General features: G+C 36.7%; 3 protein-coding genes across 6 annotated transcripts; 1 reads left to right on the top strand and 2 right to left on the bottom strand.

Moving 5' to 3' along the window:
- Positions 1-16,618: 16,618 nt before the first annotated feature.
- Positions 16,619-17,668, bottom strand: LOC127794067 (uncharacterized). The gene has a single exon (XM_052324953.1). It carries the CDS (start codon positions 17,592-17,594, stop codon positions 17,031-17,033), a length of 564 nt encoding a protein of 187 aa, XP_052180913.1. The 5' UTR covers positions 17,595-17,668; the 3' UTR covers positions 16,619-17,030.
- Positions 17,669-32,811: 15,143 nt separating this feature from the next.
- Positions 32,812-67,821, bottom strand: LOC127795663 (triphosphate tunnel metalloenzyme 3-like). 3 transcript variants are annotated; one of them, XR_008021844.1, is made up of 3 exons: positions 67,045-67,821; positions 63,593-63,650; positions 32,836-33,091 (listed from the first exon to the last, which is right to left on the bottom strand). XR_008021844.1 is itself a non-coding variant. In XM_052327471.1 (2 exons), exon 1 carries the CDS (start codon positions 67,773-67,775, stop codon positions 67,047-67,049), a length of 729 nt encoding a protein of 242 aa, XP_052183431.1. In that variant the 5' UTR covers positions 67,776-67,821; the 3' UTR covers positions 64,625-65,262; positions 67,045-67,046. The 3 variants fall into 3 exon arrangements, 1 of the variants encoding a protein (XP_052183431.1); XR_008021845.1 differs by lacking the exons at positions 63,593-63,650; positions 67,045-67,821 and adding an exon at positions 34,130-34,553 and having other exon boundaries at positions 32,812-33,091; XM_052327471.1 differs by lacking the exons at positions 32,836-33,091; positions 63,593-63,650 and adding an exon at positions 64,625-65,262.
- Positions 60,238-64,167, top strand: LOC127795662 (amino acid transporter AVT6E). 2 transcript variants are annotated; one of them, XM_052327470.1, is made up of 2 exons: positions 60,238-61,985; positions 62,917-64,167. In XM_052327470.1, the coding sequence occupies exons 1-2, from the start codon at positions 60,640-60,642 to the stop codon at positions 62,918-62,920; spliced, it is 1,350 nt and encodes a 449-aa protein (XP_052183430.1). In that variant the 5' UTR covers positions 60,238-60,639; the 3' UTR covers positions 62,921-64,167. The 2 variants fall into 2 exon arrangements, with proteins under 2 accessions (XP_052183430.1, XP_052183429.1); XM_052327469.1 differs by lacking the exon at positions 62,917-64,167 and having other exon boundaries at positions 60,238-62,885.
- Positions 67,822-72,089: the final 4,268 nt, after the last annotated feature.

The following is a 72,089-nucleotide window of genomic DNA, read 5'->3' as shown; positions in this document are numbered from 1 at the left end:
GATTTATTGTGGTTCACCCCAAATAGAGGCTACGTCCACTTGAGCTTTGGTGAGAAGAGCTCACTCCACTACATATACTCAATCTAATTACAACCATACACGAAATCAAAACAAAAACAACCTTGGTTCTCTATACAAAATGCTCAGAATCACTAACAAATTAGGAGCTTACCTAGAATCATAAACCAGAGAACACATATGGACAAGTGGAAGACGAAAACTATACAGAGATTTACAGAGAGAGAGAGAGTAAAAACCCTAAACGACAACTCTCGGCCAAACCCCCTCTTTTCTTTCATCTTCCCCAATCAAATCATGAATCTCGAGGTGAGTAATTAATAATGCAACTGGACGGCTGAGATGGCACGAGATAAAGAAGCAGCAACGGCTCGAATGAAATCGTGCAAGAGAAATAACTACAGGCTACGCGACAAAAGCCAAAAGCCAAAGGGCTTGGGCTGGGCCAATGGTGGCTGCCAAATGGCCCTCTAGTGGGCGCCCAAATGGGCAGCCCACGGTTGCCAAATGGCCCCCCCAACCTTTGGGCCTCATTTGGTGTTTCACAAAAAATATAACAAACTCCACCTTGAAACATCAAATGACTAAGTAATCAAATATGATATATAAGTGCAGCATGCTACAATTCTCACCTTCACTGCTCTAGATGACTAAAGTAATTTAGCCATCATCAATATACAACAAATTCAAGCAGTGCTTGAATTTAGTTGCAATCAATACCTTGGTGCCCATGTCAACAGGATTGTTAGCTGTAGAAACTTTCTGGATGCCCACAGTTCCATCGGCTATCATTTCCCTTAAATAATGATATTTCACATCCACATGTTTGGTTCGATCATGATACACATGATTTTTGGATAGGTGGATGGCACTTTGGCTATCCGAGAAAACCACCACTTTGCTTTGAAGCGAGTGTATTTCCTTGAGAATACCTTGAAGCCATATGGCTTCCTTGAAGGCATCAGTTACAGCCACGTACTCTGCCTCAATAGAGGACAGAGCAATAAGTGGCTGCGGCTGAGACTTCCAATTGATGCAGTTTCCACCCAAGGTGAAATAAAAGGCAGTGGTGGATTTTTTGGAGTCTCTATCCCCTGCAAAATCAGAGTCAACATACCCAACAAGATCAAGTGTATCAAACCTTTTCTTAAAATTTAAACCAATGCATACAAAACCATTTATGTACCTAAGCAAATGTTTTAAAGCATCCCAATGAATTTTCCCAGGGTTTGACATATATCGACTAAGTAATGAAATTGATTATGCAAGGTCTGGCCTGGTACTTATCATTGAATACATAATTGTTCCAATTACATTTGCATAAGGGACATTTTTCATTTCTATAATTTCATAATTGGATGTGGGACACTGTAATTTAGATAAAATAAAATGTCCAACCAAGAGAACTATAACAGTTTTACAGTTTTGCATTCCAAATTTATGAACAACTTTTACCAAATAATCATGCTGATGTATTTTGAGACTATTGTTGCTTCTATTTCTCTCAATTTTCATTCCTAATATTTTCTTAGCAGGGCCTAAGTCTTTCATATCAAAGGTTGCATTTAACATTGATTTTAACTCCTTAATCTTTGACTTAGACTTGCTAATAAGTAGGATATCATCTACATACAACAGTAGATAAACAGGAATATCGGTGAGCATAAAATAGAATCAATTGTCATATTGACTTTTAACAAAACCAACCCCTAGAACAAAATTATCAAATTTTTTGTACCATTGTCTTGGGGCCTGTTTTAAGCCATACAGAGATTTTTTCAACAAATAGACATGATCAGTTTTTCCAGAAACAACATAACTAGTAGGCTGAACCATGTAAATGTGTTCATTAAGGTCTCCATGCAGAAATACAGTTTTAACATCTAACTGTTCAAGTTCTAAATCAAATTGAACTACAACTACAAGCATCATGCGGATTGTCTTAAATTTAACCACAAGAGAGAAAATTTCAGTATAATCTATCCCTTCCCCTTGTGTAAACCCCTTAGCTACTAGTCTTGCTTTATATCTAATAGAGTCATTAGAAGACATATATTCTTTTAGTTTGAACAGCCACTTACATTGGATTAGCTTCTGATTTTCTGGACGAGAGGGACAAGAACCCAAGTTCTGTTGGCCATGAGAGAGGCCATTTCTTCGTCCATGGCTTGTTGCCATTTTTGACTTTCCTTTGAGCTGACAGCTTCCTCATAAGAGGAAGGCTCACTGCTCCTCATTTCAACACCTGCCACCAAGGCACAAAATACTAAATCTAAAAAAGCATACCTAGCAGGTGGCCTTATGGACCTCCTTCTTCTATCTCGGGCAAGTTGGTAATCACCAAGATCTTGTTAAGGGTAGTCATGTTGCTCCACCTCAATCTCAGTCTCACCATTTTGTTCCTCATGATCAGTTTCATGATCAGAGGTATGGTCTAAGTTTGATATGGGTGAGGGATCACCTTCTGGTTTAGGTTATGGTATAACTGGAACACTAGGAGGGTTATCATTTATAACTGGGTGCTCCACCTCTATTTGGGTTCCTCCTAAGCTGATAACCACTGTTACAAATAAACAGAGATAGCAAATCTCCTTAAACAGTCAAAATCAAACACTGATGATAACAACTAAAACTGGCCGAGAGTATAAACATAACTCTATAGATATTAAATGCATAAACGAATCAAGAGGCACACGATTTATAGTGATTCACCCCAAATAGGGGCTACGTCCACTTGAGCTCCGGTGAGAAGAGCTCACTCCACTATATATACTCAATCCGATTACAACCATACACGAAATCAAAACAAAAATAACCCTGGTTCTCTATACAAAATGCTCAGAATCACTAACAGATTAGGAACTTACCTAGAATCATAAACCAGAGAACACATATGGACAAGTGGAAGACGAAAACTATACAGAGATTTACAGAGAGAAAGAGAGAGAGAGTAAAAACCCTAAACGACAACTCTCGGCCAAACCCTTCTTTTCTTTCGTCTTTCCCGATCAAATCATCAATCTCGAGGTGAGTGATAAATAAAGCAACTGGACGGCTGAGATGGCACGAGATAAAGGAAGCAGTAACGGCTCAGATGAAATCATGCAAGAGAAATAACTACAGGCTACGCGACAAAAGCCAAAAGCCAAAGGGCTTGGGCTGGGCCAATGGTGGCTGCCAAATGGCCCTCTAGTGGGCGCCCAAATGGGCAGCCCACGGTTGCCAAATGCCCCCCCCCAACCTTTGGGCCTCATTTGGTATTTCACAAAAAATATAACATCCTTCTTAGCTGAGGTTAGTTGGTTAACCTTTCGAGCTTAGTTTTTAGGCTGAGAGAATGATTTATTGTTCAAAAAGTATAAGCCATCAACTAGTCTACTAAAGCCAATCATTTTTCCTATGCTCACCTTTTGGAAAACACAATAGGTAGGGAAAAAGAAAATTTTACAATTTAGGGAATTTGTGATAGAACTTAAAGATAGCAAGTTATTTTCCAAATTAGGAACATGAAGAACAAATAACAGTTTTGAGGTTTTTGATGTAGTTAATAGTCCCATTTCCATAAATAGGAGAGAGGGTATCATATGTAATTCTAACATTTTCCTACTAGAACATGGGGTATAGGTCAAGTAGGAATTAGATAATGATCCAATTATAAGGGCTGAAGCCCTATAATTTATGAACTAGGTTGGTTGTTTTATAGAATTTGAGGAATAAAATGTTGTAGTAGTACCTTGAATAAGAGCATTACCAACTGTACCAACTTGGGCATAGTGTGATGTAGAAGCGATGCTTAAGTCCATCTTCATCTTAGTCATTAGTTGTTGTATAAAACTAATTCTTCCCTTGAGAGACAAGTTTTTTCAAGTTCTAATTATGGCTCTCCTTTAGTTTGGACAATTCTTATAGATGAACTTCATGATGCCCTTCCTGCCATTTTTCCTTTCCCTTAGTGGGTCTGCCATGTAAAGACCAACAAGTCTCCTTTACATGCCTAGGTTTTCCGTAATATTCACACCTCATCAAACTCTTACTGATACTCCCATAGCTAGTAGAGGTTCTTCCAAGTGATGGTTTCACCATCATAACTAATATGTTTGTTGTAGTAGGCTAGAGCATAACACTCATGCGCTCTTTTTGGTAAACATAAGAATAACCCTATTCAAGGTGGGTAAAAGCTCTCTACCTAAGATCTAAACCGTTATTTAGTCAAACTTTATATTCAACCCAGCTAAAAAATCAAATACTCTTTCTTTATTAATCATTTTTTGGATCTTAGAAGTATCCTTAAGACATTCTATCTAGAAATCTTGATAATAATCTAGCTCTTACTATAGAATGTTTAATTCAGCGTAATATTGAGAAATTGACACTCATCTAGTTTAGTTTCATGTACCTTTTTTCAAATCTCATAAATTTATGCATCATATCCTACTTGAGAGGTCTGGTATGCAACATTCCAGATCTTTCCTACTGTATCAAGCAGTAGATATCCCTTGACAATGTTTGGTTGCATTGAGTTAATCAACTAAGACATCACAAAAGAGTTCTTTATCTCCCATTGTTGAGCTTGTACTGTTGGTCCCTTGACACACACAATGGCCACTCAAGAGGGGGGTGAATTGAGTGATTAAAAACCTATTGACCGAATTCTTCCCTTTTAAAAACTCTTGAGATTTTCTTATACACAAAATACACTTGTTATAAATATATATGTTGTTTGGAAATAATAGCAATATAAATACACAAACAACCACAATATAAACACAAGATATATAGTGGTTCGGTGTCTCCCACACCTACTTCACTCTCTCAAGATCAACCTGACACTTGAGGTTCCACTAAAATCACAACACTAGGTTTTCTCACAAGATCACTTAGCAAACTTGTACACCCCAAGGTTTTTCCCTTAGCTCACCCCGGAAACTAATACAACAAAACAACAACAACACCTAGATTACAATAGGCTCTAGGATGTCATACCACAATCCAATACAAATAAATTAATCCTATGTCCAACACACTTGGACTAAAATGGATATCAATACAAGAACAATATACAAGGCAAATGAAATAATACAAGTTACCACAAATGGAGAAAATATCTTCTCTTTTGCCTTGGGCTCCAATGGATTAAACTTTAAGCTTGAGCCTTGGATTTCTATTCTTGAGTTGCTTGAGAGCTTGGGTGTGCTTTAGGAAGATAGGAAATGGTAGAGCATTAGCCTTCTCCAAAAATCCCTTCTTGATATATATAGTGGAGCTTCCAACGAATCTGTAACGGCTAGAAAAAATTCGACTGTTGGACCTGAGAGTCGACTTCTCTAAAACAGGAGTCGACTCCTATTTTAAGTGGGAGTCGACTCTAGTTATACAAGAGTTGACTTCTCTAATGCTAGAGTTGACTCTTCGAAAAACATCAATACTACTATGTCGACTCTGCATAAAACTACTCTCGACTAGGTCGCCTCTAGCTTTGCAAGAGTCGACTTCAGATTAAGAGGAATCAACTCTAGATATACAAGAGTTAACTTCTGAGGCCAAATTACAGAAAATAGATTTTATACATATAGCAATAGATTGTAGATATAAACCATATAGCATGTATATATTACAAGATATTATACAAGTAAATGTCCTCATTTTATTTTATTTATATTTTACCTTTTATTTACTTTAATACATAAATGTAAATAAGAAAGTAACCCCCATTTGGATTCAATAAAAATATCTAAAAAATTAAACTCCAAAACAATAAGAAAGTAGAATTTTGGTTTTAGTACAAATTCGGGATTTAACAATTTTACCACCTTCAAAATACATATATCATATTTCTAAAAAAATTCATTAAAAATTATTTTAACAACAATGAATATTAGCTATCGAAATATCGGGAAATAGTTTTTCAAAATGAAAATATTTTCTTATATGTCCCCTTATAATGCGCTAATATTCCAAACTTAGAGAAATAGTATTTCTTAGTTCATTTTGATACACAAAATACTATAATTCTTAAAAAATGTTAACCAACATAAGATGTATCAAAATTCCATTAGGAGATTTTAAATATACCAAAAATAGTTTTACTAAAATTATATTTTTTTAATAATCAAAACACATAATAGGTTGATTGGAGCAATTTGGCTCAACATGTACATCTCTAGTGATAGGTTTTTGACTTTTCATGCCAGTAATATAGTCTTTCAATTCTTGGGCTTTGATGAACAATTTGCAGGAGTGGGACCAGGCTAGATAGTTACTTCCATCTAGTTTCCTTGGACTAATCGGCAAGGATGGATTTTCAAAGGGTACTATAGTTTTAGGCCCCTCGCTAGGCACTACAGCCCTTGTAACACCTGATGATTTAACCTACTCTTAGGACATTTTCATTCAAACTATTTTCTTTTTGCTCCTAGTCTAGTTATGGCTCTAATACCATGTAAAAATAATAATAACTAGGCTATGAAAGTGTAGGAAAAAAAGACTACTTGACTCTTTAGATTATCCTTTACTTATAACCTCAGAATTTACAATTTAGGAATCTAAAAGAGGAAAGGGTACATGAGCAAAGTATATGTAAGAAACATCCTAATCACAACTTATATACATTCACTTTGCTGATCTTTAACTGGACTAAATGAAGACTCAAGTTGTGAAGTGGAATGTGGTGTAGAATGAATGGCCTATTGTGACTCATCAACCTCAAATTCAAGATTTTTAGCTGATTATTCTTGTCTCAAAAACCCATACTTATTTCCTAGATGAAGCATGAAATTTTCATCAAAAATAACATCTCTGCCAACCAAAAGTTTTGGAGACTTAGAAGAAGGATACCACAATTTGTAACCTTTGACACCTAAAGCATACCCAAAAAATATGCATTTTTTAGATATGTGTTCCAATTTTCCATCATTCAAGTGCATATATGCAGACATCCAAAAACTTTTAAATTAGAGTAATTAATAGAAGTACTTGACGATACCTTCTTAGGCGTTTTGAAATCAATACCTGTTAAAGATCAATTCACCAAGTGACAAGCAATGGAAATAGCTTTCAGAAGTCTATCTATATTTGAGAGCATACACCTTGCCCTTTCTATAAGGGTTCTATTCATGTATTCTACTACATCGTTTTGTTGTGGGGCCATCCTTACTATGCAATGTCCCATAATTCCCTCGTCCTTGCAAAACTCATTAAACTCTCTGTTGCAAAACTCAAGACAATTATCTGTTTTGAGCCATTAATGTGTTTCCCTATTTGGTTTTCAATCAAAACATTCCATTGCTTAAAGGTCTTAAATAGCTCATCCTTGTGCTTTATGAAATAAACCCAAACTTTCCTTGAAAAATCGTCAAAAAAAGTAAGAAGATACTTAGCACCACCCTTGGACTTCACTTTAGTAGGACCCTAAAGGTTAGAGTGATGTAATTAAGAGTACCCTTGGTCTTGTGAGTGGCAATGCCAAAACTGATCCTCTTTTGCTTTTCCAAAAATACATTGCTCGCAAAGTTCCCTCTTTCTTGTATTCTGACTTCCAAAGAGTCCTTTTTTGCTGAGTATTGCTAAACCTTTATACTTATGTGGCCTAGTCTTATATCCCATAATTTGGCCATATTCAAATTTGACAAAGATACTAAAACTACAGCAAAAGCAGTCATAACAAATCCTTATAGTACATACAAACTCCCAAATTCTTGGCCTTCATTACTACTAGGACACCTTTGTAAATCCGCAAAACTCCATCTCCACTTGAGTGTTTGCACCCATTGTTGTCAAGAGGGTCTAAAGAGATGAAATTCTTCTTCAATTTTGGAACATGTTTAATATTTGCCAATGTTCTTACTATTCCATCATGCATACGAATTTTGATTGTACCCATATTGATAACCTTACAAGTTGCATTGTTACCCATTAAAAGAATCCCACCATCAACTAATTCATAAGATGAAAACCAGTCCTTATTTGTGCATATGTGGAAGTAGTATCCATAATCCATTATCAACTCATCTTTTATCTTTCCTTTAGCATTTGTGGCAATAAGAACGACATCAAATTTTTTCTCTACAACACTAGCTTTGGCAGTATTAGGATTTTTCTTTTTTTCTCTTCTTTCTTTTTTAGTTTCCTACATTCCTTTACTATGTGCCCCTTTTTCTTACAGTAATTTCAAGTCATGTTCTTGTGTTTGGTTGGACCATCCCTTTTTTCTTGTTATCATCTTGCTCTCTCTCTTTTGGTCTACCTCGTCAACCAAACCTTCAGCCTGATTATCTCTTTTAGCAAGTATCTTACTGTCGTCATTAGAAAGCAAAGCTACCTTAACATCCTTAAGGCCTAAAATTTTCTTACCATAAAGCATTATATCTTGGAAATGCTTGTAGCATAGTGGTAAAGAGCACAACAATTTCAAAGCAGTATCCTCCTCATTTATTTCAATGTTAAGATTCTCCAAATCCAACAAAATTGAGTTATATTCATCAATATGGGTTTTAATTGATGTGTTTTCGTCTATCTGAAAATTGTAAAACCATATATAACTTGTGATGAAGTTGGTTAATCAGAGTCTTGGTCATGTACAGAGACTCTAATTTTGCCTAAACTCCAATAGCCATATATTCCTTGATGGCTTCTTTAAGAACTTCATTTGACAAGCACAATTAGATGGTAGACATGCACTTATCATTGAGGGTTTCCTTTTTTTTTCTACAATCAAAGTGTTTGGCAACTTGTGATTTTCCTCCAAAGCTTTGTGAAAGCATTTTAACCTTCCACAAAGCAAAGTTAGTGCTCCCATCAAACTTTTCAATGTCAAATTTGGTTATGAACAATTGTGAAAAAATTCAAAGTGGGCACATGAAAGCCATAAGAAGATGAACAGTTACCAAAAAATGAATTGGAAATTGAAAAGCAAACAATCATTGGAAAAATACCAACAATAATTAGACAATACCAAATAGTCATTGAAAAATACCAACACTCACTCGAAATAACGGGTTAGTGATGAAATGCAAAAGTTGTGCTAATTAAATACCAACGATGATGAGAGATGTTGACACTAAAACTTTATGCAAGTCGACGATGGACAATGATGAAGATGATGACAACCAAAGACGATGATGATAGTGGTTTGCAGCACTGTGATGGTGGCCAACCTTATAGGGAGATGAACAAACATGAAGTCTTAAGAATAGAGAACCAACGATGAAGATGAAGCCATTGATGATGAAGACAACATAGATAACTTGCAGAGCTAAGATACTTACTTTTCTTCCATCGCCAATTTGATTCTGGTAGGTCTCACCAAATGAGTCAAGCTTTGAAACGTTTGTGAAGAATGTGATTCAAATCTTCTCTGTGTATATTCGTATGTATATATGCATATATGTGTATGTATTAACAAAGAGAAGAATAAGAACATGAGAGATTTACATGGTTTGACATCATCCTACATCCACGAGATGGAAAATTTCAAATCCACTAACATGGAATTGTTTGTTTTACAATGGTTCCTCCCTTAACTTTGTCTTGATTCTCCATACAAATAGAAATGATTTATATATATAAGAAAGAAAACAAGACCCTAATCTCACTAAGAGACAACAGGCCTAACATGGGCTTTGGACTCTGGAATTAAAGGCATAACACAACACAAGTTGAGAATGGAATGTGGATGAGTGATATGAGTGTTGCAAATTTCCAATTGCTCTTTTTACTTGAATTTTTTTGAACTTACCTTTGCATCTTATAAGAATTATTCATCAGGCATGAATCTTGTTAAGATTGTTTGGGAGAGATTTGGTGATAATGGAATGGAATGAATGAAAATATAGAAAATAGAACAAAAAATTCATTCTTGTTTGAAAGAGTGTGAGATGAAAAGTAAAAACACTTAGCGGTTTTAGCCTCATTTTTATCCAATTTATGGGAGAAAAGTGAATAAAGTTTTCATTTCTTTATTAAAAAGACTCCCAAACAAAAACAAAAAGAGTCTACAAACTTAGTTTACCTGAGGATTCTAAATTAAGCCAACTAAAAAGTAACATCTCGTTACCATAGTTCACAAAACCCAAACTTAGTTTACTTATGGAATCTAAATTAAGCCAATTAAAAGTAACATCTCATTGCTATAGTTCGCAAAACTCACTTGCTATGTGTGATAATTATGACTCAAAATCCTTATTTATTTATGATTGGGTTTCCTAATTTGACCGAGACTATAACTTCAAATTTGACTGTGATTATGATGTTGTCAAATTCGATTTTATCTAAGATTTATTTCATTTGGAGGAATATCCTCATGCGTCATCTTTTGATCAGAATATAATTTTTTGTATTCATTCATAAATGATTTTAGGTCTATAAATAGGTGCCCAGGTCACATGAAATCAAACACAGAGTTTACGTGTCAATATTACTTTTGTATTACCATTTTCGGTTAGTGATATTTTATTTCTTTCTGCTCGTGATTTTTTTCAATTTAGGTTTTTCACGTTAAATTTTGTGTTCATGTGTGATTGATTGGTATTAGGATTTATGATTCAAAATGTATTTTCATATAATTGATATGTGTTGTTTGTTTGCATTTTTGATATATGCATTTGGGTTTCATCTTACTTACATTTAATTGAAGTTTAAATGTGTATATGATTTGCTGATTATTTTGTGGGCTAATTAGCCTTTGGGCTGAGATCTATTTTATATGTAAAGCCCATTTTCATGTGGCCCATGCGATTTGCCTCAGCCCAGCCCAGTTGCTTGTTGCTATATAAGGGCAGCTTCATGCCCTACTTGTAACAGATATGTTATTTCTCTCATTTTGAAACCCAATGTTCGGTGCACTCGAAATGAGTCTCTCTCTCTCTTGAAAATTCTTCTCTTGTTCGATTGATCGATTTGTTGGTAAGATCTATTGGTAAGTGTTGGTATTGTTTAATCTCCGTTGGAAATCGCCTAAGGCGTGAGGGATTGAAACTGATAAGAACGCAAATACTTGTCTTGATCATGAGATCAGGTTGAACAGATTCTTTCTTGTTTTTGAAAGTGTATTTGTTTTCAGTATTGTATCCAATGCCGTTGTACTTGTATATTGACTTGATTTCTTTATTGTAAGCCAATGTAATCTCTTGTAATCGAAAACATTCATAGTGGATTGATTAGAGGCGGAGCCTCTACGGCGAGTAGGATATATTGATTCGAACACATAAAAGCTTTGTGTTCTTTTTTTTTCTTGATTTATGCTTATTTTTGGTTGGTTTGGCTGATTAAACAAGGTTAATACGTTAACAATTGGTTTGATTGTGGTCTATTGTCGATCCAATTTTGTAATAAAGTGGTATAAGAGCCGTTAGATCAAATCATCAATAGTTTGCAAGATCCCAGCCGTTGGATCTGAAAATTTTCAACAGCAGCAAACAGTATCATCTTCTTCTTTGGTTTCAAGCAGCAGCTGCCACCACCAGTGCCGCCACCTGCCACCGCCGTTCGAACATTCGACGTCCACCTCACCAGCCACAGCCGTCGACCTCCACGACCGCTGCTGTCTGCCTAACGTTCTTCTTTTCTCGCTGTCTGCTATTTCAGAAACCAGCAATCGCGCCCACTGTCGTCTGACCGCCACACGCCGTCACGACCTTCCTCCCTCGCGTCGCCGGCCAATCGCATGACCTTCTTCCACAGCCTCTGATCGTGTTTCTTTTTGGGCTGTTTATTAGTGCCTTCCCGATCGATCTCCTTTGCCATCGGTTTCAGCCATCGCCGACTGCCCTTCAACACGCCATCACCGTTCGTCTGTAGGCCTTGCCATTATGACACAACGCCATTTTCGGCCGCTGCTTTAAACCATCGTCGATCTCCGGCCAATATCGGTCCTTGTCTGCAAGTTTTGCTTCCGCCATCAACGGCCTTCCATTGCCTCTGCCAAGCTTCAAGATTCAACCCAGATCCCAAATGGGGTTAGGTTTAACCCATTAACCCATCAGCCCACCAGATCTGACCGCCTTCCAGATCCAGCAGATTTGTCATCCAGATCCAGATCTGATTTTTGCCTAGATTTGGCCCAGATTCCGTATTTTTAATTTGTTTTTCAATTGGGTTTATTATTGAAATTATTTGATATTATTTGAAAATATTTAATGGCTTGGTCAAAGTACGATATTTCTTTGTTGGACTAAAATATCAGATTTTCACTATGGCAGGTTAAGATGTGTGCGTGCAATTTTGGCACAGATAGATTTAGATGATGTGCTTTTGGCCTTCGAAAAAATGCCACAATCACGGAGTATTGAAGAAAAATAGCGTAAGGATCATAAGGCCTTATCTCAAATACATATGCATTTATCGAATCAAATTTTATAGGATATTTTGAAAGAAAAAATCGTTTTCACTCTATGGTTGAAACTGGAACACTGTGTATGACAAAGAACTTAACCAATAAGTTGTATCTGAAGCAAAGATTATATTTTCATCGAATGGCTGAAGGTATGTCTATTAAGTCATTTAATAGTTTTTAAAGAAATTGTTTCTAATTTGGAGGCCATGAAAGTTAGGTATGGCAATGAGGATTTGACTCTAATTTTGTTATGTTCTCTACCGACCTCTTATTCAACTTTTAGAGACACCATACTCTATAGTCGAGATACTCTCACCTTAGATGAAGTTTATGATGCTTTATTTTTGAAAAAAAAAATTGATATTTGTTGATTAGAGGAAGAGCATATAATAGAAATTCTAGTGGTAGAGGGAAAAGTAGATCCAAGTCCAGAAACAAATTAAGAAACAGTCTGTAATTACTGTAAGAAGAAATAACACATAAAGAAGAAGTATTATAAGTTGCAGAACAAATTTTAGAGACATGAAATTGACCAAAAATGAAAAGAACTAGGGGTGTGCACGGTGCGGTTTGGACGGTTTAGGAGGGATTTAATACACCAAACCGCATGTACGATTTGGCATTAAACAGACCGCGCGATCTGGTTTGGTGTGCACAAATCCCACCAGACTGCACTGCATATGCGGTGCAGTCTGGTGCGGTTTTCGCGGTTTGGTGCTTCTTTATTGTTTCATTTGGTGCTTCCTCTACTAACTTATAAATTTTTTATTAAAACATAAAAATCAATGCATAAAATCATAGTTTTTAAATTTTTATAGTATCTTGGAGTTTAAAACTAAAATAAGTTACAATTTAATAAAAAATACAAATTTAAAAGTTTAAAATCTTCAACATAACCATATGTTCATAATATAAAAATCCACAATATAATTCATAGTCAATAAAACATATATATTTTTAATTTATTTTTTTAAATTTTAAATTATTAGATATTTTTAATTTTTTTATTAATATACTACTTGGCCGGTTTGGTTTTAACCGAACCAAAAAAATCACAAATGCATGGTTTGAGAATTTCTCAAATCGTGCCGAACCGCACCCCCAAAAATCCACGCAATTTGGTGCGGCCGATTTCCGTGGTTTGAATGTTTTTTTGCACACCCCTAAAAAGAACCACAAATTTCATGTGAAACCAATGTTGTGAAAATAACAATACTGATGGAGAATTTATGGTGGTTATTAATGAGGGTACTAAACTTAGTGAAAATTGGATCCTCGATATAGTATGCACGTTTTATATGTCTCTTAATAGGGATTGATTTTCGACATATAAATTTCTAATTTCTGGTGATATGTTGATGGGAAATAATTCTTCTTGTAAAATTGCTAATATTAAAATTATCAAAATTAAGATGTTCGATAGTATTGTTCAAACTTTAATTGATGTCAAACATATTCCCAATCTTAAGAGAAATTTTATTTCATTGAGTACTCTTGATTCGAATAGGTACAAATTCATTGGTGAAGGTGGAGTTATCAAGGTTAGTAGAGGTGCTCTTGTTGTGAAAAAAAGCACGAAATAGTACAGACGTTGATTATATGTTCTACAGGATTCTACCATTACAGGTGATACTTCAATTTCTATTTCTTTTTTATCTGATATTGATCTCACTCAGTTATGGCATATGCGTCTTGGGCATATGAGTGAAATCACTACAAAAAATCAAGCATTTAGTGACGGAAAAATCCGTCGCTAAATAATTTAGCGATAGATTTAGCAACGAATTGGAATCTGTCGCTAAAATTGGCGTCGCTAAATTTTAGCGACGAAGCAATTTAATGACAGAATCAGCGATAAAATTTTTTTCGTCGCTAAATTAGTGACGGAATTTTATCCGTCGCTGAACAGCGAATGAATTGTCCCCGTTGCTGTTTAGCGACGGAATGACATTTCGTCTCTGAATCAGCCATCGAAAAAAAATAAAATCAACGCCCGCACTCTGTGCGAGTGCCATGTGGCATTGCCTCTGCCCACCACTTGGTGAGCCCACCAACAGGCGCTGGAATTATTTTTCAGTCTAACGATTTTGCTTGTCTTTCCCAAGGATTGAACCCTGAACCTCTAATCTCCCCCCTGCACGCGTGACCAGCTGATCTAGAACACTTCTTAGTTTATTAGTTGCATAAAATATTTGTATACTATATTTATTTAAACTTTTCAGAATTACTTTTTCAACCCAAAAATTTTCCAAACTTATTTTTAAAATATTCCATCACTCATTTTGAATTTTATTTTATTTATTTTTTATTTTTTTAGCGATGGGTGTGACCCCGTCGCAAAATTTTATATTTTTTATTTATTTATTTTTTAAATTTTATGGACGAGTGTCACTCCGTCGCTAAATTTTATATTATTTATTTATTTTTTAAATTTTAGCAATGGGTGTCACAGCGTCGCTAAAATTTAATTTTTTTTAATTTTTTAGTGATGGGTGTCACACCATCACTAAATTTTATATTTTTTATTTAATTTTTTAATTGTTTAGTGACGAGTGTCACCCCGTTGCTAAATTTTATATTTATTATTTAATTTTTTTAAATTTTAGTGACAGGTGTCACCCCGTCGTTAAAATTTAATTTTTTATTTAATTTTTTTTAAATTTTAGCGACGGGTGTTACCTCGTTGCTAAATTTTATATTTTTTATTTAATTTTTTTTAAAATTTTAGTGACAGGTGTTACCCTCTCGCTAAAATTTAATTTGTTTTAATTGTTTAGCGACAAGTGTCACCCTGTCGCTAAATTTTATATTTTTTATTTAATTTTTTAAAAATTTTAGCAACGGGTGTCACCCCTTGGCTAAAATTTAATTATTTATTTATTTTTTTTAAATTTTTTAGCTACGGGATTTCTTTAGCTAATTCCGTGGCAAAATTTAGCGACAGGTATTTTCGTCGCTAAATTAAAAAAATATTTAACATATTAGCGATGGAAATTCTGTCGCTATCCATAGCTAATTAGCGACGTAATTTTTCCATCACTAAATTTCGTCCCTAAAAATTATTTTTCTTGTAGTGAGGTATGGCTGAATTGAGCAAGCGAGGACTTTTTGAAGGGCAGAGTACTAGAAAATTAGAGTTTTGTGAGCACTGTATTTTCAGTAAGTAAAAATGGGTTAAATTTACTAAGGCATTCATAATACGAAAAGTATATTGGATAATGTCCATTCTGATCTCTGGAGTCCAGCCAGAGTACCCTCTGCAGGTGGTGCCAAATATGTTGACCAAGTCACTGTCTATTACAAAGTTTGAGCATTGCGTGGATTTGGTTGGTATTCGTTAGGAAGATTGATTCTCCGTGATTTCGTTGGAAGAAATAATTCTAAATAATTATGTTTGTGGATTTAGAGTCAAAGTGGAGATTTATGATAATTATGACTTAAAATCCTTATTTATCTGTGATTGAGTTTCCTAATTTTACCAAGACTGTGACTTTGAATTTGACTGTGATTATGATGTTGTCAAATTTGATTTTATCTGATATTTATTTCATCTGGAGAAATATCCTCATGCGTTATCTTTTGGCCAGGATATGATTTTTTGTATTCATCCATAGATAATTTTAGGTCTATAAATAGATGCCCAAGTCACATAAAATCATACGCGGAATTTATATGTCAATATCACTTTTGTATTACCATTTTTGGTTAGTGATATTTTATTTCTTTCTGTCGAGATTTTTCCCAATTTAGATTTTTCACGTTAAATTATGTATTCGCGTATGATTGATTGGTTTGATTGTAGTTTATTGCGGATCCAATTTCGTAACACTATGTTTAATATTGTTAGAAGCATGAACTTCTCAAAAAGTATTGAAAATTTATTTATTAAAAAAATTATTTTTAATACTTTTCACAATCTCCCTTGGGGAGATAATGATTTTTAATTGGCTTAATTTACACTATTTAAGTACCCTAAGTTTGTACAAAAACTTGTAAAACGAGAGTCTCCTGCATTGTAATATTTTTCATATAAAAATTATTTATGAAAAAAAGAAAAAAAAAATCGATTCACCTCCAATAATTCAATGGGTGGCCCCTAAATTTAAAAATTAAAAATTAATTTACATAAATTTTAAACCGTCAAATTATTTTTATTTACGTTCACATCTTTTAAATAACTCATCCTTTACTGACCAAAATGCGAAACACTTTGATGTTCATCCATATAATGATTGTTCACTTTGAAGTCACAGGAAAAAAAAAAAAGAAAAAAAGAAAAACTCACAAGTGAACAGAAAAACAGTGTAATATATCTCTTTATTTGCCACTACTGGGTGGGACAAATCACAGAACTCACTGGATTAATTGCTATGTTCTCTACCAAAAAGACAAAAAGTCAAATATATATATATATATAGACATACAGAAAACACAGAGAGCCAAAAATGGTGATAAGGCAGCTGGAATTCACCAATCTCCATGCCCCCACCGCCAAAGAAATATTCAAAAGATGACATAATTCAGAAATCCAATCCAAATCTACTGCTCTCTGGTGGAAGAAGAACCGCAAAAACACCATCTCACACCATCGATTCGATGTTAATTAGCAAGCCAGAACCAGATCTATTGTATATATATATAACTGATTTTTGAAGGAAGCGCTAGGGTTAGGGTTTTTACTTTTTCATGTCGGCTTCAAATCCTGAAACATGGCGTCCCACCGGATCTCGTCCACCCAGTACGAGTCGTCGTTCCGCTCCGGCTTCCGGCAGCCGTCGTCGTCGTCGTCGACGACAACCGCCGGACTTGAAAAGCTGTTCACTCTGGGGCTGCCGCCGTTGGTGAGCAGGAGGCGGCTTGGCTTCGATATCAGCAGCCGCTTGTTCCTCTTCGCCATCGCGTCCTTCCTTCTCGAGCTGCAGGCCCGCCGCGGCGGCACCAGCACGATAGCCGTCGCCGGGGAGTCCTCACGGCGGATCAGGCTCCGGATGCGGCTGGAGACAAAGCGCTTCGTGCGCTTGATGGCGAGCAGGAGGCTGGAGATGGGGTGGGTTCTAGATTCCTTCCTGGCCAGCTTGAGGATCTCGAGTCGGTGCTTGGCGATGGCGATGCCCATGCTCTGGAGAAACTCGTGGTTGAAGTAGGCGATGTCGTCTTCTTCGAGCTCGTTCTGGGAGAAAGCGAGGCCGTACTCGTACACTAGCGACGGCTCCAGCCCGGTCTTCGATAGCCAGGAGAACCAGTCCATGGCTGGCAATTGACAGATGGTCTCAACATGAGCCCTCTTCCCATAGAGAGAGATTAGCACATATATATATATATGTATGTATATATATATAAATACAAGCTTTGGCCCACCCTCCCTGCCCTTTTTCACTTACCTAATAGACGAGAAGACAAGGCACCTACATGGGATGGGACTCCTTGGATGGCGTATTTACGTATTTGCCTGCAAGACACAACGTACAATTCAATTTGGATGTTTAATTTTTTTTTTTTAATTACATAGGATGTCCGAGTTTCGCTCGATTAATTTTCAGGAGCAGATGACTTTTTTCCTTGATGCACCTTTTAAATAAATCTAAATGCGAACATAATTTATATATATTTAGAATTGGACATTCAGTGTAGTTCATGCAAAACTTACCTTCTAGCCTTGTTATTGCATTCTAATTAAATGCTGTCTTTTGGTAATAATTTTATCTTCTAAATCATCGTACTAATTCAAACTTTGATATTTCATATGAAACTCCAAATATTTTATCACTGTACCTGTATGCTTAATTGTCCATCGCTAGGACTCCTCTTAAATACACATCATTCGCAGTTTATATAATCACTCACCAATTAGTCACGTAAGCTGAAGAAGCCAAGGATGGATGCTCAGAGGGCAAATAACATCATAACACCATCAGGTCTACCACTTTACTATAAAAGACATACAGGAGATTAAGTTGTTTTTTCTATGATTGGCGTTTGAATAAATTCTTCTAAAAGCGAGTTAAGACATATATATTTACGTCACTGAGTTAACATACATATTTTAGTTTTGGGTCCAAAATGAAGAGCATAAAGATACTTAGAGAAGGGAGTGGTTGAAACTTGGGTAATTGGTTAGCATTGTGGGGGTGGTGGGGGGTAAAGGGTGGTTGAGACTTGAGAATGACAAAAGGGGGGAGTGTGGAGTGGGGGGTGGGGTCTTTTAGAAGGGAGAGTGAGAGAGGCCACATGCATGTTCAAGTGTTCCCTCCAATCTAATCTAAAGAATGAGATGGGAAAATTACAAAAGGAGTGAGGACTAAGGAATTGGTTTTGTTTTGTGAACTTGACTGTGGACTCTGTCGTGTGAAGTGTGTGTGGGGGCAACAGTGCCACTGCCATCAATCACGGATTCAGCAAAAGCTTACTCTGTGGGGCACACACCCTCCCCTAAGGTCCCTACACTTGTATTTGTATTTGTTTCAGGGGAGTTGCATCATTCCAAATTCTTGATTTACCTTTTGAGATTTTTGGGTTTTCTGTTTGATTCTTGTGATTGATTAGTTATTCATTTAATTTTTTGTATTGTATTATTACACTTAAATACTAGTTTATTGAAAGCTTTGAGACAAAAAAGTATACTTTATTGGAGCTTTTGTCAGTTATACTATGATAAAAGGGAATTCTAATAAATTTCCAAAGATAGACAGCCACCCTCTTGGGTCTTGCATCCATGGATGACTTTTGCTTTTGGTCAACAATACTAGTAATCTAAGTTATACTTTGGAATTCAAGTCACATGCTTGCCTGTCACGCTAGGTAGACATGGTCAATTAATGCATAATGGTTGAATAAGAAACCGGTTCTTTAAAATATTAAAGATAAAAATCGCTTGATGAGCAAGCTTCTTTTTTTTTTTTTTTTTTTCATTTTTTGAAAGTTATATTTCATTCAATATTGATGTCGCTTAAATGCAATAATAAAAATTTATTTGTCGAGGAGAACTGTCTTCAAATCTCAAGAACTCTACGAAAACAAATTCGTCAGATGACAAAAGAAAGTGTAGAACTTTTGAACTGATAATGAATGACTTATCTTTTTTAGAATGAGAGTTCACCTATATATAATTGAGTTGAGAGATTTGTGATAAGCATTCATAAGATGGATTCCAACGCTTCGCTATTAAGCTTGCCAAGTCAAAAGTTTAGAGAGCCAAGTCAATTTCTTCACTCTAACGCAGCATGCCATCTGTTGATAGTGAAGCCCCAACTCAAGGCTGCTGGACGGAAGGCTAGTGGGCTTGACCCACTTAGCAACCTCCAGCAACCTCTTAAAGGATGGATGGCAATTGGGCTTGGCCCATTCAGCAACCTCCAGCAACCTCTTAAAGGATGGATGGCAATTGGGCTTGGCCCATTCAGCAACCTCCAGCGATCCGTTAACTCGATGGCCCATCCAATGCCCTCCCATATATAAAGCTCGGTCTTCGTTTGTTACAACAGCATTCGCCCTTAGCCCTAAATCTGCCGATTTTCTCTCAAAACCGATCTTCTCTCTTGGCTATTTAAAACCCTAGCTGCGACTCATGGAGAGACGCTGGTGCTCTCAGATTTCTTCCATCTACTGCTGTCAACCTTACCTTTGGTGCTGTTTGAGTCCTACAGATCTTGTGTGTTGGCTCGTTTATGGTTGTAAGCTATTTCTGTCACTGATTTACATATTTATCTTGCTGTACTTTGTATTGAGTGTTGAGGAGTTGAGGGTGTATATCTATCATCATTATTATAGTGCAGTGAGCTCCCTTAAACCGGAACTCAACGTGGATGTAGCCCTATTTTAGGGTGAACCACGGTAAAACCTTGTGCCTCTTCTTTTACTGTTTTTATGCTTGTGTTGCTTCGATTTATCTTGTGGGAACAAACTGTCATTTTTCTTCCTGTGTTAGAGGTGGTTGGGATATTTTGTATGTGTGTATGTGTACGCCCCAGCCCAACAGTGGTATCAGAGCCCTAAATCGATTACCTTGTTTATCTTGCTGGTTGTTTTCTGTTCGTGTTTGGGTAACTGCCCTCTAGGGTTTTTTTATGAGAGATTCAGTCAGTGAGGGTTTACTGAGAAAATCTCTAGTAGTGACCAGGGGTTAGGGTATCCGATTGCAAGATGACTACCACTAGGTTTGATATTGGGGTTTTCGATGGTAAAGGGGATTTTGGGAGTTGGAAGAAAAAGATGAGGGTTCTGCTCTCACATCATAAACTGGCAATTGCCCTAGAACCAGATGATAGGAAATGGACTAGGGAACAATTAGCTCAGACAGCTGAGATTAGGGAAGAGGCTTATAACCTTATTTTTCTGCATCTAGGTGACACTGTCATTCGAAAAGTAGATGGAATAACCTCACCTCTTGACCTTTGGAATAAACTAGAATCTTTATATGCTGTTATGGCTGCCCCTAATTTAGTTTATCTCAAAGGTCTGTTATTTAATTTCAAAATGGACACGTCTAAGTCTATGGATGAAAACATAGATGAGTTTACTAGGTTGTCTCTTCTTCTAAGGGGAACTGACCAAGCATTAGGAGACACTAGTGAAGCAATGATCTTACTAAATTCTTTGCCTGATGATTATAATGTGGTAAAACATGCTCTCCAATACACTGGTATAGTCCCAACACTTGAATTAGTTATTTCAGGGCTAAAGGCTAGAGAACTAGAATTAAATGCCTCTAAGAAACATGGTAATGCTCTATTCACAAAAGGGAAATTTCATAAGAAGCAATTTAATTCTGAACCATCTAATGGATTTAACTCTAAGGGCAAGAAAAAGGATAACAAAGGAAAACAAAAACCTAAATGGAAATGTTATCATTGCGGTAAGGAAGGCCATATTAAAAAATACTGCTATGACTTAAAGAGACAAAATCAAAAGGCAAACCCAACTGATCCTGTAGGAACCTCAAATTGTTTAGCAGAAGTCTTAACTGTTTCTGAAACTTCCTCTAGTGAATGGATTATGGATTCAGGATGTTCTTTTCATATGAGTCCTAACCTAGAATGGTTTCATAACTTTGATGATAATGAAAAGGGAACAGTTTATATGGGAAACAATCATTCATGCAAAGTAGAAGGCATAGGGGACATATCACTTAAACTTCATGACAACAACTTAATAATTCTGACAGGGGTAAGATATGTGCCAAATTTAAAAAGAAACCTAATATCACTTGGTACTTTAGATGAACAAGGATTATCTTATAAAGCTGAAAGAGGTTCATTGTTTGTATTTAAGAATGATAAGTTAGTTCTTTCTGGTACCAAGAAAAATGGTTTATATGTTTTGAATGGTTGTTGTTCTTCATACCTGCCTGCTGCATGCACTGTTAAATCTGAGGGAACAGATCTATGGCACTTGAGGCTTGGTCATATGAGCTTGAAAGGTATGCAGGCTTTATCGAGCCAAGGCTACCTAGGTTCTCTAACACCTGACTCTATAAATTTCTGTGAGTCATGTATCCTTGGCAAGCAACGCAGGTTGAGCTTCCCTAAAGGAACTCACCTTGCGAAGGCATGCCTAGAATACTTACATGCAGATCTTTGGGGTCCATCTCAAACACCTACTCAAGGTGGAAACAGGTATTTTCTCTCTATTATTGATGATTATACTAGGAAGGTCTGGGTTTTCTTACTTAAATCTAAAGATCAGACATTAGACAAATTTAAGTCATGGAAAACTCTAGTAGAAAATCAATCAGAAAGAAAAATTAAAATTTTAAGAACAGATAATGGGTTAGAGTTTTGCAGCAAAGAATTTAACGAATATTGTAATTCCCAAGGCATACTTAGGCATAGAACAGTAAGATATACACCCCAACAAAATGGGGTAGCTGAGAGGATGAATAGAACTTTATTAGAAAAAGTCAGATGTTTATTACTTACTGCTAACTTGCCTAAATCTTTATGGGGGGAAGCACTAAACACAGCTGCATATATAGTAAATAGGAGTCCTTCAACCGCATTAAAACTTGTTTGCCCAGAAGAAAAATGGACCAAGAGAAAGCTAAACTACAATCACCTTAAAGTTTTTGGGTGTGAGGCCTTTGCTCACCAGTCTGAGGGTAAGTTGGACCCTAGATCTAAGAAGTGTATATTCTTAGGATACCAAGAAGGGACTAAGGGATACCGGCTATGGGATAGGACTTCAGGTGGAGTAAAAATTATAATAAGTAGGGATGTTGTATTCAATGAAGATAACTTCCCTTGCAAATCCTCAAATAAAATAGAAGAAACTTCAGAACATCATGAACATAGAGGTGGAAATTATATTGAGGTGGAGCACCGAACTGGAACCCATGACCAGCTGACAGTACCTGATCCTCAGGAGTCTGATCCAGTATCAGACAGTAACTTAGGAGGAAATTTTGAGCACTTAGAAGAAAATCCTGAGTCTAACCATAGTGAAATTGAAGTTGAAGAGGTGGCTGAAGACACCCTTCAATCAGATCTCAGCAACTATCAGCTTGCTAGAGATAGAAGTCGTAGAGAAGTAAGACCACCTGCTAGGTTTGGCTATGCTGATTTAATCTACTGTGCTCTTATAGCAGGAGCTGAAATGAAATCTACTGAACCTTCTTGTTATGAAGAGGCCATTAAATCACATGAACACCAAAAATGGAAACAAGCCATGGATGAGGAAATGGCATCTTTAAAATTAAATGGAACATGGAAGCTGGTTGCAAAGCCTAAAAACCATAAGTTGGTAAAGTGTAAGTGGCTATATAAACTGAAAGAGGGAATGAACAAATCTGATCCTATTAGGTATAAGGCTCGCCTAGTTGCTAAGGGGTTTACCCAAAGGGAAGGGATAGATTATACTGAAATTTTTTCACCAGTTGTAAGGTTTAAAACAATTCGATTGATGCTAGCTATTGTTGCTCATTTTGACCTAGAACTAGAGCAATTAGATGTTAAAACAGCTTTCTTACATGGGGACCTAGAAGAACTTATATATATGGATCAACCTGTTGGATATGTAGATCCTTCTCATCCAGAACATGCTTGCTTACTTAAAAAATCTCTATATGGATTAAAACAATCCCCAAGACAATGGTATAAAAAGTTTGATGATTTTGCATTGAAAGCTGGTTTCATTAGGAGCAACTATGATGCCTGTTTTTACTTTATAATATCTGATGAACCTGTTTACTTGCTTCTTTATGTTGATGACATTCTATTGATTAGCAAATCTAAGGTTAAAATTAAAAACCTAAAGTCTCAATTAAATGACAATTTTGATATGAAAGACTTAGGTCCTGCAAATAAAATTCTTGGTATGAAAATTGAAAGGAATAGAAGCAAATATTTTATGAAAATTCATCAGCATGATTATTTGGAAAAAACAATAATTAAGTTTGGTATGGCTGGCTGTAAACCTGTAAACACCCCCCTAGCTGGACATTTTATTTTATCAAAATCTCAATGCCCTAAAACTGATGCTGAACATATTAAAATGGAAGATATTCCTTATGCTAATGTAATAGGGACTATCATGTATTCAATGATAAGCACTAGACCTGACCTTGCATATTCTATTTCACTACTTAGCCGTTTTATGTCTAATCCGGGAAAATCACATTGGGATGCACTGAAATATGTTCTGAGATATATTAAAGGTACTACCGGAGTAGGGTTAAGTTATATGAAGAGAGGTGAAAATCTAGATCTTGTTGGATATGTAGACTCTGATTTTGCAGGTGATCGTGACACTAGAAAATCCACAACAGCCTATATGTTTTCTCTTGGAGGTAATTGCATCAGCTGGAAAGCACAGCTGCAGCCATTGGTTGCACTGTCTTCCACTGAGGCTGAATACGTGGCTTTGACTGATGCATTCAAAGAAGCCATCTGGCTTCAAGGTATACTATCTGAAATCCACTTACTGGTAAGAAATGCTGACATATTTTGTGACAATCAGAGTGCTATACACTTGTGTAAAAATCCGGTGTACCATGAACGATCAAAACATATAGACATAAAATACCATTATGTCAGAGATCAGGTTGCAACAAGAAAGGTAAGCATTCAGAAAATTCCTACTGAAGAAAATCCAGCCGACATGGGGACTAAGGTGGTGTCAACAGCAAAATTCAAACACTGTTTGGATTTGCTGCATATTGATGTTGGTTGACCCAAAACCAACTAGAGTGATGAAGGTAAGAGGTTGAAGCATGCTGCACTATTAGACAGGTTTGTGTTGAGTCTTCAAGGTGGAGAATGTTGATAGTGAAGCCCCAACTCAAGGCTGCTGGACGGAAGGCTAGTGGGCTTGACCCACTTAGCAACCTCCAGCAACCTCTTAAAGGATGGATGGCAATTGGGCTTGGCCCATTCAGCAACCTCCAGCAACCTCTTAAAGGATGGATGGCAATTGGGCTTGGCCCATTCAGCAACCTCCAGCGATCCGTTAACTCGATGGCCCATCCAATGCCCTCCCATATATAAAGCTCGGTCTTCGTTTGTTACAACAGCATTCGCCCTTAGCCCTAAATCTGCCGATTTTCTCTCAAAACCGATCTTCTCTCTTGGCTATTTAAAACCCTAGCTGCGACTCATGGAGAGACGCTGGTGCTCTCAGATTTCTTCCATCTACTGCTGTCAACCTTACCTTTGGTGCTGTTTGAGTCCTACAGATCTTGTGTGTTGGCTCGTTTATGGTTGTAAGCTATTTCTGTCACTGATTTACATATTTATCTTGCTGTACTTTGTATTGAGTGTTGAGGAGTTGAGGGTGTATATCTATCATCATTATTATAGTGCAGTGAGCTCCCTTAAACCGGAACTCAACGTGGATGTAGCCCTATTTTAGGGTGAACCACGGTAAAACCTTGTGCCTCTTCTTTTACTGTTTTTATGCTTGTGTTGCTTCGATTTATCTTGTGGGAACAAACTGTCATTTTTCTTCCTGTGTTAGAGGTGGTTGGGATATTTTGTATGTGTGTATGTGTACGCCCCAGCCCAACACCATCACTAAAATCCCTCGCCAAATTCATAGTGAGCAGCCAAAACCTTGCCAGATTTGGCGATCCATCATGTTCGACCAACCCTCACAATCTCTCCCATCTCAACAACTAATTTGTCGTCTGAAGAGGCCCACGGAGGATCCAAGAGGTCAAAGACGATGACCAACATCTACAGTAGCATCGGAAGAGGAACATGCAGCAACGAGTAAACTAGGTGGCAACAACTAGCGACAGCGACAACAACAAGCAGACCAACGGCGTTGGAAGGGGAACACACAACAACTAACATATGGGTTTGTGTATGTATATGTTTTTGGAGAAATTTGTATTGATTTGTGTATTTGATGAGTGATATTAAAAATTTGTGTATTTGATTATTGTTTTGTGTATTTGTATCTAATTATTTTTTGTATTTGATTATTAAATTATAGGTACAGTAAAATAATAAATAAATAAAATAAATAGAATTAAAAATTATAGATAAGGTAAACTAAATAGAATTGAAGTTTATTAATATAAATAAATAAAGTATAGAGTCAAATAGAAAGGAGAATATGGAGTATGGTTGGAGCAATAACAGTTTTCAAAGTAAAATCAAAATAGGGAATGAATTGATTATAATATAATAGGGAGCAGAATAAGGAGTTATGTTGAAGCCAGCCTAATACTCTAAAATTGATTAGGATTTGAATTGGTGTAGATAAGTTTTATCCTTAATTTTTTGCAATTCTTAAAGGAAATTTTAGAGGTATGTGTTTGCACATTGGGAAATACCCCACAAGAGAAATTTCTTAGGATATGAGTTTATGAACTCCAGCCGAGGGAGTTTCCTAGAGACATTTGGGTCTCTTAGGCCTTTTGTGGCTTTTCTCCATTCTATCTGGTGTTTTTGGGCTTCTGTTTTGGAAATGGACATTGGTTTAATACGAGCTTTGACCGATTACTCATCAATTGCTCCCCACTCTTTTCTCCAAGCTTCTTAGAGAGAAGAGTATTTCATCTTTGTTGGACTTCCCTTCGAGAGACTTCTTCTAAAGAGATTTTTTTTTTTTTTTTTTTTTGTGTCATTGGCTTTTTAGAATGGACCTTGCTTTACGACATCATTTTCTTCTGATCCAACGACTAGGATCTCCTACAACTTTTTGCCTTACAATCCATATTGTGGCCATATTTGTCATTTCATCCCTATCTTTTTTCTTTTTTTCTCTTTGTCATATCTTAGGTTGGACCTACATAAGGTGCGAGGAGCTTTCCATGGCGATCGTAAGGACTAAAAGAGGAGTATGGGCACCTGAAGAGGAAAAGCAAAAAGTAAAGGTCCTTTAATAGTCTGAGATGAGTGAAAAGTACTTGAAACATCAAGACAAGGTTGTTTGTTTGTACTCGCAATTTGAACAGCCTAACATTTCCTTTTCGCATTCAGAGTCTTTTTTTTTTTTTTTTTTGGCAAAGAGCATCCCCAAAACAACCCATTGTTGCAAAAAAAAATAAGTACCAAACGATCAGCACATCACAAAAGAAAAGAGAACATAAACAAGAGCAAAATAAAGTACCCTCAAGAGAGGTATGCTCTTGTAGGGAGATGAAAGTGTGTGCACGAGCTTCCTCTCTCATCTTACTCTCCCTCTCCCTCTCCCTTTACTCATCGTCAAAAGAAGGGACACTAGAAGAAGAAAAATTTGAAGAGGACAACCGAACACTACCACCAAAATAACCCTCGATATGTTTACTAAGAGAGCCTCCTCTTCACTGTTGAAGGACCAATAAGGGACCCTCACCTTCACTAAAATGCTCAATTGAAAGCCCTCATCTGGCAACATATATATTCTCTGAAGTTAAAACATTAGAAAAATGACTAGAGCCAAGCAAGACTAACTTCCTAATAGCCTCATGGTAAACCACACAAATACTCTTAGGAAAAGGGAACTTAACTGCAAGAGTCTCTTGCTCATCGTGCCAACTACTATTAAAGGGGAGTGTTTCAACTAGATAGAGGCTTCAACACAAACCAACTAGACTCAAACTCTACCTTGTTAGGAAGGTTTAAAAAAAGCTTATTGACTCTCGACAACCTCTAAAGGGTAAAGAAGTTGACATGCTAATCTAACCCCGAAGTAGATAAAAACAACTAATTAAATAGCTCAAGGAAAGGCACCATTTCCCTCTGGTGGTACAAGATGGAAAATGCCACCAGTTGGGCCCGTCCATTCAAGTGAATTTGAGTTCGGACCAAATGGATTGTCCTTAAGAAAATCATTTGAATTCAACAATAGGGAATTGAAGACTAGCCATTAAGAATGTTGCGTAAACACCTATACAATTATCTTTAAGATGAGTCGTGCCAATGTCTCCTCACCCAAGAAGTCTCACTTCATAATCCTCTAGGAATGGGAAACATTTCCTCGCTCTCTCAAGATCTGCCTCTAGACCGAACCCCCGAACCTTATCTCTTAAGGAGTGAAAGGCTTAGCGTATGTTTTGTGCTAGCCATCACTTACCCAAATAACTCACTGAATGGAAGAAATCTCCAAGAAATTCGAGGAAACAAATGAGTGAAATTGTGGATAACCAAACATGTTTTAGGAGAATATGGGAGTACTCACTGGGATAGTATGCTAATAGCCTTTGGGAGAAAAGTGAAAGCAAAAAAACTCTTTTGAAAGCTCTGAATGACTGCTCAGGTGAGAAAGTAGAAAAACTCTTTTGGAAGCTTTGAATGACTACTCAAATGAAAAGTAAAAAATAATAAATGACTAAAGGCCCCTTTTATAGGAAATCTTGAGATACGAAATGACATAAACAACTATAATCAAGACGATAAGGTAAAATCCAACGGGGGATCCCAGCCATTGGATTAAAAGAAAATGATCCAGTAAGGCAAGGCTTATGATAAAAAGCCACCAACACTACAAAAAACCCTCTTCGAGGGAAGTCTCCTAGAGGGTAGTCCGATAAAGATCAAATACTCTTCTTTTCGAAAAACATAGAGAAAATAGTGGAGAAAAATTGATGAGTAATGAGTCAAGGCCTATTTAAAAAAAAAAAAAAAAAAAAGCCTAAACACAACAAGTAAAGCAAAGTATAAATGTCACAAAAGGCCTGGGAGACCTAAAGTCTCTAGAAGACCTTCTTGGTGGAATTCCATAAGCTAAACTCGCTTGAGATACTCGAATGTCTCTAGGAGACTCCCTTAGCTAGAGTTCATAAACTCATGCCTTGGGAGACAACTCTCGCGAGATATTCTCCATACAAATGTTTAAATACATATTTTCAAAATCTCCTTTGAGAATTGTGCAAAAGATACGATTTATCTACATCATTTCAAATCCTAACTAATCTTGGACTACCATGAACAATTATTATAAATCACTTAGATCAGATATAAATAGGTAAGACCTCATTCCAAAAAAGGTAAGACACTTATTATCAATTCAAGAGTTTTACACTTTCTTCTGTGATCTCAAATAACCTAATTTGAGCATCAGAGTGTTTGTACAAAATGCCTTGCACCCTTTAACGGTTTTATTTTTGCAGAGTTCCCAAGATTTGAAGATAGTTTTCCTCAACAAATAAATTTTATTATTTGGTTTAAACAACAACAAATATAAATATATAAAGATATATTTTTAAAACAAACAAACATTTTACTCTTACCATGCCTATCCTCGTCCTTTTTTGTTGGTGAGAATCAATGGTTTTTAGGGGGTTAATAACTTGATTTATCCTAAATTTTGGATCATTTTTCAATTTTATCTTATTTTGAGAATTACTTCAATTTAAGTCTAATACTATAAGATTGATGTCAATTTTATCCTATATTGCCCAACTGTGTATCCTAGCTAATATGGTGGATGAGGTGGCATGCTGATGTGTCAAATAATTGACACATCAATAAAACGATGTCGTTTTGCCTTATTCATATTAGCCCAGTTATTGAACTGATTTAGGGTTTCAAATGAGAAGAAAGAAGAAGAGGAATGAAGAGGACGCATGGTAGCTGCTACACGGTGATGCATAGTGACAGAAGGTGACAAATCGTTGATGAAAGGCGACGTGTAGTAGTCGTCGTGCATTAATTGCTTTTGTTGTTGTCATCGTGGAACAGGATATGGAGTGAGTCATCAATTTTGCTGCCATCACTGTGCGTCGCTTCTGTCACCGTCACCGTATAGTAATTAGGGTGAGTCATCGATTCTGCCACCATCATCATGCGTCGCTTCTATTGTCATCTTCGTGCATCGCCTTCTGTTGCAGTTGCCTTGTAGTGTTGCTTCGATTCATCGCTATCCGTTGCAATCGTCGTGCAACATCACTTCGATTCCTCACCTTTCGTTGCCTTCCGTCATCAATTTGTCATCGTGCAATAGCTGCTATGCAACCTCTTCCTCCTCCTTCTTGCTTGAAATCCTAAATCAGTTCAACAATTGAGACAATATGAATAAGGCAAAAATAATATTATTTTGCTTATGGTCTGCATCAAGAATAAGGCAAAACGATGTTGTTTTGTTGATATGTCAATTATTTGACACATGAGCATATCATGTCATCCACCATGTCAGTTGAGACACATGCCTAAACAACATAGGATAAAATTGACATTAATCTTAAAGTATTATACTCAAATTGAATCAATTCTTAAAACAGAATAAAATTAAAAAATAACCCAAAATTCAAGATAAATCAGCCTATTTCAAGATTTGAAAATAGTTTTCCTCAACAAATAAATTTTATTATTGTGTTTAAACAACAACAAATATAAATATAAAAAGATATATTTTTAAAACAAACAAACATTTTGCTCTTACCCTGTCTATTCTCGTCCGTGGTGAGAACCAAATGGTTTTTAAGGCCTTCTTTGGGAATGATAAGAAAAATATTTTTTATTTAAATTATTTTTATTTGGAGATCTATACAAATAATTGAAATAGAAAATTATTAACAAATATATATATATATAACAATTATACTTCTTGATTTGTATAATAAATTAGATTTAAATACTTAATAGAGTGTCGAAAGGCCCTTTCAAGTATGGTCACGAGCAAGTCTAACCTTTATTTTGTTAAGCCTAATAAGAAGATCAATCCGTTTTAACTTTCATAATATTCCCTATCAATTTGGGCATTGGCAGTGCAATTTCCGATGATCAACTTTATATAAAATTATAATTTTATAGTTATAATTTACTTTAACATGATTTTTAATGTATTCTTAATTTTTTTCATAGAAAATATATAATTATTAATGAATTGTATTATTATATATATAAAAGTGAAGTGAAGTACATAATTTTTGTTTGTGTATGAGACCAATCAATATTATTCCCTGTGCCACCAAACATTTAGGGACACCGAAGGACATAATTTTCCAGATTAGTTGGCCTACGTTACCGATTAACTTCACTTAATTTCGTTTCCCGTTCAACCAAAATTGACAATAATCTTCTTTGTCAAATCACTCTATATTGCTATAAAATATATAGGAAGATATACCTTGAGCTACACATATGTACAAAGGATCGTGTTATTTGTACAGAAAAAGATTTACAGAACCCTTTATAGGGTGATATATCGGGATTTTTGTTCACCTCCTTCTCTCTCTTTCCTTGTCCATCTCCCCTTGCTCTCGTCAATACCTAGCCTCTTCTCACCGCTGCAACCTCATCCATCGCCTTGCTGCCTCGCCTCTACCGCTTTGTCATCTCGCCTCCTCATCGCTGCATCCTCCAGTAATCGGTGACCACCCAAACCAACTGAGAATTCAGCGGGCAATGGCAGGTGGCAAGTGGCGAGGGTGAGGTGGGCGACGGGAGGCCAGGCGAGGATGCAGCCGACGGCAGCAGTCGACGAGCGACCAGGGAAAAGGTGAGAAGAAGAACGAGAGAGAGACAAATAAGAGAGAAAGAGAGAGAGTCTAGGTCATTTATCAGGGCAAATTAGTCATTTCATCATTTTGTAAAGGATTGTGTATATTTTCTTTTGTACAAATAGCATTATCTTACGTGCAAATAACCAAAATACACCTTATCCAATTACAAATTTACTCTTTTTCTCATTGTTCTCCTTCTCTCATCTCTCTTCATTTTCTATGATCGTCTCTAGCAACCGTTTGTCGTCGCCTTCCTCTCGCTACCTCGTCTCGTGTTGCCTTGTCTCTCACTCATCGATTGTCGTTGCATCTTTCTTGCCATGAAGAGGAAAGATGCAATGGTAGTCAGGGTGTGAGAGATGAGATAACAAGAGACGTTCGTTGAAGGTGGCCATAGAAATGAAAAAAAAAAAAAATAAGATAACTTAGAATAAATTTATAATTAGGTATTTAAAAAAATTGCAATTGGGCGAGAGAGATTAATGATTAGTGCCATTAGTAAAAAAATATTCATAAACTTTGATTGGACAGCCTCACGTCACATCATTTAGGACTTTAAGAGTGAGAGATCATTGATATTAACAACTTTCCCGGGCTCTTTATACATTTTAGTCTCTTGATAACGCCTGGTTTGTTTGTTACCACCTAAACTTTAGTGCCCCCCTCCCACTTTAGACATTCCAGTCCCTTGACAAGATATGGTTGTTTGTTACGACATAAGCTTTAATTCTAAGGATAAATTAATGCACAAAATTTTACATATTAATTTAATATATATAATTTAATGCACGTCTAATAAATTTACTTAATATAAACAAATAGCATCGACTATGAATTTTTACTAAAAGGATCCACAAGTTAACTGAATTCAAACAACCAAACATCTATTGGATGGAGTGGATTAGTTCATTCGTGATTTGATTTGAGGGTAAAACCCTCTTTTAATATTAAAAATTTAAGGTGCCCCATATTGTCATTTTTTATTTTTAAACAATATTACGTTATTTATTAATAGTATTATTTAACTTTTCAAATAAAGGGGATTGAGAAAGTCCATTCTTAATTGAATGTTTAACTAGATGAGTTTTAAAAAGGGTAAATACTAATAATTGAATTGTATTCGAAATAAGCTTTTATTTTATCTTTATAAATAATCTGTGTCACTTATTAAAAGCATATATTAAATTTGATGAATATAGAGTGAAAAGTTCACATCAAAAGTTAGCCAGTAGAAAGGATACATAACAACCATTACAAGATTAGGTATAGACAATCATAGACAAATACACATATTAAAATGAAATACAAAAGTAACTCTTACCTCATTCCGTTGAAACGCTATCGCCAATTGCATCTATGATCCACCTAGACCTAAACTTCTTCAGTCACAAACAGCTTCTCTAAGCCAATTTAGGCCCCGTTTGTTACAGCTTAATTAGAGAAATTATAGTTTCTAACTTCTCAAATTATAATTTATAGAATTTAAAATAAGTTGTGAACTTCATTTGCTATTGTAACGGCCTGCCTCTCGAAACTCTCGCTAGCATAGGAGACCCATAAGAAGGTCGTCACGCAGTGGCACAAAAGTAGACATGGACAAAACATCCACACAGCAAGCACAAACGAAACCTGACATAACAGAAGCGAAGCCACAAAACGCATACATACATACATAGCCAACCAGTACCCTCGCAGTTACATGGCCCATATATACAAAGTCCATACTGGTACATCATAAAAGAAAAGACAAAATAAGTTTCTGACATTCACAGAGACTCTAGACGCCATAGGACTCGAATGGATGGGATTGCTTTGTACACCGTTCTATCCAGTTAACTTACGCACTGCCACCCTCGCCCCCGCGATCTTGGCTTTTCCTTTGCCTGAAATGATAGTAAAACAAATGTGAGTCACAAGACTCAGCAAGTATAACGAGAAACAAGGCTAGTATAGCTGAAGATATAACCCTAAACCACCCGCACGCCACGTGAAAAACAAGCAACAACCCACACCCCCGCCCAAGACATACACATGCACAATATGAACCACAAGTCAAATGAAAACCACATAAATAACACATGCATAGAATGGTCCTTAGGGCCCACATAGAAGATACCGGCACCCAAGTCCTCAACAAACTTGCCGCTGCCATGAATTGGCAAACATAAAACCACAACCAAGTATAACCTCAAGTCGATACTCCCGCCTAAAATGGAATGATACTTATGTGAGGAATGCCAACCTCAAGTCGGTACTCACGCCTGAAACGAAATGGTCCTCCCGTTCGTGATAATAGTCTCGGATCGGTACTCCCGTCCGAAAGTGGTACTTCGAGTAATCAGAATCATCGTGCACATAGAACCATGTAATGCAACACATAAGAAATGCAATGGCTTCTGCAGCATAAACGTTATGACAAGGCCCCCATAAACCAAGCATCAGGCCATGTTACGTCCATATAGGAATATACCCATGCAAAGTGGTCTAAATGCATATGCTCACCTAAAGTACCCAAATTGGCTCTTAGACCAATCGTCATGTCAATGCTCACACATTTCCATACATACAAAGCATGACCCCCAATATATGCAACCCAACCCCAACACGCACTGCCATCTTCAACTATAATTAAATAAATAATAATTTCACACACAAAGACCCAAGGCCCACAACCGGCACATACACACCTCATCTGGAACCTAATCCAACCAGGTGCAACATCATTCCTAAGGAATTGGGGCGATACAAGGCCCTGTGTCAATTAACAAGAAATATTACACCAATCATAAAGATGGTTACTGCGTATAGTTACACAATCAATATGTGAAACCGAATAATAGCAAGGGAAGGAATAAAACATGAATAACAGGACTTGTAAAGGAATTAAAGCTCACAAAGAGGGAATTAAGAACTTGTCTTACTAAGCTTCGCAAGCTATACAAAAGGTTCTCGATGCCAGAAAACTCACTCCATCAGAGGCTTTCCACCCACTATTCAACTCGCTGCCAAAAAGGAAAAGAAAATGAGGAGAGAAGTAGAACCCCAACTCTCCCAAACAGCCTTCGACTCCCTGCCTTGCATTGTTGCCTTTTACTTTTCTTTCTTTTTCCTTCTTTAGCTTCCTTACTCGCACTTCGTCCTCCCGAATTCCTCACCGCCTCTCTCTGCCTTCTCTAATCTCTCCCCTTAGAATTCTGATTACTTTCCATTATTTATAGGCTATCTACATGGGTTTGGAAGAAGAAGGAAGAAGATGGGCAAAGCAGTGAGGCAGCGATGGAAGTGATGCAGCAGGATGCTGTAAGGAGCGTTGCCCAGGGAAAATTCGAGAGATAAAAAGAGACGCTAAGGACGGACTGCTAATGCTGCTGCCTTTTGACTTTTGTCCTCCTTTTATATCATCAGATATTCTAATATATATATATATCTCGGCAGCCAATAATATTCTACCAGCTACTCTCCTCTTCTTATTTCTTTGATTTTAATATAATAACAACTTATATATTTTATATACACCACGCATAGACAACATTGAAATTGACGACCTTCGAGGCTTGCCCTCCAACTCTCATCTTTCATCCTCCCAGGCGCAATCATGTGCTCTGCCATCCCCCATCCCCTTTGGTCTCCTTCTCTCAACCAATTTCTAGGGCAATTGTTGACTTCAAACCAATGAGATGTATATATATATATATATATATATATACAATATTGGATAATTTAAAGAATTAATATAATATTACTAATCCAACATAGCTTACATTCCCATATATAAATACATATAAATACATGCAGCAAGGCATAGCACCCATTCTATTACCTTCTCACACCTTTGCTTTAATAATCCACATTAGATATATATTAAGTTAATATAATATATAATCTTCATATGATATGTTAACTAAGTTAATATATGTTATTATTATAATATATTATCACACATATACTCATACAGTTATGCTCAGCCACCCCCATTTCACAACGTCTCCCACTTCCCTGCTTCGTTATTATCATTATTATTATTAATTTTCATTTAAAAATTTAATAAATTTAATATTCCCTACTAAATTTTTCATATCCACAAAACCTCCATAAATTATAAATCACTTCAAATTAATAACAATAATAATTATTTTATTTTATTTTTTTATTTCTAAAATACCGAGAAGTTACAACTGTAGCTTCTCATAAGTTGTAGTTAAACAATTGTGGTGTTTAATACCATAAGTTGTAAAATAACTTATTTTTGTATAATTATCCATAATACCCTTAGTAGTTATAGAATGATAATTTAAAAATTAATTAATGTATATGTATAAGTTTCAAGTGTTATAAAAAAATTAATTAATGTATAGAGAGAGATGGAGATGACGAGAAAGAGGAAAATATCTAAAAATGGAGATGGCGGTGGAGAAGAGAGACGCTTGATTGAGTGGACAGGAGGGTAATTCTTTCTTAAAAATAAGGGCAAAATTATCACAAAAATGTTATTAAAATGTGACCATTTAATCAGAAGTTGTAGAAGTTAGGGTACCCCAACTTTGAAAAAGCAAGCTTTCATCCCTTTTAAAAGCTAGTATAAACTATAAGCTAGAATTCTACAAGTTAAAACAAACATTACATTCCCGCTTTTTTGAAAATAGAAGCTAAAAGTTACAACTTTTAAGCTGCAAAAATAGGCCCCTACTCTGGAACCTGCTTCTTTGGTTGACCAAGCCACTTCCACAGATGCAAGGGACCAAGTCGGTCCACACTAGAACCCTTTGTCTCACCCACATTCTAGACAAGTGAGAAAGAAGGTGACTCCGAGCTGTGCTACGTTCTCCTTGGATGACCTGATCATCTCACGACGTTTAGAGCAAAAAAATAAGGAATAAGACAGATAGGAGAGCGATAAAGCAAAGGGAAGAAAAAGATGAACAGTGGATAAGCTTGCCTTTTCTTTTTTTTCCTCAATGAAATGAACAAATGAGATGGGAAAGTGGAGTGGCGTATCTCATACGCTGCTTCTTTTTCCTTTTTCTTTTATTTTTCTTCTTTTAATTTCTTCCATCTTTCTCTTTTTAGATTGTGTCTCCAAGATGCAATCATAGCCTCGGTAGAGCATACTGACTGAAACGACAAAAGAAAAACACATGAGATCTAATCCACTAAATGAAACTGTCGACCATGCAAGATGAATTGTAGGTAGTTTAGAAATTGTCGACCAATCCAAGAACAATTGTCAATCGTTTCGTGCTCTTCTCTCAAAGTTTCACCAAATTGCATTTAGATCCACCACTAACTCCTAATAGAACCAAGGGCCCTGTTAACTCTTAACGGTCTCCCTCAATTAGCTCTTAATAGATTGTTGATCCATTTGTTAACTGTTAACAACACATCCATCATCATTATCATTAACTCTTAATATGATTAAAAACACATGATAATAAGGAATCACTAATCCAATGCATTATGTAATACCCCATGTTCGTATAAAGTTGTCACGTAATTTCGATGAGTTTAGGATACCGAAAAATTGATTTTATAGCAATTTCAGGTATCGAATCAACTATAGGGAATGCCTTGGAGTGAAATTGTCTAAAGAAAATTATATGGTCTCGACAAGCGTATCGAGATAGGATTTATGGTATCGAAAGAAATCGGATCAGGAACAGTTTTCGGTACAGCTAAAATACAGCTATTGATTAGGCTGTAAAACCGAATTGTTGTAGGAAACTCCCGAAAAATCAACGGAACCCTAGGGGGGCTCCGGTTTTGCGTAACAAGCAACCCTTCAGTAGTTTCAGGAGGAAACAACAGCCCGATAAGGACATTGGGGCAAAATCATCATTATCAAGTAACTCTAAATTATTAATTTTGAATTTTTTGTATCGAAATACAATTTAATTCAGTGTTTGAGGCTATATTTGCAATTAGGGAATTTCATAGGTGAAATAAAGGTGAAATTGGGTATTTAAATATATATATTTTTATATAGTATAAAATATAGGTAATATATATATAGAGAGAGAATACGTGTGCATTCGCTGGCTGTGTAATGGCTGCCATGCTCTACAAATTGATTATGCACGCAAGAGAAAAGCCATGCCCTGCAATCTTTGATCCCATCCCTCTGCCAATTGATGGCTGCCACTTGAGTGATTTTCACACCAAGAAGGATGGGCAAGGCGGGTCGCTGGCAGCAGAAGTGGCTATAAAATGGGAAAGAATGAGAGGGAAGAGGCAGGGCCGAGAAATGCAATGGAGCTTGAGAGAGAGCGCTTGGGCTGAGCAGCGACCGCAATAGAAGTTGGTCGCGCGAAGAAGGAGGCGATTGGCGCGGAGGAGACCGGCAAGGTGAGGCCTAAAGCGGCCAGAGTGGCCGTAAGCTCGCGGCGACAGCCATGGCCGCAAGCTAGGCGACGCAACCAGGGGGCCACGGCGGCGGCCGTGTTCGACCAGCAGCAGCTGCGTCAGAGGTCGGCGGAGGTGTGGGTAGCGGCCAGCAAGGGTGGAGGAAGCTGCAATGGCGGCTGGCGGCGACGGAGGCAGGCGGAGCGGCTGCTAGGCGTGCGGCTATGGCAGTAGTCGCACGCAGGAGGGAAAAGAAGAAGGGAATAAGAAGAAAGAGGAAGGAAGAAGAAGAAGAAGAAGAAGAAGAAGAAGAAAAGGAAGAAAAGGAAGAAAATGAAGAAAAGAAGAAAGGAAAAGAAAAAAAAAGAGAGGAGAAGAAGAAGAAGAAGAAGAAGAAGAAGAAGAAGAAGAAGAAGAAGAAGAAAGAAAAGAAAAGGAAAAATAAATGGGAAAAATGTCGAAAAAAATCTTAGAAAAATCCCAAAAATAGGAAATTATGTTTTGATAATATCCCGGAGATTTTGGCAAGAAAAACGGTTCAGGCACGCATTTCGAAGATATGACACGCATACTGAGGAAGTCAGAGATGCTGAGTTAAGGTAAGTAAAATTTCCTAGAAAATTCTAGAAATTCAAGAATATTATTTTATAAATTTTCGTAGAGGAATATTTGAGAAAATAGTTTAGAAATATTTAGTTTGGATTTATTGAGGAAAATTAGGAAGAAATAGAAAGAAAATTAAAGAAAATGTCAGAAATTATGGAAAAATAGGTTTTAATATTTATTTAAATAAACATGGTGATTAGGATGCCTGAGTATTAAAGTTGAAGAGATTTGTGCAAATTTTGAGATTGACACGCAAATCGAGCCGATGCACGAATTTCGAGGTAGCCCGATAAGCTTGAGAAGGTAAGTGGTACTCCCCAATTAAAGTTAGTTTATGAAAAATGCTTGGTTTGTAAGTGGTTTATGTTCCTCGAAAATGTTTTCATCATATTGACATGCCCTGATATGCATCCATCACGTAGACTGCATACATGACATGACTATGAAATGCATAAATACATGTTGATATCATTGATCACTCGCATTTGAGGCCATAGGGAGTACGAACTGGCACCGCTACTTTACCAAGGGTGCACCCATACACCTCGGCTTCGAAAGAGGGGGCCGCAAAAATGGTAGGTAACATGAGGGGTGCAGTTGACACCTACGATGAAAGACATTGCATTCATGCACGAAATATGTTTTCTGTACCCTTACTTAGATGATTCATCATCTAACTTGGGTTTTGCCCCTGAAATATTCAAACGTTCTAGATGGAGATTGTAGCAGATACGAGGATAAATGAGGCATGAAATGGCACTTAGCAGAGTGCATGAGAAATGAAATGTATGTAACGTAGCCCCTGTATTTAAGTTCTGTTACTTTAGATTTTGAACGTTTTGAGAAATGTTGAAGATGTAAGAATTTATTTATGATTAATGTTAAGATATCAGGTTTCAATCATTGCTTCCGCATTTGATGTGTAAGTGATTCTCTTTCGAGAAAAATGATTGGAAATTCTGGGATGGATTCGAGGTATGATGTGATTTAGAATTAAGTTTGAAAGAAAAAAAAAATTTATTGTCCTGGAATTGTCCCAATTTATAACGCGCCCGGGAAACGGGGCATTACAGTTGGTATCAGAGCTTAAGATTATTGGAAGCCTTAAGTGACTCTGATGAAGTTAATATCAGACTTAAATCCTATTTGGAGATTAGGGAATAGCAATTGAGAGACTTAAGAGAATTCGATATTGATAGAACTAGTTAGTAAGAACCCTAAGTGGAGGTTCGAGGATTGTCGATTGAAGGCTTAGAGGTTATTGGATTTAAGTGTTGTATAGTGGAAGTGCATGTCTAGGCAAGTTCTGGCTAAGGAAAGACTTGGTATTTAAGTGTCTCCAATTTTAACCCACCTCTCTTTCCTAGGAACTCACTTGGTGTACTATTCATGTACAGACACTATTCCAGTATACGATTACTATTCTTGGTGAATAGTAAAAGCCTGATGGAAGTTAGTACAATGATCTAGCTATAGAAGTTAGGAACCGATGATATGATTCGGGTGTAAAGTTGACTCGGTAACCATGATTATGGATCTGAGAGATCTAGAGACTATTGATTTGAGGTCATTAGTTAGAATTCGTACAATGAAAGATAAGATAACTGATGGTTATCAAAGATGATTAAAATCAAGAATTATTAGTCTGATGTGACATGGCCTAGTTAAAAAGTTAGGATCAAATGATAAGTATTTTCGAAGATCATTTAGTGTCTCGGTAATTAGATGTAAAGATCAGAGATCCAAAGGATTGGGTCAAGCAAGAGGCCGAAGATGGCCAAGTGATGGCGTATGAGTTGCATCAATTAATGAGGTGATAGTAGTGCAATTGATGTGACTTGCAGAGAGGGGATAAGGAACGTGATGGCACTATTGGTTCGGTATTTGTAGTGATAGATCTGGATCTAGGAACCCACGTGCAGATAGTTGATAGATGGCTTGCGATAAGGCACGGGAAGCCCGTCGATAGAAGCATCACAGTAGACTGCCTGGGAGACGATCAGACGCTGAAAATCTGGGACAGCCCAATAGGATCTGTACCTTATATGGGTCTAAGTCCCAATGGTCTAGGAGGCGAGGTGTGCCAATAGCTGTGATTGATCGAGGCCGAAAACTTAGGGAATCAACTCGAAATGAAATGGATTGAGTATGGATTGAGTGTCCTATTTAAAGAATTGTATCAGGGTCCGTGGTCATCTTGGGAGTAGGTGACATGACAAACAATGCGAGGCTCGAGGAGTAGAATACTTCGGTACCTAGTCTGACAATGGGGTCATGAATGGTCTTGCATCGATAGTCAGCGGGATCTAAAGATCGAAATGCGAGAGTCAGTGAATTCTCGGTAAATGAGATTTCGGGTAATACAACATGGCCAGTTCAAGTCCCTGACGATGAATAGTAAGATAAAAACCTCGGTTCAAAGTAGAGTTCGGGTATCGAAAAAAATAAAAGAGTTGCTTGATAGGTCGTATCGACCCTAAAGGAATGATAAGAAAGTCTAGTCAACGGAGGTTGTGACTATGGTTTAATAGGACAAATAGACCTGCGAAATCAGGTAAAGTTGTTAGTGGTCAACCCGACAAGAAGAACTCGGAAGCACCATGATGAAGGGTGGATTGAGAGCAATTGTTGTAAGGAAATAGAGTTCTTGGAAAATGATTAGAACCAGATATCGTGATCTGATTTGAGAGATAAATCGGTTTATGATTCTTGAGGAATTTCGTTAAAAAAAAAAAAAGAGAAATGATTGGAGCCCATTAAACATGATCTGATCCGTGATCTTCCAAGATGAATCGATTTGGATTTTCGAGGAATTTCCCTTAAGGGATGAGAATCTAAGGATTTGTGATGAGACTTTAAAGTTTTCCAAGAAAAGATTTGGAAGGTCCTTAGGTAATCTCGTTAAGGAAATAGAGATTGATTTTCTTAAGTTGTGAAAGTCACGATTCGGTAAGAATCGGAGTATCATGGGAGACGTAAGTTCCTACCCACTCCAGTTAGTGGGATGGTTATGGATTGATGTCTTTGAGAATCTTTGGCGTATATGAGAGAGACAGGTAATGACAGATATGCTAGGATGTTAGAAATAGATCAAAATCTATTGAAGATCTAAGATTTTCGATTTTGAAGAATAAAGGTCCTGTTGGGTTAGACGATTAGTCTAAGATAGCCCTGGTGGGCAAATCAAGGATGTGTAGCTGGGTGATGATTAAAATGATGTCAGTAAGTTACGAAAATAAGGAGCCTACTAAGATATGGTACATGCACTTGTGGTTAGTGAAAAGTCGTAAGAAAAATGAAAAATACCAAAAGGTATTCTCGGAAGATTTATCGGAATTATTTCTTAATGATGAAATTGCCAATAATAGCTTGAGGTTATTGGATGCTTAGCTATAAGTAGCTTGATTGAGGACGTAAATTATCAAAGATGTGATAATTAAGAGTAGATATATCTACCTCGAATTTGGTGAATTATAAAACAACTGCAAGAGGCTATGGTATTTTCTATGATTAATGCATAATCGAGGAGTAAAGTAAACCCTTGCAATATTAAGGATACGTGTGACGCTTTTCATTGTGACGCTTAAGGGTAAATGGTCCCGAGATTTTGATTAGATGATAACGATGTCACAGATTGTGTGAACTAAGAGGCTAGAATAGTACAAATAAAGTTGATAGCACTATTGTCAAGACAATTAGACATTAGAGTCAGGAAGCAAGTCTAGAAATTGTGAGTTGGCAAGTGAACTTGTGTTACGATTGACTGGGAGTCAAAAGAACCGATGGTCAGATACAAGGAAAGTAATCAGATGATTTTATTTATGGTAAAGTATGATTATAGTCAATTGGCATGCGATGGTGTCTTAAGGATCGAGCAAGACTAAAGTTAGTTGACATGAAACGTTATTACTCGAGGATTAGTTCGAGCAAATTTGAGGATCACTTCGAAAAGTGCGAGGAGTTATGGGTATATAGATGAATGTGTATTAGTTTGGCGACCAAGTAACAAAAGAGCGAGCGATGCAAGGATATTAGTATTGCTAGACTTGGAAGACAACGTTAGATTTCGATCGATATTAAACTTTAAGTTACAGAAAGAAGATTTGGAGACAGATAGAATTTATTAATAAACTGTAAAGATTTCTTGATGAGATAATTATATGACATGATTAGAAGATGATCATGGTCAATTATCAGAAACTTGAGGTTATATCAGGTGACAAATACCTACGAGAATGAGGAAACAGCAGTTATAAGAAACCTCGAATAGGTTGGCTCGAGTAAAGATCAAGCAATGATTATGTTTGAGATGACCTAAGGTAAGGCATAGCTAGTTTCAAGAATAGGTGATGACATATAACTGTGATGTTTTTGGATCCAAGGGTTCGTGAAATAGTTTGATGACATAAAAAATATTTCTTTAAGGATCAGTTTGATAAAAGTCAAGATGTATCGAGATCAGGGACTTTTGTGCTAAGGTTGGAAGATTATCAAAGCATGATTGATTAGTTCAAGATAGATGACATCGTAGGAAATCGGAATTAGAGGAGTGCTGTGATGCAATCATTTATGGTATTGTGTCTCCAAGATGCAATCATAGCCTCGGTAGAGCATACTGACTGAAATGACAGAAGAAAAACACATGAGATCTAATCCCACTAAATGAAATTGTCGACCGTGCAAGACGAATTGTAGGTAGTTCAGAAATTGTCGACCAATCCAAGAACAATTGTCAATCGTTTCGTGTTCTTCTCTCAAAGTTTCACCAAATTGCATTTAGATCCACCACTAACTCCTAATAGAACCAAGGGCCCTGTTAACTCTTAACGGTCTCCCTCAATTAGCTCTTAATAGATTGTTGATCCATTTGTTAATTGTTAACAACACATCCATCATTATCATTATTAACTCTTAATATGATTAAAAACACACGATAATAAGGAATCACTAATCCAATGCATTACTTAGTATGTGTGTGACCTTCTAAGTTCACCATCATGTAGCAATTAGGACAAACCAAACTCTTTGGCACTAATCGAACACGTCAGTCTATTATTAAAAACTCTTTATTTCTTCACAACACTCCAAAAGTTCCCGAATGACCTCTAGTATAATATTAGGACGATCCTAATGGAAATGAAATCAATACTTTAATTAACTTATTAGGGCTCTTGATTACCATAAAATATAATTCTTTCACTGACTAGCATCCCAACCAAGTAAGAGCCATGGACTGATTAAACTCATAGGACTCGACAATTATGTTAAGATGAAGTACGATGTGGTCGAGATGACATATCAGAACTCTTTTTGACATCAAAAACTCTTTCTGATCTTGTGTACCCTGGTCAATGGTTTTCTAGCCACAACCAACTACAACCGCATAAAATGTTCACCCAACAACGAAGGTTAATGGATCTCATCAGTGAGCATCTGCCTCCATATGCCACTACATAGAAACTAAACAAAGAGCATTCCTACCTCTCACACCGGATGATTTCACTCAACGAAAAATCTCCGACACTAATACTATAAGGAATATTTTGTCTATTCCTAAGCCCATATAGTAGAATTATGAATTCTCGTTTACCAACAATTGTTGTTACATACATTATGGTAATATGTGTGTAGGCAAAGTTGTGTTAGTAAATGGTCTATATTTCTTTGAAACACATGCATGTGAACATAATTATCAAATAGTTGCTAATTCTAATTCCACCTTAAAAGAGAAATGTTATCGAGATAATCAAATTAATCCCATGTGATTGTGGCACTTTAGGCTAGGTCATATTGGCGAGACTTAACTTACGAAATTAGCTCAATGAGGGTTTATTTTTTATTTAGGTTCTAAACTTGGGCCAACTTGTGAGTCATGTATTCTCGAAAAAATGACTAAGTCTCATTTTGTTGGATAATGGGAAACGACTACTAAATTGTTAAGGTTGGTGTATTCTAATGTATGTGGGCCCATAAATGTTATGGCTCAAGGTGGTTATGTTTACTTTATGGCCTTTGCTGATAATTTATCACGGTATGGTTATGTGTACTTGATGAAGTACAAGTTTGAAGTCTTTGAAAAGTCCAAAGAGTTCAAGGCAAAAGTAAAAAATTAATTAAAAAAGAGTATCAAGATTCTTTGATCAAATCAAGGAGGTGAATACTTGAGTATTGAATTTTTTGATTATCTTAAAGCTTATGGTATTGTTTCACAGTTGTCACCTCTTTATACTCCACAGTTGAATAGTGTGGCTGAATGTAGAAATCGGTCTATGCTAAGCTATACAGATTTGTCTATTTCATTGTGGGGTTATACTATTCTTTTTGTGATTTATCTATTAAATCATGCTCCAACTAAGACTATATCAACTATGCCATATGAGATATGGGTTGGGAGACCCCCAAGTCTTAAGCATATTAGGATTTGAGGTTGTCTTATTCATGTAAAGAGGTTGAGGATAGAGAAATTAGATCCTAGATCTAAGAAGGGTCATTTTGTGGGGTATTCTAAAAATAGTTCAGGTTATTATATTTATTTTCTGGCTGGCCTAAGAGCTGTAGTCGCTAAAGATATCATCTTCTTAAAAGAAGAGTTCATCCAGGAAGGTGGTATGGGAAAGAAGATAAATTTGGTAGAAAAAGAGTCTTTTGTTCCATAGATGTTAACTCAAATTATTGAGCAAGGTGAACCGAGTCAGATTAATGATCCACAGGTTCCCCGTAGGTTTGGTAGAGTATCCCATATTTCAGATTGATGGTATAGTTTATCAATAGAGGAGATACACATAAATTGTTCTTGTATGGAGATAGTAACAAGTAAGTTGATCCTACTACTTATGAGGAGGAGATATGCGATATCGATGCCTTGAAGTGGCAAATAGCTATGGATTCAGAGATAGAGTCTATGTACTCCAACCAGGTCTAGGTCTTGGTTGATCCATTTGAGAGAATTGTTTCTATTAGGTGTGAGTGGATCTTCAAGTGAATGATCAATATTGATGGGTAAGTTTCCACCTATAAAGCTCGGTTGGTGGCTAAGGAATATCATCAACATCAAGGAATTGATTATGACAAGACTTTTTCACTTGTCGTGATGTTGAAATCCATCAAAATGATGTTAGCTATTGTCGTGTACTATGACTATGAGATCTAGAAGATGGACATCAAGACTGTAATACCCGAGAAATTTTAAATGACTCAAGGGAAATTTATCTTGGGGCAAAAAATGGAATTTAAGGATAAATTGAGGGTATAGGGGTAATTTATTACCGTATAAGTGAATGAATAGACTGCCGGGAGTGCCCTGGAGCCGAGATGCCAAAGGAAAATGAGGTGGCATTAACGAGCACCCTGAGATATGATTTATAGCATCAAAAGAAATAAGATCGAAAACAGTTTTTGGTACAACTAAAATGCAGCTGCCAATTAGGCTGCAATACCGAATTGTTATAGACGACCTCTCGAAAGTCAACAGAAGCTTGAGGGGGCTTCGCTTTTTCATAAGGAACAACCCTTTAGTCGTTTTAGGAAGAAACGAAGAGGTTTAGGGCCAAAACGAAGATACAGGTCTAAGTGCAGTTTTTTTGAAATTGCTAGAGGGAGGCAGAAACGATATTTTTTCAGAATCCTCAGGGGTCAAATTGATGTTTTAGGACTTGAGGGTCTTGAAAGCAATTATCAACAGTCGAGGAGCTGGGTGAAAATTGGCCAAAGTGCAATTTTAAGAAAACCTCCAAACAACCATGGCCGACCAACCATCAAATCATTGAAATCAGCAACAGGGATGGCATAAGGGTTGCTCAGGGAGAATCTTTTGTAAAGCGCTTGGCCGACAACAGGCATTGGGGGCCAGAAAAAGCAGAAAAAGCGGCTAAAAGTTGGCCAACGTGGTGCACGCCTGCAACTCGCTTTGGTGGTCAGGTAAGGGTGTTTCTAGGTCGATCTAGGGTAGGTAAATCTTCCTAAGGCAATGGGTTGGCTAAGCAAGGGCTTTTGGAAGCTCGATTTTGCCTGAAAATAGGCGTCTATGGTGGCCGAAAATGGAGAAAACTTGGAGCTCCAAATCGACCCACTTTTCGAATGAATTGAGCCTTCAAATTAAGGAGCTTTTGTTGCTCATGAGGAGAGGAAGATATCTGGAGAATTAGAGGCATTTTGGTTGAGGTTTCATGGCGATTCGAGCTTCGCCGGAAAGAGGGAGGCGGCGGCTGTCGAGACTTCAAACGCCCGATTGGGTGCCTTCCGGTGCTCATTTCGAGCCAAGATCGATGCCATATGGATCGAATGGAGGAGGGCAAGAGAATGGTGTCAAAATCCAGCATCGTCGGCATGGCCGGCACCGGAGAAGAAGGCCAGCGCGTGGCCTTCATGCGTAAAGCCACGCGTTAGCGCGGGGGGGCACGTGCATGGGCCAAAAATTCTGGAAAAATCTTGGGAAAATCAAGAAAAATGTTTTATGGAAGTTCATGCAAAAAGATTGGGATTTGGGATTCCCGATGTCTCAGTTTTCACACCAAATAGCCTCGTTTTGTGTGAAAACGTAACACCTGGGTAAGTCTAGTATTTTGGTGCAACTTTTGAGAGTTGGCACGAGAATCAAGGTCGGGCATGCATATTGAGGGGTGCACGCTTTTCGAAGTGTCTTGATCTTTGGGTAAAAGTGAGTTTTCCTATCCTAACTATGGTTTCATGAATGGTTTTCTCACAAGAACTTATATTCATGACATGTTTGTTATATATGCATGTTGTTATAAATGCAATATCCATTTTGTCATATTGCACGGAAAGTCTTGATAATATCATAATACGATATTATTGTCACATTGATATTTGTGCATGGGAATGGGATGTCGCCCCCAGAGTGTAGTCATAATTCTCCTAGGGTAATGATGGAATAACGTTAGGCTTATCCTGTAGAAGTTCAGGATTTGCCTAGGATTCCGTGCCGGGAAGATGGGTCTGGGAAGTTACATTAAGGCAAATGTTGTTCATGTTATTGCATCATGCATTCGTATATATATGTTTTTGGACCCTCACTAGAAGTTTCATTTTCTAATGGGTTATGCCCCTAGAATATTCAACGTTTCAGTTTAGACTTGCAGCTTAGGCAAGGAGCAGGTTGAGATGAGACGGCACGTGATGGGGTGGTCGAGGGATTCAGCAAGCTGACTCGGATATGTTTTAGCTGATGTTTTATTAATGATTAGCCTTGTTAGAACATTATGGAATCTCCATGTATTTATGTATTTCAATATTGAGGATATGATGTTAACTATGGTACGGATTCTTATGTTATAAATAAAGTGAATTGATTATGTACCATATCAGGTTTAGATTATCGCTTCCGCATTTTTAATGATTTGTTGGGGGTTTTGTTTGGAATTCGGTACTTAAGGTTAAGTTATGTACCAAGAAAGAATGAAAAAAATAATTTATGTATATTTTGGGCCCCAGTATAGTGACACGCTCGATAAGAGAAAAGTGGGGTGTTACAGTTGGTATCAGAGCGGAATTGTTGAAGACATAGGAAATGTCTGATCTTTAAGTGACTCTAGTATAGTCGATATTAGAGCGAACCTAAGGAAAAAGTCATGTGTGGCTAGATAAGGAAAGCCACCGTAAGATTTGGGTATTGACGGTTACTAAATAAGTGTAGTGTAGTGGAAGTGCATGTCTAGGAAAATTCTGGCTAAGGAAAGACTTGGTATTTAAGTGTGTCCATTGTGACCCACCTCTTTTTCCTGGGAACTTACCTGGTATACTATTCATGAGCATACACTATTTCAGTAGACGACTACTATTCTTGATGAATAGTAGAATGCCTGATAGAAGCTAGTGCAAGATTAATCTGATGGCCTAGCTGTCAAGTTAAGGATCGAAGGATAAAGAGTTTTGAGGATCATTTAGTATCTCGAAAATATGATGTAAAGATAAGGGATCCATCGGATTGGATCGAATGAGAGGCCAAATATGGCCAAATAATGGTGTGTGAGTGCGTCAATTAATTAGCTAAAAGTGGTGTAACCGATGTGGCTCGCAAAGACGGGATAAAAAAAACCCTAGCAATGTGACGACACTACTGGTCGGTGTTCGCAGTGACAGATCTAGATCTAGGGACCAAGGCAGAAGGCTTGTAATGAGCTTATGATCGACGTACCATGGAAGCTTGTAAACTGTCTCGCGGTATGGGTCTGGGACCCAGGGTCTAAGTTACTTAGTGAACTGCCGAGGAGACGATCAGATGCTGAAAATATGGGGCAACACAGTAGGGTCTATACCTTATAGAGAATTCCAAGTTCCAATGGTTTAGGATGCGAGGTGTGCCGCTAGTTATTGTTGATCGAGGCCAGAAGCCTAGGAAATCAACCTAAGGTAAGATGGATTGAATATGGACCGAGTGTCCTATTTAAAGGATTGCATTGAGGTTCATGGTCATCTTTGGGATTGATGACACGACGAGCAATGGGAGGCTCGAGGGCCTAGAATGAATGTTCTTGCAGAATGAGTTAGACTCATGGCAGTGACAAGAAATGATAGTTCTGCGAGAACTACGACGAGACCATGCAGCTTTCATCTGGGACAAACCCATGTAAGGGCTAACGTATGATGTAAGCCTACTATGTGATCGGAGTGATGATGACAGCTTGTGTGCTGGCTGGTGGTAAGTGTAGTGCATAGGAAGGACTAATTTAATGGTCATGTGCCGATGGTCAACTGGATTTGAAGAACAAAATACGAGAGTCAGTGGATTCTCAGTAAATAAGATTTTAGGTAATGGAGCATGGCTAGTCTAAAACCTTGACAATAAGTTGTGAGATGGCAACCTTGGTTCAAGGTAGAGATCAGGTACCAAAAAGGAAAGAATTAATTGATAGGTCATATCGACTGAAAAAGGAATGATGAGAAGTCCTAGTCAACAGAGGTTGTGACTATGGTTCAGTGTGCCTGCAGAATCAGGTAAAGTTGTCGGTAGTCAAACTGACGAGGAGAACTAGAAAGCACCATGATGAATGGTGGATTGGGACCCATGATTGCAAAGAAATTGAATCCATGAGAGATAATTAGAACCAAATATCGTGATTTGATTTGGGATCTTCGGAGATAAATAGGTTTGGGATTCCTGAGGAATTTTCTAAAGAGATCGATTTTAAGGGTCATAGGGGATCTAGGGATTCATGATTGAGGGAATCAAGTGATGGCAGATGTGCCAGAATGACAGGCTGCAGTAGGGGAAGCTACAGACCTAAATCGATTAAGAGATCCAAGATTTTCAATTTTGGAGAATGAAAGTCTCATATGGCTAGACGGTAAGTCTAGGTAGCCTTAGTAGGCATATTGAGAAATATATAGCTGGACAATCATTAAAATGATGTCAGCAAGTTATGAAAATAAGGGGCCTATTGTTATGAGGTATAGGCACCTGTGGTCAGTGAAAATCCGTAAGAGAAATGGAAAATAACCAGGATATATTCTCGGAAGATTTAACGGGATTATTTCTTAACGATGAAATTGCCAATGATGGCTTGAGCTTATTGGATGCTTAGCTATGTGTGACTTGATTAAGGATGTGAATTATCATGTGATGATTAAGAGCTGGTATTTTTATCTCGATTTGATGAATTATTAAAACAATTGTAAGAGGCTGAGGTATTTAATGATCAATATACAATGGAGGGTAAAACAAGGGAATGGAACATTAAAAGTACCAAAGCATAATATTCATTCCATATGTTCAAAATAGTTAAAAGAGATCAAGCCATACAATTACTCAAAGGAAAAAGGCAAACCATAAAACCGATGATGATACCAATGCTCAGTGAGGACGACGGTTGCCAAACACGACAGGTCCCAGCTCATCAATGTCATCTGGGGGTGGCATCTGGCTACTGCTAGCTTTTCCAGGGTAAGGTGGAAGAGTAGCCTCTGAGAAACTAGGATGAGGGACATCTTCTGGGATGATAGGAAGATCGGAATTCTAGCTTGGGTTTTGATTCGGTTGAGGAATAGGTTAGGGATACGAAGAATAATATGCGAATAGTGAATCTTACAAATAAGCTCGGTAAGCTTGCAACTCACTAACCTGTTGCTAAGGGCAAGAATATGAGATACATAGCCATAGACGGGATCTTAAAGTCGGGCTTGACCTTCAAAGAGGAGTGTATCGGAAGCCTAAAATCGATCGCTGACCGGAAGCAGAGCTAGGAAGTTGACAACATTCTTGACAGTAAAAACATCGCGGATGGCGACAAAATGAGCAATACCATTCTCACAATGGAAGTAAGGAGCAGAGATACACTGTGAATTGCATCCTTTATTTAAGACTATGCAGGCACCGCATTGAGACCGGGGCCTTGGTATATTGCCCCATGGCATGTTACGCCTTGGCATGATAGATCTGGGATCTGGCTAAATCTAAACAAATCAGATATGGGTCGAATCTAAATGGATAGGTCAAAATAGATATGGGTCAAATTTAATGGGCTGAATCAAGGATGGGTCAAACCTGAAGCGGATCGAGTCGGGTCGGGTCGAGTCGAGTCGGGTCAGATCGACCCAGATCTGGCAGCAGCGGTAAGGACAGCGATGGTGCAATGGCAGTTGAGGGAAGCTAAGCGAGGGCCGGTGGCTGCGTGAGGGAGCTGGCAATGGCGGCGGTGTGCCGGATCTGGCCGACGCGAGGGCTGATTGGGCCTGCGATGATGGTGGGGAGGAGCTGTGATCGGCGGTTGGGGCACGGGGAACTCGCACGGTGGCTCGCGGCCGATGGTGGAGCAAGTGCTGGAGGCGGTTGCAGAGGGGGTAGCGGCGGTCGTCGGAGGTGGTGGCGATGCTGGAAGGCGGCGGCGGCGGTCGGTGGCTATTCATGCGCAGTGTCGGCAGAGGAAGGAAGAAGAAGAAGAAGAAAGAAGAAAAAGAAATAAGAAAGAAAAAGGAAAAAAAAAAGAAAAGAAAAAAAAATTAAAGGAGAGGATATTTTTCTCTTCTTTATGGGAAAAACATGTTTTATTATTCCGGAGATTTTGGCAACAAGAAAAAAATTATCCGAACACGCGAAAGTTGAGTTCAGGGCTTTTTTGGTATTTATAGTCCCGACCCTATAGTTCGAAACATGGAACAACGTAAAATTCGAAATGAAATTTTCGCGAACCAGATTTCGAAATAGAATGCTAAGATGTTTCAAAATAAGATGTTTTGGCAAGGTGTTGTCAGAAGGTCGTGATTGGACACTTCGTAATAATTATGTCCACAATAGGACTCATGAGAAGAGTCTAATAAGAATAACCTGTCGGGTGTAGTAAGAGTTTATGATAGCTCAAAGGATCGGATTGCGTGTTAGTGAAAGATGACCATAATGATTACATGTGGATTACACTAAGGCACAAAAAAAAGTACCCGATATATGACTCGGAACTAACAGCTAAGGTATGTGCTCTTAAGGTTATGGAGACACTACCAAAATGATGGAACATTTGATGTGCTCACAAACCACGAGAAGCTTAAGTATTGGTTCTTGCAAAAAGAGCTAAACAAGTGGTAGCGATGGCGGAGAAAGTTCCTTGAAGACTCCGATTGCACTACTTCGTATCACCCGGGGCGTGGCCGTCAGGTGCTGACGCATGACCTGGGTGGATAGTTGTGAGTGTCAGATGTTAGAGGCTTGTTAGCCTGCTAGCTATGAGCATAGTGCCAAATGGATCGTTTGTATTTATCGCTGGCTTAACAGTTTAGCTGGATCTGGTAAGCAAGATACGAAAAGCATGTGCAATTGATAAGTGTTATTGTCTATAATTGATGATTGTGGTCAGCCCAAGGGTTATGATTTTTGAGATGCAAGATGGCATTCTTAAAAGTTTTGGGGTAGGATGTGCGTACCTAGGATGTTGGAAGATATATGGTCGTCTATAAAGAGACACAACAGAAAATTACGTAAATGACATGATATGCTTGTAAGCATTGGACGTGTAAGGAACGCAAATCGAGGTGTTGGTCAAGGATCAAATAGATGTTTGATTTAAGGTATTCAGGTAATGAGCTATGTTATGTCTCAGTTATCTTAATGGTCAGATGAAAATTTCGAGGCCGAAATTTCTTTAAGGAGGGGTGAATGTAATACCCAAGAAATTTTAAATGACTCAAGGGAAATTTATCTTGGGGCAAAAAATGGAATTTAAGGGTAAATTGAGGGTATAAGGGTAATTTATTACTGTATGAATGACTGAATCGATTGCGGGGAGTGCCTTGGAGCTGAGATGCCAAAGGAAAATAAGGTGACATTAACGAGCACCCCGACATATGATTTATAGCATCAAAAGAAATAAGATCGGGAACAGTTTTCGGTACAGCTAAAATGCAGCTGCCAATTAGGCTACAATACCGAATTGTTATAGACGACTTCCTGAAAGTCAATGGAAGCTTGATGGGGCTTCGATTTTTCATAAGGAACAATCCTTCAGTGGTTTCAGGAAGAAACGAAAAAGTTTAAGGCCAAAATGAAGATTCAGGCCTACGTGCAATTTTTTTGAAATTGCTAAAGGGAGGCCGAAACGATATTTTTTCGGAATCCTCAGAGGTCAAATTGATGTTTTAGGACTTGAGGGTCTTGAAAGCAATTATCAAAAGTCGAGGGGCTGGGTGAAAATGGGCCAAAGTGAGAAAACCAAAGTTTAAGGGGCCAAAGTGCAATTTTAAGAAAATCTCCAAACAACCATGGTTGACCAACCCATCAAATCAACGAAATTGGCCACAGGGATGGCACGAGGGTTGCTCAGGGAGAATCTTTTGTAAAGGGCTTGGCCGATAACAGGCATTGGGGTGGCCGGAAAAAGCAGAAAAAGCGGCTGAAAGTTGGCCAACGTGGTGCACGCCTGTAACTCGCTTTGGTGGTCGGGTAAGGGTGTTTCTAGGTCGATCTAGGGTAGGTAAATCTTCCTAAGGCAATGGGTTAGCCGAGTAAGGGCTTTTGGAAGCTCGATTTTGCCTATAAATAGGCGTCTATGGTGGCCGAAAATGGAGAAAACTTGGAGCTCCAAATCGACCCACTTTTTGAATGAATTGAGCCTTCAAATTAAGGGGCTTTTGTTTCCCATGAGGAGAGGAAGATATCTGGAGAATTAGAGGCATTTTGGTTAAGGTTTCATGGCGATTCGAGCTTCGCCGGAAAAAGGGAGGCGGGGGGCTGGCTGAGACTTCAAACGCCCGATTGGGCGCCTTCCAGTGCTCTTTTCGAGCCAAGATCGGTGCCATATGGATTGAATAGAGAAGGGCAAGAGAATGGTGTCGGAATCTAGCATCGCCGGCATGGCTGGCTCTAGAGAAGAAGGCTGGCGCGTGGCTTTCACGCGTTGCCTTCATGCGCAGAGCCACGCGCCAGCGCGTGGGGGAGTGTGCATGGGCAAAAAATTCTGGAAAAATCTTGGGAAAATAAAGAAAAATGTTTTATGGAAGTTCGTGCAAAAAGATTGGGATTTGGGATTCCTGATGTCTCAATTTTTGCACCAAATAGCCTCGTTTTGCTTGAAAACGTCACACCCGGGTAAGTCCAGTATTTTTCCTTGGAATTTTATAGGTTATTATGAATTGTTGTGAAGATAGATTTGAGAAAATGGTCCTAATGTATTTATTGGGATTTTTAGAAAGAAAAATGGAGGAAAATAAGAAATAAATGGAATATCGAGGATATTTAGTGATTAAATGTTATTTTATGATTGAGGACATCGAGATGATGTGATTGGTGTAACTTTTCAGAGTTAGCACGAGAATCGAGGTCGAGCATGCATATCGAAGGGATGCGCACTTTTCGAGGTGTCTTGATCTTTGGGCAAATGTGAGTTTTCCTATCCTAGCTATGGTTTCGTGAGTAGTTTTCTCACAAGAACTTATATTCATGACATGTTTGTTATATATGCATGTTGTTATAAATGCAATATCCATTTTGTCATATTGCACGAAAAGTCTTAATAATTGCATAATACGATATTATTGTCACATTGATATTTGTGCTTGGGAATGGGATGTCGCCCCCAGAGTGTAGTTGTAATTCCCCTAGGGCAATGATGGAATAACGTTAGACTTATCGTGTAGAGGTTCGGGATTTGACTAGGATTTCGTGCTGGGAAGGTGGGGTTGGGAAGTTACATTAAGGGTAAATGTTGTTCATGTTATTGTATCATGCATTCGTATATATATATATATATATGTTTTTGGACTCTCACTAGAAGTTTCATCTTCTAATGGGTTATGCCCCTAGAACATTCAACGTTCCACTTTAGACTTGCAGCTTAAGTAAGGAACAAGTTGAGATGAGACGGCACATGATGGCGTGGCCGAGGGATTCAGCAAGCTGACTCGGATATGTTTTAGCTGATGCTTTATTAATGATTAGCCTTGTTAGAACATTATGGAATCTCCATGTATTTATGTATTTCAATATTGAGAATATGATGTTAACTATGGTACGGATTCATATGTTATAAATAAAGTGAATTGATTATGTACTATATCAGGTTTCGATTATCGCTTCCTCATTTTTAATGATTTGCTAGGGGTTTTGTTTGGAATTCGGTACTTAAGGTTAAGTTATGTACCGAGAAAGAAAGAAAAAAAATAATTTACGTATATTTTGGGTCCTAGCATAGTGACACGCTCGGTAAGAGAAAAGTGGGGTGTTACAAAGACGACATTTTTGAGTCCATCGATCCTTGTCAGATATGTTTTCTTAAAAGATCAATCTATGGTCTTAAGCAAGCTTCGAGGAGTGCATATAAGAATGCTAGTAGGAGCACTAATGTGTTCCTAGTCTTATTTGTAGATGATATTCTTATTATGGGTAATAGTATGGACATGATCATGTTTACAAAAGTCTAGTTGTCTAAAGTATTCTCCATGAAGGATCTGGGAGATGCTACCTATATTTTAGAGGATCGGACTTTATAAAGATAGAGTCAGAAAATTGATAGGTCTCTCCTAGAGCTTGTACATAGAGAAAATGCTAAAAAAGTTTAGCATGTTGAATTCTAAGAAAGAACAGTTGCCTGTAAGGACTGGAATTCATCTCTTTAAAGGTTTGTTCCCAAACACTTCTAAAAAGAGGGAGCATATGAGTAAGGTACCTTATGCTTCGACGGTTGGGAACCTTATGTATGTGATGATATGTACAAGACCTAATATTGCATATACAGTTAGTGTTGTAAGCCAATATCAGTTCGATCTCGGTTAGAGTCACTAGATCGCAATAAAGCATATTCTGAAATAGTTGAGAAGAACTAAGGATATACTCCTGATTTATGGAGATGGCGATATCCATGTAGATGGGTACATAGATTTGGATTTTCAATTGGATGTTAATGATTACAAATCAACATCCGGGTTTGTATATCTCTTGAATGGTGGTGTTGTGAGCTGAAAAAGTTCCAAGTAGGAAATCACAACGGATTAAACCATTGAAACCAAATATGTGGCGGTATGTGCTACTAAGGAAGCAGTTTGGATTCAAAAATTTCTTTTCGATTTTAGTGTGGTTCCGTCCATTCTATCACCAATACCTCTATATTGTGACAATAATAGAGCCATTGCACAGGCAAAGGAACCTAGATCTCATCAAAAATCCAAACATATTGAACGTCGATTTCACTTTATTTGAGAGATTATAACACGTGGGAACGTGTAGTTGCAGAAAATAGATTCAGCGGATAATGTTGGTGACCCACTTACCAAGGCTATGACTCAGTCACAGTTAGATCAACATCTTGAGAAGATGAGTATCTGATAACTGTCGATGGTGAAGCACTAGTTGTAGATTTGTTGTAAATTAGCATTAGTGCAAGTGAAAGATTGTTAGTGATGTGTGCCCTAATGCTAGATTTGGATAATGTATACCTGGCTTGTAATTAATACGTTTATTGTATCTTTGTTTATATTAATAAAAGGCAAGTTCATTTTCATTCATAAACTCTTCAGTTTGCTATAAGAATAAGTCCTTAGATCTTCTATTTGAGAATCTTATTCTCAAGATATTGAGACTATGTGACAGGATTATCTGGTGACATGATTTCTTAAATGATTCTTGATCCTTAGATTAATCAAATGGCGACTCTGATTAGTTGGGTATGGATTAGCACATTGTTTACTACCTTGTTTGATATGAGATACTGACAGAAGAATGGTGTGTCATATGGCATATGACATGGGAATGTTTCTAGTAAACCTGTAGGTGGTTGTTTAAGAACAATCCACTGAATGTTATATTAATGACTAATCACATGGCATTGTGGATAATAGTCAAGTGGTTTAAGTTGCTATAGTGTAGCTGATCCTTAGACTTGAACTAACATGGTTGTTTTATATATTGATATGTGGGATCTGCTAATACACTGAACCATCTAATTATAACGTGGAGAGGTTCATATATGTGGTTTTGTATTGCTAGTATATGAAGACAAGTGTTGGGAATATGATCCATCATCCTTATCGTAATTGATAGGGTGAATATCATATGTAATCTATTGTTAGTGTGACGGGACAATCACATTAACAAGGTATTTTTTGAGGTGTTATCTAGTCACATTAATGAGATCAAACACATAGCTACTAAGTTTGTGAGTTTGTCACTCCATAGTTTTCACTTAGTCAGGATGTTAGGTAATGAAAGGATTATAGCACACAGTAGTCGTCAACTATAATAGGTTTACTTAAAGTGAGACTTCGTTGTCACCTATATTATCCTAAACTGCTGCTAGGCACTTCTCAGGAACTCTCATATCGTCACCAAGATATAGAGAGATTCTGGTGATGGGTCAACGTGTTGGTCGGTGCCAAAATAGGTTTTGATGCTATTTGATTGCTAGTAGACAATGGACGTAAAAAGTCACACATCATATAGTGATGCATCTGGTATCAACATTGTGTATCAGATGTCTCACTTATGTCATTAAGTGTTAATGACATGGCAGGTCAAAAGTTGACTTGCTAAAGCACCGAGAGTCAACTGCTTCATGTTTGGGAGTCAACTACCTGAACAGTTGACTGGCCAGTGGGTAGGAGTCGACTCCCGATATCGCCTCAGCCTCCTCAGTGCATTACACGTGGTGACGAATTGAGAAGTGGGGATGGTGAGGAGGTAGATGAATTGAAAACGTGAAAAACAGAGACTTACTACTTGTTCTATGTTCTGTAACTTTTGATTTTGTCTTCTTCTACTTCTATAAAAATTACAAGTGCTTGATTGTTATATAGTAAATTAACACACGGAAACTGATGGTACAAGATCCTCAGTCTAGCACAAGAAGAGGTGAACAGAATGATACCGGACAGTGTGCTAGGTGTAGACAATCTAAGACCACCACAACATGAGGTGGATCAATCTAAGTACAAAACTATTTCTATACCCCAACCTAACATCGGACTTCAAGTATTTGTTTATTGTATTTCATGTGATGAAATAACGTGTTGTTTAAATATCCAAACTATGTATGGTGTGTGTTTATGACTTCCCTTGTGTATATTTAATGCATGTAAAATTTTTAATTTTACTTGCACTACCATATGTGTATTCAGTCAACCAGTGCACAACTATCATCTAGCATTAAAGCATACATCACTAAGTTCTTCTAATTTGATTAGCTAGTTCAGTTCGATTTTCACAACAACTGTTTAAACTAAAATTACTATAAAGGGTGGCTAGTGACATGCTAAACTGGGATGTAAATAAGTTCCCAATTAACCCTATTTAAAATCTCTCAATTAAAACAAGTATCAAAATTCATAAATGGGAGATATAGACATAAGTCTTATTTAAACATTTATTAAAACAAGCTTATAAACGGGCTTAATTAGGGAATCCATTTACATCATAGCTAAGTGTGTACATATAAAAAATACAAAATTTCAAATGAACACTTAATTTCACTAGGTGATGCTTGGCATTTTTAGTTTACTTCTTATTTTTCTCACAATATTGAAAATATATTTTCTGTTATTATGATATATTCTTAATTTAGAATTAATTTTTCAATATATTTGGGAAATATATTTTTGTCAAATAAAAAGTGTATATTTAGTTTGGAAAGAGAAGAAAAAAGAAAGAGAAAGAGGATAAAAAGATTCACAAAAAAAAAAAAAAAGTTGATTTGTCTTATATTCTTTTAAGATGTACATTCTGTAATTAGTTTAAATCCCAATACTGATAAATGTAATTTGCTTCTTTTATTTTTGGAGAAAAATATGTTCGATGCTCTTGAGGTTTGAGTTAAATGCATATTGTATTCTTGACTTTTAATACCACATTGTGATTTTTTCCTTATTGTTAGCTAATTACAATTAACTATTTCAAATTGACCAAAATACTGTTTCATTTCAAAACTATTTTCTTTTTGGTTTTCCTTGTCCCTTACTCTCTATGATTTATATAATCTTACCTATTTTAATACACATTGCTATAAACTTTTGTGGAAAAGAAATGAGACTTATTATGTGTTTGCTTATACACTATTGCCAATTGCAAAGAAGAATCTTCATTGCTAATATTAATTAGAGGTTGGAGTAAACCTTGAAAATCGAATACTCTTAGTCTGTTATAGCCAAAACCGTTGAAATAGAGATCAGTTGCAACCGTTATAAAAAAAAAAAAAAAAACTAAATGAATGCGATGTTATATTTTCAAGCAAAAAAAGCCTATTATTAGCAGATGATTTTGTATTTGTCCCTTGCCATTGTAGTTGTTGTCGTTGGAAGAAAAGTTCTAGAACCCTATTATCTATTACAAGGTGGCTATCGTCGTTGCCCCCACGGGCGTAGCACGGATGGCGGTCAGGTAGCAGATTACAGACAAGAATGCAGGTTCGAGTTATGGCAGTCGCAGCGTGGGAGTTTCATCCTCATGTGGGGGTGGTTTCTTGTGAGTACTATGCACTGTACCTCCTACCTAGTGTGCTGCCGTATACCATGATTAACCCCTCCCATGTGCGTGGGGGCTCTTAAGGTAAGGGACTTCACCTTTTTGCAGACAAGGTGGCTATCATCCTTTTTGGTTAGAAGGAAAGAGCAACAGTATGCCTCAATCAATCGTTTAATAGGGCTTCACAAATCTCAATCATTTTCACCAATTTACAGTTACCAGGGGTTTATTCATTTTTTTTCCTTCTTTGTTTTTTTTTATCTCTTCTTTTTTTCTTTTAATTTTTTTTTCTTAACCCTTCAATCGAGCCCTAACAAATCACTTGAGTTCAATCAAATTACAAGTGAAGTTGAAATTGATGAGGGAAAATGTCCTCGAATTCATAGGGCCAATCTAAGGTCGCCATCTAGCCTAAGTCTAGGAAGGACATGTGACAAATAAGTCTCAACAAACTGACTAGCCTTGTGCTAAATGAACATTCCCCAACCTCAATCATTATTTCGAAGATCATGGAGATGGGGATTATCCTAAACTCTTAGGAAGCGATTACCATATCCATATCACCAAGATCATGGTTTCACAAAGGACGGGATCTGGATCTCAGAGGTTCGAAACAAGACGAGTAATGGATATATCTTTTCCTTGAGTTTCTAAATACATACTTTAACTTGCATAACTCTGTGAACTGATTTGAACGTCAGAGTAATCACGGGAGAACGAGTCCCCAACTCTGTTTTGCAGATACTTAGTCTGAGACAGGAGAAAATGATCAACTCTGTATCATAGAAACCTAGAAATCCATTTTGATTGAACATCAAATTATGGAAATTGACCATAATGATTTGGCATTCAATTAAAACCTTTTATTTATGCATTTTGGCTTCACCATAGTTGGTGATGGTTGTCGATGGTCAATAATTCTTAAACCATTTCTATAGAACTTTTGTGGTGTAAATGGTTGTTGAGCATAGCACCACTAGTTTTTTTTTTTTTTTTTCAAAGTTATGAGGGAGAGGAAAAGAGAAAAATAAAAGGAGAAGTTGGCAATTGTGATTTTCAAAACATCAAAGGTACCTCTGCAATTAAGAGAAACCATAAGGCGGTTATTATAAATTTATCTTATTATTATTATTAAATGTAATACTAATGAATATAAAACGTCGAAGCTGAATCAATCCCTATTTTTGGGGGTTGCTTGGATTCATTGGCTTTTACACTGTTGGCCCCAAAATCGGGCCAATTGCAAGCTCCCTCCGTCAACCAATCGGACCCAACCATCCATCCGAATCCAAACCAAAACCAAGACCAAAACCAAAACCTCTGTCTTCAGATCTCCATTCATCTTCGATTTCCACCATCGAATGTGAAGACCTCATTCTCCTGTCTCTCTCTCTCTCCCTCGCCGCCGTTGACCCTGAGATATAGGTTTCCAATCGCCTTTTCTGCTTCTCAATTCCCATTTCTGAAATCTTTATCCCTTCCGCTTTTCCAGTCCAAGCTTGAATCAGCCTCCAAAAAAATCTTCAATGCTGTAAGTATCTCGTCCTCTCTCCTACACTTGTATCTGTGGATTCGTATTGAGGGCGCAGGTTGTTCATAGGAATGGAAACTAATTATTCAGCTCTTCCTAAGGATTCGTTTGTTGAATTGCAAGTGCGAGATGATAGTTTGGGATCGGGAAACCCTAGGAAAGACACATCCACGACATTGCTGCCTATTCTCGGCGGCGATCAAGGTTACGCGAAAGCGAACGATGTGGATGATAATGAACTTGGCGATGATGACATTGATTTCGATGATCTCCCGCTTATTTTTGAGGGTAATAGGCATGATTCTGGGATTTACGGGGCCGTTTTTAATCTCGCCACGACAATTATTGGGGCCGGCATTATGGCCCTTCCGGCGACAATGAAAGTTTTGGGTTTGGTTTTAGGGATTGTTTTGATTGTTCTCATGGGCATTTTGTCTGAGATCAGTGTGGAGTTGCTTATTCGTGTCACGGTTCAATGTAACGCGTCCTCCTACGGAGAAGTTGTTCAGGCTGCATTTGGAAGAACTGCTAGGATCTTAACAGAAATTTGTATCATTGTGAACAATGCTGGCGTATTGGTAGTTTATTTGATTATTATGGGAGATGTTATGTCGGGATCACTCCATCATGTTGGGGTTTTTGACCAGTGGTTGGGAAATGGTGTGTGGGATCACAGAAAGCTTGTGATTTTACTTATTCTGGTGGTTTTTCTTGCACCTCTCTGTGCTTTGGATAAGATTGATTCATTAAGCGTGACATCAGCTGCTTCAGTGGCTCTTGCTGTTATCTTTGTTTTGGTTACTTTCCTTGTTGCGATGATCAAGCTTGTTGAGGGCACTATTGAGGCTCCAAGAATGACGCCTGACATTGGGTCAAAGAAGGCGATTCTGGATTTGCTTGTGGTGATTCCAATCATGTCCAATGCTTATGTGTGTCACTTCAATGTTCAGCCTATTTACAATGAGCTGGAAGGACGATCACCTCAGAAGATGAATCGTGTTGGAAGGATAACAAGTGTTCTCTGCATTTTGATTTACGCCTCAACTGCCGTATCGGGTTATCTACTCTTTGGGAAGAACACTGAAGCTGATGTGCTGACTAACTTTGATAAAAACCTTGGAATACATTTCAGCACGGCTTTAAATTATATTGTCCGTGTTGGCTACATTTTTCACCTGATTCTTGTTTTCCCTGTTATCCATTTCTCCCTCCGGCAAACAGCAGATGCATTGGTGTTTGAGGGATCACCTCCTCTCTCAGAGAGCAGGAGGAGGTGTTTGACCATAACGGCAGTACTGTTGGCGCTTGTCTATATTGGATCTACTATGATTCCTAATATCTGGGCAGCTTTTAAGTTGACCGGGGCAACTTCCGCAGTCACTTTGGGATTTACATTGCCATCACTTCTCGCATTAAGGTTAAGTAAGCAAGGGCTTTCTTTGACCCATGTTGAGAAACTTTTGTCTTGGTTTATGTTGATATTAGCAATAATAGTTAGCATTATTGGGGTGATTGGCAATATTTATAGTATTAAAAGCGAATCGGAATAACCCTCTGCTTTTCAATTGAGTTCGTCTTTTTATAGGTGTCCATTTGGTGAAAAGATAGACTGTTTGCAGGAGACATTCAAATGTTATTGTTGCAAGTTAACGGATTATCCAATGAAGTAAAGATAGTTGAGAATCAAGTAGACACTTGTTGAGGATGGTGAATGTCTACCAGCACATCATGTCATCTCGTGCTGATTAGGGTTAGGAGGTGCAGATAAAGCCATTCCTTAGAGTTGTTGAAGAACGACATAGACAACTTTAGCGAGTAACCATCAAGTATGGCTTGCGTTAGTATAATTACTGCCAATTTAATTGGTGCCTTAGTGTTGCTTACTCATCTCATTTTCTTCTCAACCCCCACCGAAGAGCAGGGGTTATGAAAACTGTATTACACAAAAGTTTCACTGTTCTTTCATCACTTGATTTGGTGACATTTTTCTCGATTACATGAAAGAAAGATCCATTTAGATAAAGCTTCTTGTTTGTATGCTTTCATTTGTGGTTCATTTATATCGTAGTCCATTTGTGTGGTCAGATTCGTGTTACCTTTGTCATATTTAAACACTGCCTATCACTTCAGAATCTGATAGAGATAGAGATGGGATCTGTGTAAAGTTCATTTCCCATTTCTCGATTACAGAATGGAAGCTTAGTTGTTCCCAATTGTATTTGAACACTTAACTATGAAGGTCTGTATTTGTGCCCTTACAATATGTGATTGGCATGATTTTTCTCAACTAATTTGTACCTCTATATTTTTTGTGTTGTACTAGTGAGATGTCTGTTCTAAATTTGCAGATAAACCAGTTGTTGTACTTTCTACCAAAAGGAAAAACTTGCTTGGACAATTTTTTCCGAGGTAATATCAAAACTCCAATTCAGTGCTGTGAGGTTAGAGGAAATTTATTTCGTTCTTTTGGCATAGTTGCTAACTGGAGTACTGGAATAATCATTCCCTTGCTTGCTTCTTGGCATTTTGTTTTGAGGTATTCGTAATACTTCTGATTTAGTCAATGGGTAAACTGACTTTATCGACAAACCTCGTGTAAAGTTTGATGGTTTGGTATTCTAAAATAGTGTCTCCACTTGTATAAATGACAAATATTTATAGACAGAGATGCTTATGGGCTCAGGGGGACTCAGGAATTGATCCAAACTAATGTGATTGTCGGGTTGGTTCCAGTTTTTCTCCATTATAACAGAGATGCTTATGGGTTCGTGTAGACTCAGGAATTGATCTGAGCTAATGTGATTGTCAGTTTGGTTCCAGTTTTTCTCCAACCTGGTTTAGTTTCAGTTTTATGCTTATGGTTTGCCGGTTTGGTTTTATTCTTTTTAGGCAAATCTGTTCAAAGTACGAACGCCTATTGGAATGAGAAGGGACATCCCTTGGATTGGCAAAAATGGCAAAATCCCAAATATAGAACTTCAAAGGTCTGAACTTAGAAATCGTTAGGACATCAAGGAAGTTTACCTTATCTTCACAATGTGAAATTGCAAGCACTGTAGTCAAAGGAGACAGAGACGCTCACCTACGTGTAACCAAGAAAAAACAACAGAAAAATGAGAGGTGGTAGGCTTGGAAAGTCAGAAGCATGTGAGGAGTTACAAAAGATATAATATGAAGAGAAAAATGAGAAGGAAAAGAGAGAGAATAGAGAAAAACAAGCTCAACCTTAGTTTTACTACTGAAGCGAACGCCATTAGTTTGCTTTGATTTCTTCAATATTTCATATTCTTGTATAGGTGTGAGGGCGACCAGGTGCTTGGATTTGACGGTGGTGCGTTGAAGAGCTGTTGCCGGAGGTCAGCAACTGCTGTCACACGCCGGGAACACGTGGCGGGTGACAGGATGTGGTTGATCCTTCCGGCAACTTCTCTTCACCGGAAGGGTTACTTGTGGCAAGCAATGACCACCGGCTTTAGTTTCCCTTCGAATAGGTGGTCTATTGTGGGTTGTCATTGAGTGGCATCAAAGGCTCTAAACTCTTTTTTTGTTAAGACTTGGATTTCTCGCTTATTGTTTGTGTTGATTGTTTGTATTCTGTGCCACTTAATATATATGGCAATTCTATAACAATTTTTAAAAGAAAAAAATAACGTTTGATCTCTAATGTATAAAATGTTAAAATTATCTTAATTATTAAAAATTATTGCTTTAGGTCTTCATTGTGACTGAAAGTAAACAGAACAGAACTGTTATTTATGACATGTAGGATGTCATGTTATCAAAAAAAAAAAAAATTATATTAGCAAGATATATCAGATTAGTTTTAATATATAAATATAACATTTGATTCCTTAATAATTAAAAAATTTGACATTTGATCTCTAATATAAAAAAAATCAAATTTGATAAAAAATATCTAAATTTTATAAAATGATTTAAAAATTTCATAAAAAGACCTAAAAATGTTTAAAAAAGACCTAAATTTCATAAAAACTTAAAAGTCTTAAAAATAATAATAATAATTAAATGTCATAAAAAAATTTAAAAAAAAAAAACTTAAATTTCATAAAAAGAAAGACCAAATTTCAATAAAAGATCTAATAAAAATTGTGATAAAAAGAATTCAAATGAAAAACAACAAAATCTTCATTGAATCCATAAATCTTATTTATAAATTGTCAAATGAGGTATTAATACAAAAGGTGACAAAATAAATCCCATCAAAGTACAAATCCAACCATCATTAACACCCATCATATGTAGTGGAAAATACCAATGAAATATTAAACTATAATATCCAAAACAGGCCTCAACAAACATTTATAAAAATATTTCTTAGTTTAAACAAGTCACGAAGTAGCAAAATGTCTCAAGTATTTTTGATTTCTAATGAGATGATAAGTTCCACAGTTGGTAGTCGTAACTCTCATCCCTTTGGTACGTTAATGTAGACTTTTCTTGGAGTTGGTTGGTTGTGATATTTGATCCACTATGTCACTATAAATTTGATAATTGATAGTCCATATTACTTTGTATTCTAATTACATGTTATATTACACTTTAAAAGAACTTCTTAAATGAACTAATGGAAGTGGAGCTATGCTTGATGGCCCTACTAGAATGGTGCTTGGTGTAGCACTGCTTGATGGCCCTGGTGGTGGTGCTCTCACAAATCATCTGGTATATCGTTCAAGCTGGTTAAAAAGAAGAGTTGGTCAATTAGGCAAACCTACAGTTAACTCATCGCAAACTAAATTTGTACTCTTCAAAGAAAGCTATCATTCTAAAACATAACACCATTATCTGCTACCAATAAATCATGCTTAGTTTATAACTTACTCATTTTAGACTGACTTCTAATTTCATTGAAATTTTTAGTGAAAATTTCAAGTATTTTTATGAAATTTAGATTTTAAAAAAAAAAAATTATTTTTAGGTCTTTTTTTGAATTTTTTAAGTCTTTTTTATGATTTTTTTTACAAAATTTAGGTTTTTTTTTTTATTATCAAATTTAACCTTGTTTCTCATATTAGAGACCAAATGTGAAATTTTTTAATTGTTAAAGCAAATAAATGTTAACTTTTCTAATTGTTAAGATACCAAATATCATATTTATATATTAATCCTAATCAAATATGTTTTGTGATGTGACATTTAGTCGCGAAAATGAAATTTAAATTTTTTTAAAAATTATTTTTAGGTCTTTTTTTATTTATTTATGAAATTTAGATCTTTTTTGATTTTTTAAGTCTTTTTTATGATTTTTTTACAAAATTTAGGTCTGTTTTTTTTTTTTATCAAAGTTAACCTTGTTTCTCATATTAGAGATCAAATGTGAAAATTTTTAATTGTTAAGCGAATAAATATTAATTTTTTTTAATTATTAAGATACTAATATATTTATATATTAATCCTAATCAAATATGTTTCGTGATGTGATATTTAGTCGAAAAAATGAGTGCATTTATACATGTGCTAAACGGTAAAATATTAAATTAATAATTTTTAATAATTAAAACATTAATTTTAAATATTATAATTTTTTAATTATTGAAAGATCGATAAGTATTAAGTATTAAGCCTGGTATAATTCATTTGTTTATTAGTAGTGGGATAACTGCCGAACAATAAATGAGAAGTTTGATAGTTGTTAGTATTACTTATTTTGATTATTCACTATTTGACTGTCTGTATTTCATATCTATTTTTCTTTTACTGCTTTAAGGAGTGTCAAACAACCATTTGTAATAAAGTTCAGAGAGTTAGTTATGGACGATCTTAGGGACCTCAATATATTAACATAACAACCTACATTAGTTTAATAATTTACTAATGACCTAGATTAATTTAATTTATAAAATTTATATTTTGACTAATATCCTTAAATTAATTTATAAAAGATATAAGATAATCTAATAACCTGTGGTGGTATGTGTTGTGAGATAAAATCAGGAATCATGATCCTCCATCGGACAAATAACTAATATAATATCATATTTAGATTATCACACTTTCGACTGGTAATCGAAATTAATTTAAAATTTGATTAATAACTTAGGTTTGTTAGATAAATTTTTCATAAAATTCACATATTATATAAAACACAAAAGAGTAAGAATGAATCTCTCTCAAATTTATGATTAGTGATCAAAACTTGATTGAACATCAAGCACAAATTCACAAACCACAAGCTAAATCTTCCTCTCATTCTTTTCTATGGTGCCAAAGCCGCTTCTCAATATGTAAAAAACGGTATAATAGATTGAATCAGAGGGGAGATGAGACATATTTTTCAATTTATAATGTTAATAGATTTCTACCCATTATAGAACTCTAAAGCAAAAAATTTGGATTTTTTTTGCTATTTTCCCTTGAATTACTATTGAGAGAGTACACTCTAATAAGGTTTGAAGTTAGATTAGGTTCTGAATCAAAGAGGGAATCAAGACAAAATAACAAGAGCAGTGTGTTTGTACCCTTACTGAGCCTGATCAGGTAGCTTCCCCGATCGAAAAACTGCGAATTTTGAAGCCTCCGAATACGAATAACGAATGCCGTTCCTATCCAGAAACTCTTGGAGCAATTTCTTGGCCGAATCAGGATCCGAGCTCTCGCATTCAATCTCGTAGCTCGTCCCAAAATCGAATTGCGTTTCGTCGAGCTCCAATTTCAATCCCTTCCAATCGTACACCGTTCTCACGTTCCTGAACCCTCCCAAGCACGCCAGTCTTCCTTTTCCATCTCCGATCCCGAATTCCTCTTTAACTCTCTGCAGAATCCGCGACGACGAGGAATCGAGCGACAGGAGCCGCCAGGGCTCGGCGATGCAAGCGCGGCCGATGGCAGGATCGAAGGCCTCCTCGGCCTCCTCGGCGCGGCTGATTCCGGCGGAGATTACGGGCTTGGATTTGAGAGAGAGGACGCAGTGGTTTCCGGAGTCGATGCCGTAGAAGCGGAGGCGGAGGACGGCGAATTTGGAGGAGAGCTCGGCATTGGAGCCGTCGAAGAAGACGTTTTCTTGTATTAGGGTTTTGGAACGGAAGGGGGAGAGGAGGTCGGAGAGTTTCTGGTGAGAGGCGGCGTCTGGAAGGCGGAGCTTCACTTCCACTTCCATGAGGCCCTGCTTCTGGAGGAGACGCCGGAGAAATGATTGCGGCGGCGGCGCGCGAGCAGGAAGACTGCTATGGTTTACAAGTGTTCGTATCATGGATGAGCCAGCAATCGCTCGGCCGAGGGGATTGATATAATAAAACCAATCAGCAGCCACCACACATTTTACATTGTTTGCTTTCAAAAATGATTTTACCGTTTTGTTTGGATTTGATTTTTAAAATAAAAAACAAATAAGTAATTAATTACTTTTAGCCACTTTTTTGTAAAATAAATTATATAGTTCTTTTTTTTATTTTAACTTCTCATAAAAATTAAATTTTGAATTATATTTACTTTATTATCTATTAATGTAATTCTTTATATTATTTATACTTTTCTTTTTATAATTTGATTCGATTTAGCTTTAAAAATGATTCGTTTGACTCCCATAGTACAAGTCAAGTGATTAGGTCACAATAAATTACAATTTGCCTCGTAGGTTCAATTCTTTACACTGCATAGTGAAACAAAGACTCTACGTGCGATTTATCTCTTTTACCAAAATCAAGAGCATGAGTGACAAGAAATCGCACAGGGGCGATAATTTCAAAAATGATTCGTTTGAATTTGAATTTTTTATTTAATTTTTATATTTATTTAAACCAAACCAAATTGAATTGTGGGCATCCCTAATACAAATATGAAAGACAGCATAACACACTACTACGAGTTTTATGCCAATGTGGAAGAATGAATAGTATTTTAGGAAATAGTATTTTATTGAGTCCTTTTCCAAGAGCTATATGTAATCAAATTTCTATGTTTCATAGACATAAAATACATAAATAGGACTGTGAAATTGTTATGGCTTTATGTTATAAATTAAAGTGTGTGCTCGAATTAATAGACAATGAGGACACCATGTTTCTTTCTTAAAGCGTACTCTAATTTGATATCGATTTCTCTCTCCTAACCTTAATTGTATAAATAACTTTAGTGATGGACTTTATAATTTCTATTAATTTATAGGAAGAGAGAGAATCAATAATCATCCTTATGTAGCAGTTGGGGTGGTTTCTCCCATCATGGTACTTACCTTTTCACTACCATCATCATCTCTCTAATTGGGTTACATAATCGAAAATATATTTTACATTCTCCCACTTAGCCCGATTAGTATAATGATAATGACTGATAGCAAACATCATAAACATAACAAATTGTTTAGTGTGAGTTATGGCAGTCATGCACTATTTAATGTTGTGCACTCCTTTCAATATACCACAACACTTACAACTCATCAAAAATCCATAATGGTTCACAATAATGTCTGTAAAGACTTTTCTTGTTTGCTTGAAAATAATAATGTGCGTACAAACATAAGAAACATGAAAAACACAATGTATCTTAGAAACAAATCATTGAGGTGAGAGTATCATTACAACATTAATCATCATTACAACCAAATCTCAATCTATGTACATGTTCCTTGAATAACTTTGATTATAAACCTTTTGTTAAATGATCTGTTAGCATGAGATCTATCCCTATGTGATCAATCGACATTCTTTGTTTTTGAACTTCGTCCTTAATAACAAAATACTTTAATTCCATGTATTTGGTACCTTTTGAGTATTTGTCGTTCTTGGAGAAGAAAACTACTACAGAATTATCATAATAAAATTTCAATGGCTTGCTTACGATGTCAATAATCCCAAGTTTTGAAATAAAGTTTTGCAATCATAATGCATGGATTGTGGCTTCAAAATATGCCACAAACTCTACCTCCATATACAGTTGATGCAGCAATGACAAATTATTTTGCACTCTTCTAAGATATTGCTCCTTTTTCTAATAGAAATAGATATCTAAATGTGGACTTTTTATTGTCAAGGCATCTAGCAAAATCTAAATCTGACTATCCAACTACTTCTAAAATATTGTCTCTTTGAGGACGTCCGATGAAATTGGAATGAGATGGAGAAGTTATTTACAAAAAAAAACTACTTCTGAAATATTGAATCTTCTGTACCTGAACATGTAATTATTTGTTCCTTGTAGGTACCTCAGCATTTTCTTTTTATCTTTCCAATTATCGAAATCATGATTACTTTGATACCTGCATAACATGCCAATTGCAAGATTTATGTTCAGTTTAGTGCAAATCTACACATACATAAGAATGCCAATAGCTTCCGGCTGAACATATCTCTTTAAAAAAAAAAATTGATATAGGCTTTCTAAGACAATCCTAACATTCCTTATGATCTATCATAGAATATTTCAATTTTTATCACATAGGATGTCTCTCCCATATTTTTTATTTCAACATTCTTTGAGAGAAAAACTTTAATTGCATGTAATATGCCCAAATCGTTAACAACAAACAAGATGTCATCAAGATACAGAACAATAAAGATAAACTTACTCCCACTGATCTTTTGGTATATGCACCAATCAACGATATTTTCATGAAATCCAAAAGATGTTATGGTATCATTAAACTTAATATACCATTGCTGAGAAGTTTGTTTAAATCCATAAATTAATTTCTTAAGTTTACACACCATGTAACTTTTACTTTCTATGGAAAAATCCTCAGGTTGATTCATGTAGACTTCTTTCTCCAAATCTCCATTAAGAAATATTGTTTTCACATCTATATGTCCAAATCATATTGAGCCATTAGTGATATAATTATCCTTAGTGAATCTTTATTTGAGACAAACGAAAATGTCTCTTTATAATCAATGTCATCTTTCTAAGTATAACCCTTGACAAACAGTCTAGTTTTATATAGTTCAATGTTGTTATTTGAGTCTCGTTTGGTCTTAAAAACTTATTTACATTTGAATTTTTTACAACTTTTTGGCAACTCGACAAGATCCCAGACATTGTTCTGTTCCATGGATTTCAACTCATCTTTCATAGTATCAATCCATTTATCTAATTAATCACTTTCTATGATTTGTGAAAACGAAATTGGATCTTTATTGATTCCAACATCAAAATCTATCACTTGTAAATAAACCACATAATCATCTGAAATGGTTGATCTCCTTGTTATTTGAGATCTCCTTAATGTCATTTCTTGTGGTTGATTTGCATTAGCCATTTGTGAGTTAATACTTTTAAGCGGTAATTCTTCAACCACTTGTTGTTCAGTATTGACAAATCGATCTTTAGCACTCGGAACAACATTTCGTGGAACAATGAAAGAAGGGACAGTTATAGGTAAATAGACATTTACCCTAACTATCTTTATTACCTCATCACGATGTCCCTTTATTTTCACGTTTTGGCATTCATCACTCCCATTAAGTTCACCATTCTCTAAGAATCTTGCATTACCAGTTTTCGCAATTTGCTATGGTTTGGACAATAAAATATGTACCATTTAGACTTCTCTAGATAACCAGTAAAGTAACCACTTCTTGTTAGAGAGTTAAGTTTCCTTTCGTGTGGACTGTATCTTCTCATTTCCGCTAGGCAAACCCAAACATGCGGGTGCCTTAAGCTAGGTTTCCTAACCTATCCATAGTTTAAAAGTGTCTTTTAGACTGCCTTACTAAGAACCCTATTCAACAAATATGTTGCAGTTTTGAGCGTATACATCCACAAAAACTTGGGTAACAAAGTGTTACTTACCATGATTTCAACCATATCTATTAATGTTCGATTATGCCTTTCCATTACATCATTTTGTTGTGGTGTGCCTAGCATAATATATTGTGCACATATGCCATGACTTTCGAGGAGGCTAGCAAGTGGACCTAGACACTGACCTGACTCAGTATACTTTTCATAATATTCACCACCTTTATCAAATCTAATAACTTTTATGTTTTTGTCAAATTATTTCTCAACCTCTTTTATGTAAGCTTCAAGAGCAAGCACCGACTGAGTCTTTTCATGAAACAAATAGACATAACCAAAATGTGAAAAGTCATCTATAAAGGTGATGAAATATTTTTTTCCATTATGAGTTGGAACGTCAAAAGGTCCACAAATGTCGATATGTATAAGTTCAAAAAGCTGGGTACTTTTTATGGTTTGTTTCTTATTGTGTTTGGTTTACTTACCTTTAATACAATCCACACTCATTTCGAGATCAGTAAAGTCCAAGTTAGGCAAAATTTCATCATTTATTAATTTCATTATTCTTTCTTTGGATATATAACCCAAATGTTTATGCCACATGTAAGCAGAATCTTCATTCAACATGTTACATTTAATTCCAATATTATGATGCCCAAAAAGTAGAGAATTGGCAAAAACGTTAAGTTCCAATTTATATAAACTATCAGTAAAAACACTAGAACTTACAATTAATAGCATTCTTAAATAAACTAAAACTATCAAATCCAAACTGTTAAATCCAGAACAATCCAACTTTGAAACAAAAATAAGGTTTCTAGAAATTGAAGGT

Source organism: Diospyros lotus, chromosome 2 (assembly GCF_014633365.1).
Source record: "Diospyros lotus cultivar Yz01 chromosome 2, ASM1463336v1, whole genome shotgun sequence".
Lineage (NCBI taxonomy): Eukaryota > Viridiplantae > Streptophyta > Magnoliopsida > Ericales > Ebenaceae > Diospyros > Diospyros lotus.
This window is presented reverse-complemented; position numbering and strand designations above follow the sequence as displayed.

Bases quoted from the DNA above. Each gene is read 5' to 3' on its own strand.
- LOC127795663 (XM_052327471.1), bottom strand. From the start codon at position 67,775: ATGATACGAACACTTGTAAACCATAGCAGTCTTCCTGCTCGCGCGCCG.
- LOC127794067 (XM_052324953.1), bottom strand. From the start codon at position 17,594: ATGGACTGGTTCTCCTGGCTATCGAAGACCGGGCTGGAGCCGTCGCTA.
- LOC127795662 (XM_052327469.1), top strand. From the start codon at position 60,640: ATGGAAACTAATTATTCAGCTCTTCCTAAGGATTCGTTTGTTGAATTG.